The following is a 61,195-nucleotide window of genomic DNA, read 5'->3' as shown; positions in this document are numbered from 1 at the left end:
GTGCAAATTAATCCCAGAACAACAACAAAGGACCTTGTGAAGATGCTGGAGGATACAGGTACAAAACTATCTATTTCCACAGTAAAACGAGTCCTATATCGACATATCCGAAAGGCCGCTCAGCAAGGAAGAAGCCACTGCTTCAAAACCGCCCTAAACAAGCCAGACTACGGTTTGCAACTGCACATGGGGACAAAGATCGTACTTTTTGGAGAAATGTCCTCTGGTATGATGAAACAAAAATAGAAGTGTTTGGCCATAATGACCATCGTTATGTTTGGAGGAAAAAGGGGGATGCTTGCAAGCCGAAGAACACCATCCCAACCGTGAGGCACGGGGGGGGCAGCATCATGTTGTGGGGGTGCTTTGCTGTAGGAGGGACTGGTGCACGTCACAAAATAGATGGCATCATGCGGTTGCAAAATTATGGATATATTATGGATATATTATATATTATGGATATATGGATATATTGAAGCAACATCTCAAGATATCAGTTAAAGCTTGGTCGCAAATGGGTCTTCCAAATGGACAATGACCCCAAGCATACTTCCAAAGTTGTGGCAAAATGTCTTAAGGACAACAAAGTCAAGGTATTGGAGCAGCCTTCACAACGCCCTAACCTCAATCCTGTAGAAAATTTGTGGGCAGAATTGAAAAAGCGTGTGCGAGCATAGAGGCCTACAAACCTGACTCAGTTAAACCAGCTCTGTCAGGAGGAATGGCCAAAATTCACCCAACGTATTGTGGGAAGCTTGTGGAAGGCTACCAAAAATGTTTGACCCAAGTTAAACAATTGAAAGGCAATGCTACCAAATACTAATTGAGTGTATGTAAGCTTCTGACTCTGGGAATGTGATGAAATAAATAATTCACTCTACTATTGTTCTGACATTTCACATTCTTAAAATAAAGTGGTGATCCTAACTGACCTAAGACAGGGAATTGTTCCTAGGATTAAATGTCAGGAATTGTGAAAAACTGAAGTTTAAATGTATTTGGCTAAGGGGTATGTAAACTTCAGACTTCAACTGTACGTATGTCTACGTCTGGGTGCGCAAGTTGTATTTTCCCTTTAGAGGATTCATCACCCATGCTTTCTAATAGTTTTCTGAGCTCCTTATAATTACACCAAATCTCCAACAACTCCTTATTGTAACGATTCTGAGAGGAGGAAGAAGGAGAGGACCAAGGTGCAGCATGGTACGTGTTCATGATCTTTAAATTACACTGAACACTAGAACAAAAATAACAAAACGGAACAAACGAAACAGTCCTGTCTGGTACAGAGACAGAAAACAACTACCCACAACTCAAGGGCGAAAACAGGCTGGTTCTCAATCAGAGACAACGGTTGACAGCTGCCTCTGATTGGGAACCATACCAGGCCAAACTCATAGAAATACAAACATAGAAAAAAACATAGAATGCCCACCCCAACTCACGCCCTGACCAACCTAAAATAGAGAAATAAAAAAAGGAACTAAGGTCAGGATGTGACACTTATACACACATACCACACATACAACCTCACAATACTTTTCTGCCAGCCGGCTATGCTATCCTTAAAGTATGGTCAAACTCCGAATACTTTTGTACCTACTTTGAAGTACGGTCAAACTCCGAATACTTTTCTACCTACTTTGAAGTACGGTCAAATTCTGAATACTTTTCCTAAAGGGAATTATGTGGGCTTTAAAGTATAGTCAAACTCAGAATACTTTAAAGTGCGGTCAAACTCCGAATACCCACTATTGATCAGTATTAACCGGACAGATTCATTATGATAGGAAAAATAGTTCTACCAACTTGAATCACAAAATTTCGTAGATGAGGAGGAAAGGAGATCTCTCACCATTAAGGCTCGGCTGGAAGACAGACAGTCCCTCACACAGATTTTTGAACAAGGTCTCTTACCTTTTTAAGTTGTGGCAAGAGGGATGTCTGAGTCCATGCCGAGTTAAACGGATCAAAAAGTCAGGTCGCTCTCAACCGCATCATGGCGCCAAGTGTTGTTGAAAATAGGATCCAAAGATTAAAGCAGAGATTATTTAATGGTATAATAACAACATATTTAGTACAAGCAGCTACAAGGGAGATCCACCTCTGATTTCACAGGGAAGAACTCAATGAAGAAATTGTTCCATTTCCATTATATAGTGGAAGGTGATAATACAATAATATTGTTCACACAACAGTTATTTCAATACAATCAACAGTTCCGGAACACAATGGCCTTGTGTTAGGGTGCAGACATACAAGGAGTCTATGAAAGGCATAACATCATAGTCCAACATAGTCCAAGAACATATTTCTTGAGAAATTACAACAGCTCACCCCCAAAAAAATTGCATGGCCGGGTGCCACGGGCAGTATGTGCATTTTAGACCATTCCAATGACGTGTTAGCTGTTTAGCAATAAAACCGACGCATGCAAAACTATGGGGCAAAACACTTGGAGTTGGCTTAAATTGTTGACAACATGTAAACTATATTAACTCTCCAATGTTTATTGACATTTGCACATTGAGCACTTGTTGTCTCTCAACTACATTGTTACAGTTGTTTGTTAGCTAGCTAGCAAATGTTTTGCCATATTAGCATTGACATGCAAACTATTGCAAACTATTACAGCAAACTGTTACAGACTGCAAAGGGAAACCCAGCCGTGAGCTACCCAGTGACACGAACCTACCAGATAGGCTAAATGCCTTTTATGCTCACTTCGAGGCAAGCAACACTGAATCATGCATGAGAGCACCAGCTGTTCTGGACGACTGTGTGATCACGCTCTCCGTAGCATATGTGAGCACAACGTTTAAACAGGTTAACATTCACAAGGCCACGGGGCCAGACGGATTACCAGGACGTGTACTCAGAGCATGCGCGACCAACTGGCAAATGTCTTCACTGACATTTTCAACCTCTCCCTGACTGAGTCTGTAATACTTATGTGTTTCAAGTAGACAACCATAGTCCCTGTTTCCAAGAAAGCGAATGTAACACATTCATGTAGCCATGAAGTGCTTTGAAAGACTGGTCATGGCTCACATCAAAACCATCATCCTGGAAACCCTAGACCCACTCCAATTTGCATACCACCCCAACAGATCCACAGATGATGCAAACTCAATCGCACTCCACACTGCCCTTTCCACCTGGACAAAAGGAACACCTATGTGAGAATGCTGTTCATTGACTACAGCTCAGCGTTCAACACCATAGTGCCCACAAAGCTCATCACTAAGCTAAGGACCCTGAAACTAAACACCTCCCTCTGTAACTGGATTCTGGACTTCCTGACGGGCCACCCCCAGGTGGTAAGTGTAGGCAACAACACAACTGCCACGCTGATCCTCAACACGGGGGCCCCTCAGGGTTGCGTGCTCAGTCCCCTCCTGTACTCCCTGTTCACCCACAACTGCATGGCCAAGCACAACTCCAACACCATCATTAAGTTTGCTGAGGACACAACGGTGGTAGACCTGACCACCGACAATGATGAGACAGCCTATAGGGATGAGGTCAGAGACCTGGCAGTGTGGTGCCAGGACAACAACCTCCCCTCAACGTGAGCAAGACAAAGGAGATGATCGTGGACTACAGGAAAAGGAGGGCAGAACACACCCCCATTCACATCAACTGGGCTGTAGTGAGGCAGGTCGAAAGTTTCAAGTTTCTCGGTATCCACATCACCAACAAACTATTATGGTCCAACCACACCAAGAAAGTTGTGAAGAGTGCATGACAACAGCTTTTCCCCCTCAGGTTCCCAGATCCTCAAAAAGTTATGCAGCTGCACCGTCGAGAGTATCCTGACCGGTTGCATCATCGCCTGGCATGGCAACTGCGAGGCATCCGACCATAAGGTGCTACAGAGGGTAGTGCGTATGGCCCAGTACATCACTGGGGCCAAGCTTCCTGCCATCGAGGACCTATATACTAGGACTAGGCAGTGTCAGAGGAAGGCCCAAAAAATGGTCAAAATTGTCAAAGACTCCAGTCACTCAAGTCATATATTGTTCTCTCTGCTACCGCACGAGAAGCGGTACCAAAGCTCAAAGTCTAGGTCCAAAATACTTCTTAACAGCTTCTACCCCCAAGCCATAAGACTGCTGAACAATTAATGAAATGCCCCCACACACACACACACACACTTTGTTTTTACACTGCTGCTACTCGCTGTTTATTATCTATGCATAGTCACTTTACCCCTACCTACTTGTACAAATTACCTCGACTAACCTGTACCCCTGCACATTGACTCTGTACCGGTACCCCCTGTATATAGCCTCATTATTATTAATGTGTTACTATTTTAAATTTGTTATCTTTTACTCTAGTTTATTTAGTAAATATTTATTTATAAATATACTTATTTAGTAAATAAGTATTTAATTCATTAAATACTTATTTCCCACCATAATTTGCAAATAAATTCATTAAAAATCCTACAATGTGATTGTCTGGATTTTTTTTCTCATTTCGTCTGTCATAGTGTACCTATGATGAAAATTACAGGCCTCTCTCATCCTTTTAAGTGGGAGAACTTGCACAATTGGTGGCTGACTAAATACGTTTTTTGCCCCACTCATACCCCCTCGTACCTTATTGCTTAATCATAGTAGTCAAACGAGTTGAATTGACATCCATTGATGGAAAATAATTAAAATAACATCAAATTGATCAGAAATACAGTGTAGACATGGTTAATGTTGTAAATGAATATTGTAGCTGGAAACGGCTGATTTCTTTATGGAATATTTACAGCCCATTATCAACAATGATCACTTGTGTATTCCAATGGCACATTGTGTTAGCTAATCCAAGTTTATCATTTTAAAAGGCTAATTGATAGTTAGAAAACCCTTTTGCAATTACGTTAGCACAGCTAAAAACTGTTGTCCTGATTAAAGAAGCAATAAAACTTGTCTTTAGACTAGTTGATTATCTGGAGCATCAGCATTTGTGGCTTCCATTACAGGCTCAAAATGGCCAGAAACAAAGACCTTTGTTCTGAAACTCATCAGTCTATTCTAGTTCTTAGAAATGAAGGCTATTCCATGCCAGAAATTGCCAAAAAACTGAAGATCTAGTACAACGCTGTGTACTACTCCCGTCACAGAACAAAGCAAACTGTCTCTAACCAGAATAGAAAGAGGAGTGGGAGGCCATGGTGCACAACTGAGCAAGAGGACAAGTACATTAGTGTCAAATCAAATCAAATTTATTTATATAGCCCTTCGTACATCAGCTGATATCTCAAAGTGCTGTACAGAAACCCAGCCTAAAACCCCAAACAGCAAGCAATGCAGGTGTAGAAGCACGGTGGCTAGGAAAAACTCCCTAGAAAGGCCAAAACCTAGGAAGAAACCTAGAGAGGAACCAGGCTATGTGGGGTGGCCAGTCCTCTTCTGGCTGTGCCGGGTGGAGATTATAACAGAACATGGCCAAGATGTTCAAATGTTCATAAATGACCAGCATGGTCCAATAATAATAAGGCAGAACAGTTGAAACTGGAGCAGCAGCATGGCCAGGTGGACTGCAAGGAGTCATCATGTCAGGTAGTCCTGAGGCATGGTCCTATGGCTCAGGTCCTCCGAGAGAAAGAAAGAAAGAGAGAAAGAGAGAATTAGAGAGAGCACACTTAAATTCACACAGGACACTGAAAAGGACAGGAGAAGTACTCCAGATATAACAAACTGACCCTAGCCCCCCAACACATAAACTAATGCAGCATAAATACTGGAGGCTGAGACAGGAGGGGTCAGGAGACACTATGGCCCCATCCGAGGACACCCCCGGACAGGGCCAAACAGGAAGGATATAACCCCACCCACTTTGCCAAAGCACAGCCCCCACACCACTGGAGGGATATCTTCAACCACCAACTTACCATCCTGAGACAAGGCCGAGTATAGCCCACAAAGACCTCCGCCATGGCACAACCCAAGGGGGGGGGCGCCAACCCAGACAGGAAGATCACATCAGTGTGTGTCTAGTTTGAGAAACAGACGCCTCACAAGTCCTCAACTGTCAGCTTCATTAAATAGTACCCGCAAATCACCAGTCTCAATGTCAACAGTGAAGAGGCGACTCCGGGATGCTGGCCTTCTAGGCAGAGTTGCAAAGAAAAAGCCATATCTCAGACTGGCCAATAAAAAGAAAAGATTAAGATGGGCAAAATAACACAGACACTGGACTGAGGAACCAGATGTTTCCAGCCTCAATAGTCATTTACAACATTAACAATGTCTCCGCTGTGTTTCTGATCAATTTGATGTTATTTTAATAGACAAGGACATTTCTAAGTGACCCCAAATCTTTTTATACGGTAGTTTATATTCAACAAATCTCTGAGACTTGAACCATCTGCCTCACGTTCTTGCATCTGGGTCTCATCCTGAGTCATGATAGTTTGAACTGACCATGACTGACCCTGCAGTCTCGGACCAGCTCTGCAATACTCACAAGGAGCCACCACTGGAAAACACGAGGAGTTACTACATAACCTTATGGAAGGATTGCACACCTTGGCTGAATACCATGACCATGCCATCAGTGCATTGTTAGAACAATTCTGCAGGCTATCTATTAGGCATTAAACCACAACGGAAATCTCCCAGACTCTCAGTAACCCTGCTACCAGCTGTGCTTCTCTCCAGCCTACACCGGCTTCCTAAGAACCCCGCTTGCCTCCTCCGGAGCGCTGAGGATCCTGGAACTTGCTGGGCGTTTCTCTCGCAGTGCTCTCTCATTTTCGAGCTGCAGCCCTCTTTGTTTCTGTTGGATTGTTCTAAGATACAGTATCTTATCACACTGATGTCCTGGAGGGCACTCACCTGGGCTACGGTGGTGTGGGAGCAACAATCCAGCGTTTGCCTTAGTCTGGAGGATTTTGTGGCAGAAGTAAAGAAGGTGTTCGATTCTCCGTTGTCTGGGAGAATGACGACTCAGAAGCTACTTCAACTGCATCAAGACTCCCGTAGTGTGGCAGACAAGGCGGTAGAGTACTTGGAACCCGGAATCCCTGTTCGACACGTTCCTTCATGGATTATCGGAGGGATTTAAGGATGAGCTCACAGCCTAGGAGCTGCCCTTGGACCTCGACTGTCATATCCCTGACCATAAGAATCGATCGGCAACTACGGGAATGCAATAGGTAGAGGAGGTCTGTTCCCGGGCACATGGGCCCGTCCGCGGTTTCCCCCTCGTTTCCAAAGAACCCCGGAAATCCCTGACGCTTGCATTCCCGCGAGAATCCGAGTTCCATCAGAAATAATTGAGGACTGTCGACTCACCTCCTCCTGGGCAGGGCTAGATTGTTTCAGCAGACTGAGCTCTAAAAGCTGTGTGTATTGTGAAACTTGAGGACATATCCAACTGTCCAGTAAAAAGCCTAGGCTCATTAGTAGGTATGAGTACCCCGGGGGGGCTTACAGGGAGTCTCCCATCTCCCATTACTCGTACTCCTCTCCATGCTATCCTGTTGTGGGATGAACGGTATAAATCTCTCTGGGTGCTCATGGATACAGGGGACGATGAGAGCTTTATGGACACTACCCTGGTGTCGGAGTTGGGTATCTCCACACAACTCCTCTCCGTTCCCATGGACGACAGAGCATTGGATGGACAATCTATTGGCAGTGTCACTCACAGCACAGATTCCTATCAACCTGCGAGTGCCAGGGAATCACAGTGAGTCCGTGCAGTTCCTGCTCTTAAATATCCTAATGGACCTGTGGTTTTGGGATTGTCATATCTCCAGAGGCACAACCCCCTGATCAACTGGGCTACGTGTTTAATCCTGGGTTAGAGCCCGTTCTTCCACTCGTATTTCCTCAAGGCGCCGCAGCCCGCCCCTGGTTGTCCTCCTGCTGGCTTGGGTAAAGCCTTGGATCTCTCCACCATTCCCGCTGAGTATCAGGACCTCCATATCTCTTCTTACACTGCCTCGGGGACGGCTTTGTTCCCTGTCTGGTCCGGAGACCAAGACCATGGAAGGGTACATTGAGGACTCTCTTGGGGCAGGGATCATTCGTCCTTCTTCCTCCCCGGCACAGGGTTCTTCTTTGTGGAGAAGAAGGACAAAACCCTGCACCAGGTAGGAAGAAGGACGAATAATCCCTGCCCCCAGAGAGTCCTCAATGTACCCTTCCATGGTTTTGGTCTCCGGACCAGACAGGGAACAAAGCTGCCCCCGAGGTATTGACTACCGCCTTAATGACATCACGGTAAAGAACCGTTACCAGCTACCACTCCGCTCCTCGGCTTTCGAGCGCCTCCATGGGGCAACTGTACACTCGAAGTTGGACCTTCGGAATGCCTACCATCTGGTTCGGATAAGGGAAGGAGACGAATGGAAGACAGCCTTTAACATAGCTAGCAGGCATTATGAGTATCTGGTTTTGCCAGTCGGATTAACCAATGCTCCTGCAGTGTTCCAGGCTCTGGTCAATGATGTGCCATGTTGAACCGGTTCGTGTTTGTCTACCTTGACGACATCCTTGTCTTTTCCCGTTCGGTTCAGGAGCATGTTCTCCACGTCTGACAAGTCCTCCAACGACCTCCAGGAGAACCAGTTGTCCCTATTTGACCTAGATCGTTTGTGTGTATGGATTGATATGTAGGCTACGTGAGCCCTTTTAAAAATGTAGTTCTGTCCTTGAGCTGTTCTTGTCTAATTATGTTCTGTATTATGTCATTCTGTATTATGTTTCATGTTTTGTATGGACCCCAGGAAGAGTAGATGCTGCTTTTGCAATAGCTAATGCGGATCCTATTAAGATATATCAGATACCAAATGTCAAGGCTGATAAGTGTGAATTTCCTCACTCCACTATCTCCTTTCTGGGATGCGTCATCGCTGCCAGGAACATTCAGATTGATTCGGACAAGGTAAGGGTGGTAGTGGAGTGGCCCCAACCCACATCCAGAGTGCAGCTGCAACATTTCCTGAGATTTGCTCAATTCTACCACCAATTCATCCGGGGCTACAGCACCATTGCTTCCACACTTTTTTACACTCACCCAAGGTTCCGTTCAAATGGTCCCCAGCAGCTGGGGTTTGCCCACTATGATTTCTGGCGTTGCCGCATGCACGGTGTGTGCTCAGAATAAGACTCCGCGGCAAGCTCCGGCCGGCCTCCTTAAGTTCCTAATCCCCCCTGGTCCCATACAGTGGGCAAAAAAGTATTTCGTCAGCCACCAATTGTGCAAGTCCTCCCACTTCAAAAGATGAGAGAGGCCTGTAATTTTCATCATAGGTACACTTCAACTATGACAGACAAAATGAGAAAAAAAAATCCAGAAAATCACATTGTAGGATTTGTAATGAATTTATTTGCAAATTATGGTGGAAAATAAGTATTTGGTCACCTACAAACAAGCAAGATTTCTGGCTCTCACAGACCTGTAACTTCTTATTTAAGAGGCTCCTCTGTCCTCCACTCGTTACCTGTATTAATGGCACCTGTTTGAACTTGTTATCAGTATAAAAGACACCTGTCCAAAACCTCAAACAGTCACACTCCAAACTCAACTATGGCCAAGACTAAAGCGCTGTCAAAGGACACCAGAAACAAAATTGTAGACCTGCACCAGGCTGGGAAGACTGAATCTGCAATAGGTAAGCAGCTTGGTTTGAAGAAATCAACTGTGGGAGCAATTATTAGGAAATGGAAGACATACAAGACCACTGATAATCTCCGTCGATCTGGGGCTTCACGCAAGATCTCACCCCGTGGGGTCAAAATTATCACAAGAACGGTGAGCAAAAATCCCAGAACCACACGGGGGGACCTAGTGAATGACCTGCAGAGAGCTGGGACCAAAGTAACAAAGCCTACCATCAGTAACACACTACGCCGCCAGGGACTCAAATCCTGCAGTGCCAGACGTGTCCCCCTGCTTAAGTCAGTACATGTCCAGGCCCGTCTGAAGTTTGCTAGAGAGCATTTGGATGATCCAGAAGAAGATTGAGAGAATGTCATATGGTCAGATGAAACTAAAATAGAACTTGTCGTGTTTGGAGGACAAAGAATGCTGAGTTGCATCCAAAGAACACCATACCTACTGTGAAGATTGGGGGTGGAAACATCATGCTTTGGGGTTGTTTTTCTGCAAAGGGACCAGGACGGCTGATCCGTGTAAAGGAAAGAATGAATGGGGCCATGTATCGTGAGATTTTGAGTGAAAACCTCCTTCCATCAGCAAGGGCATTGAAGATTAAACGTGGCTGGGTCTTTCAGCATGACAATGATCCCAAACACACCGCCCGGGCAACGAAGGAGTGGCTTCGTAAGAAGCATTTCAAGGTCCTGGAGTGGCCTAGCCAGTCTCCAGATCTCAACCCCATAGAAAATCTTTGGAGGGAGTTGAAAGTCCGTGTTGCCCAGAAACATCACTGCTCTAGAGGAGATCTGCATGGAGGAATGGGCCAAAATACCAGCAACAGTGTGTGAAAACCTCGTGAAGACTTACAGAAAACGTTTGACCTCTGTCATTGCCAACAAAGGGTATATAACAAAGTATTGAGATAAACTTTTGTTATTGACCAAATACTTATTTTCCACCATAATTGGCAAATACATTCATAAAAAAATCCTACAATGTGATTTTATGGATTTTTTTTCTCATTTTATCTGTCATAGTTGAAGTGTACCTATGATGAGAATTACAGGCCTCTAAATACTGACTAAATACTTTTTTGCCCCATTGTATATCCCTGGACTTTGTCACTGGTCTCCCTCCGTCTGATGGCAACACCACCATCCTTACGGTGGTGGATAGGTTTTCCAAAGCCACCCATTTCATCCCCCTTCCCAAGTTACCCTCAGCCAAGGAGACAGCCCAACTCATGGTACGAATCCATGGACATCCGGTCAATATAGTTTCCAATCATGGTCCTCAGTTCTCATCCCGATTCTGGAAGGTATTCTGCATCCTCCTTGGGTCGTCGGCCAGCCTCTCCTCAGGGTTTCATCCTCAATCTAATGGCCAGTCGACGTGTGCCAATCAGGACATGGAGTTGACTCTTCGGTGCCTCGTCTCGGCCAACCCCACCACCTGGTGCCAGCAACTCGTGTGGGTGGAGTACGCCCGGAACACCCTTCCCTGCACGGCCACTGGTCTCTCGACCTTCGAGTGCTCCGTGGGTTATCAGCCCCTGCTTTTTCCTGAGCAAGAGGAAGAGGTCAACATACCCTTGGGCCAGATGTTCATCCGCCGCTGTCGGCGTACCTGGAAGAGAGCCCGGTCCGCACTTCTTAAGACCACCTCCAGGTATCGACGACAAGCGGATCGTCACCGAACCTTGGCTCCCCCCTATCGTCTCTGGCATAGGGTATGACTTTCTACTCAGGATCTGCCCCTCCGGGTGGAGTCCAGCAAAACCTTTCCCCTGTTTCTTTGGCCCTTTCCCTATATCTAAAATCCTTGGCTCCTCTACTGTTCATCTTCCGTATCCATCCTACATTCCATGTGTCCAAGACAAAACCTGTGTCTCACGGTCCATTGTCTTCAGATACCCCAGGGTAGCCAACTAACCCAGCTCTGTACAATATTGTATGGTGTCAAATTCCGTGATAAATCCAATATATTGGTTTTTGTTATCAATACTGTAAAGTCTCATGGTATCATTGTTTTGTCAGAAGTCAACAGCTGGACACTCTAGAATACATTTTTAGAGGGTAATTTTTTTCTTCTGTATGCTGGGACATATCTTTACCAATAAATTATATGATCCATTAAAACTTCTTTTGGATCAGTGGGACGCTAGCGTTCCGGTGAAATTGGGCCAAATTCAAATTACTATAAATATTTAACTTTCATAAAATCACAAGTGCAATACATCAAAATAAAGCTTATCTTGTCGTTAATCCAGCCGCAGTGTCAGATTTAACAAATACTTTATGGCGAAAGCATACCATACGATTTTCTGAGGACCTTCAAGCTGCAAACTGGACCCTATTCCAACTAAACTACTGAAAGAGCTGCTTCCTGTGCTTGGCCCTCCTATGTTGAACATAATAAACGGCTCTCTATCCACCGGATGTGTACCAAACTCACTAAAACTGGCAGTAATAAAGCCTCTCTTGAAAAAGCCAAACCTTGATCCAGAAAATATAAAAAACTATCGGCCTATATCAAATCTTCCATTCCTCTCAAACATTTTTGAAAAGGCTGTTGCATTGCATCTGTCCTCGTGCTCTTAGACCTTAGTGCTGCTTTTGATACCATCGATCACCACATTCTTTTGGAGAGATTGGAAACCCAAATTGGTCCACACGGACAAGGTCTGGCCTGGTTTAGAACGTATCTGTCGGAAAGATATCAGTTTGTCTCTGTGAATGGTTTGTCCTCTGACAAATCAACTGTAAATTTCGGTGTTCCTCAAGGTTCCGTTTTAGGACCACTATTGTTTTCACTATATATTTTACCTCTTGGGGATGTAATTCGAAAACATAATGTTAACTTGCACTGCTATGCAGATGACACACAGCTGTACATTTCAATGAATCATGGTGAAGCCCCAAAATTGCCCTCGCTAGAAGCCTGTGTTTCAGACATAAGGAAGTGGATGGCTGCAAACTTTCTACTTTTAAACTCGGACAAAACAGAGATGGTTGTTCTAGGTCCCAAGAAACAAAGAGATCTTCTGTTGAATCTGACAATTACTCTTAATGGTTGCACAGTCGCCTCAAATAAAACTGTGAAGGACCTCAGCGTTACTCTGGACCCTGATCTCTCTTTTGACAAACATATCAAGACTGTTTCAAGGACAGCTTTTTTCCATCTACGTAACATTACAAAAATCAGAAACTTTCTGTCCAAAAATGATGCAGAAAAATTAATCCATGCTTTTGTTACTTCTAGGTTAGACTACTGCAATGCTCTACCTTCCGGCTACTCGGATAAAGCACTAAATAAAATTCAGTTAGTGCTAAATACGGCTGCTAGAATCCTGACTAGAACCAAAAAATGTGATCATAGTACTCCAGTAATAGCCTCCCTACACTGGCTTCCTGTCAAGGCAAGGGATGATTTCAAGGTTTTACTGCTAACCTACAAAGCATTACATGGGCTTGCTCCTACCTATCTCTCTGATTTGGTCCTGCCGTACATACCTTACCTCCGGCGCCGACAGAGATGGCCGCCTCGCTTCGCGTTCCTAGGAAACTATGCAGTTTTTTGTTTTTTTACGTGTTATTTCTTACATTAGTACCCCAGGTCATCTTAGGTTTCATCACATACAGTCGAGAAGAACTACTGAATATAAGATCAGCGTCAACTCACCATCAGTACGACCAAGAATACGCTTTTCGCGACGCGGATCCTGTGCTCTGCCTTACAAACAGGACAACGGAGTGGATCCCATGCAGCGACCCAAAAAAACAACTCAGAAAAAGAGGGAAACGAGGCGGTCTTCTGGTCAGACTCCGGAGACGGGCACACCGTGCACCATTCCCTAGCATTCTTCTTGCCAATGTCCAGTCTCTTGACAACAAGGTTGATGAAATCCGAGCAAGGGTAGCATTCCAGAGGGACATCAGAGACTGTAACGTTCTTTGCTTCACGGAAACGTGGCTTACTGGAGAGACGCTATCCGAAGCGGTGCAGCCAACAGGTTTCTCCACGCATCGCGCAGACAGGAAAAAACATCTTTCTGGTAAAAAGAGGGGCGGGGGCGTATGCCTTATGACTAACGTGACATGGTGTGATGAAAGAAACATACAAGAACTCAAATCCTTCTGTTCACCTGATTTAGAATTCCTCACAATAAAATGTAGACCGCATTATCTACCAAGAGAATTCTCTTCGATTATAATCACAGCCGTATATATCCCCCCCCAAGCAGACACATCGTTGGCTCTGAATGAACTTTATTTGACTCTTTGCAAACTGGAAACCATTTATCCGGAGGCTGCATTCATTGTAGCTGGGGATTTTAACAAGGCTAATCTGAAAACAAGACTCCCCACATTTTATCAGCATATCGATTGCGCAACCAGGGGTGGAAAGACCTTGGATCATTGTTACTCTAACTTCCGCGACGCATATAAGGCCCTGCCCCGCCCCCCTTTCGGAAAAGCTGACCACGACTCCATTCTGTTGATCCCTGCCTACAGACAGAAACTAAAACAAGAGGCTCCCACGCTGAGGTCTGTCCAACGCTGGTCCGACCAAGCTGACTCCACACTCCAAGACTGCTTCCATCACGTGGACTGGGACATGTTTCGTATTGCGTCAGACAACAACATTGACGAATACGCTGATTCGGTGTGCGAGTTCATTAGAACGTGCGTTGAAGATGTCGTTCCCATAGCAACGATTAAAACATTCCCTAACCAGAAACCGTGGATTGATGGCAGCATTCGTGTGAAACTGAAAGCGCGAACCACTGCTTTTAATCAGGGCAATGTGTCTGGTAACATGACCGAATACAAACAGTGCAGCTATTCCCTCCGCAAGGCTATCAAACAAGCTAAGCGTCAGTACAGAGACAAAGTAGAATCTCAATTCAACGGCTCAGACACAAGAGGCATGTGGCAGGGTCTACAGTCAATCACGGACTACAGGAAGAAATCCAGCCCAGTCACGGACCAGGATGTCCTGCTCCCAGGCAGACTAAATAACTTTTTTGCCCGCTTTGAGGACAATACAGTGCCACTGACACGGCCTGCAACGAAAACTTGCGGTCTCTCCTTCACTGCAGCCGAGGTGAGTAAGACATTTAAACGTGTTAACCCTCGCAAGGCTGCAGGCCCAGACGGCATCCCCAGCCGCGCCCTCAGAGCATGCGCAGACCAGCTGGCCGGTGTGTTTACGGACATATTCAATCAATCCCTATACCAGTCTGCTGTTCCCACATGCTTCAAGAGGGCCACCATTGTTCCTGTTCCCAAGAAAGCTAAGGTAACTGAGCTAAACGACTACCGCCCCGTAGCACTCACTTCCGTCATCATGAAGTGCTTTGAGAGACTAGTCAAGGACCATATCACCTCCACCCTACCTGACACCCTAGACCCACTCCAATTTGCTTACCGCCCAAATAGGTCCACAGACGATGCAATCTCAACCACACTGCACACTGCCCTAACCCATCTGGACAAGAGGAATACCTATGTGAGAATGCTGTTCATTGACTACAGCTCGGCATTCAACACCATAGTACCCTCCAAGCTCGTCATCAAGCTCGAGACCCTGGGTCTCGACCCCGCCCTGTGCAACTGGGTACTGGACTTCCTGACGGGCCGCCCCCAGGTGGTGAGGGTAGGCAACAACATCTCCTCCCCGCTGATCCTCAACACTGGGGCCCCACAAGGGTGCGTTCTGAGCCCTCTCCTGTACTCCCTGTTCACCCACGACTGCGTGGCCACGCACGCCTCCAACTCAATCATCAAGTTTGCGGACGACACAACAGTGGTAGGCTTGATTACCAACAACGACGAGACGGCCTACAGGGAGGAGGTGAGGGCCCTCGGAGTGTGGTGTCAGGAAAATAACCTCACACTCAACGTCAACAAAACTAAGGAGATGATTGTGGACTTCAGGAAACAGCAGAGGGAACACCCCCCTATCCACATCGATGGAACAGTAGTGGAGAGGGTAGCAAGTTTTAAGTTCCTCGGCATACACATCACAGACAAACTGAATTGGTCCACTCACACAGACAGCATTGTGAAGAAGGCGCAGCAGCGCCTCTTCAACCTCAGGAGGCTGAAGAAATTTGGCTTGTCACCAAAAGCACTCACAAACTTCTACAGATGCACAATCGAGAGCATCCTGGCGGGCTGTATCACCGCCTGGTACGGCAACTGCTCCGCCCTCAACCGTAAGGCTCTCCAGAGGGTAGTGAGGTCTGCACAACGCATCACCGGGGGCAAACTACCTGCCCTCCAGGACACCTACACCACCCGATGCCACAGGAAGGCCATAAAGATCATCAAGGACATCAACCACCCGAGCCACTGCCTGTTCACCCCGCTATCATCCAGAAGGCGAGGTCAGTACAGGTGCATCAAAGCTGGGACCGAGAGACTGAAAAACAGCTTCTATCTCAAGGCTATCAGACTGTTAAACAGCCACCACTAACATTGAGTGGCTGCTGCCAACACACTGACACTGACTCAACTCCAGCCACTTTAATAATGGGAATTGATGGGAAATGATGTAAATATATCACTAGCCACTTTAAACAATGCTACCTTATATAATGTTACTTACCCTACATTATTCATCTCATATGCATACGTATATACTGTACTCTATATCATCGACTGTATCCTTATGTAATACATGTATCACTAGCCACTTTAACTATGCCACTTTGTTTACATACTCATCTCATATGTATATACTGTACTCGATACCATCTACTGTATCTGCCTATGCTGCTCTGTACCATCACTCATTCATATATCCTTATGTACATATTCTTTATCCCCTCACACTGTGTACAAGACAGTAGTTTTGGAATTGTTAGTCAGATTACTTGTTGGTTATTACTGCATTGTCGGAACTAGAAGCACAAGCATTTCGCTACACTCGCATTAACATCTGCTAACCATGTGTATGTGACAAATAAAATTTGATTTGATTTGATTTGATTTGATTTACACGTACGCTACGGTCACAAGACGCAGGCCTCCTAATTGTCACTAGAATTTCTAAGCAAACAGCTGGAGGCAGGGCTTTCTCCTATAGAGCTCCATTTTTATGGAATGGTCTGCCTACCCATGTGAGAGATGCGAACTCCGTCTCAACCTTTAAGTCTTTACTGAAGACTCATCTCTTCAGTGGGTCATATGATTGAGTGTAGTCTGGCCCAGGAGTGTGAAGGTGAACGGAAAGGCTCTGGAGCAACGAACCGCCCTTGCTGTCTCTGCCTGGCCGGTTCCCCTCTTTCCACTGTGATTCTCTGCCTCTAACCCTATTACAGGGGCTGAGTCACTGGCTTACTGGTGCTCTTTCATGCCGTCCCTAGGAGGGGTGCGTCACTCGAGTGGGTTGAGTCACTGATGTGATCTTCCTGTCTGGGTTGGCGCCCCCCCTTGGGTTGTGCCATGGCGGAGATCTTTGTGGGCTATACTCGGCCTTGTCTCAGGATGGTAAGTTGGTGGTTGAAGATATTCCTCTAGTGGTGTGGGGGCTGTGCTTTGGCAAAGTGGGTGGGGTTATATCCTTCCTGTTTGGGCCTGTCCGGGGGTATCATCGGATGGGGCCACAGTAGTTTATGTGTTGGGAGGCTAGGGTCAGTTTGTTATATCTGGAGTACTTCTCCTGTCTTATCCGGTGTCCTGTGTGAATTTAAGTATGCTCTCTCTAATTTTCTCTTTCTCTCTTTCTTTCTCTCTCTCGGAGGACCTGAGCCATAGGACCATGCCTCAGGACGACCTGGCACGATGACTCCTTGCTGTCCCCAGTCCACCTGGCCGTGCTGCTGCTCCAGTTTCAACTGTTCTGCCTGCGGCTATGGAATCCTGACCTGTTCACCGGACGTGCTACCTGTCCCAGACCTATTATTTGACCATGCTGGTCATTTATGAACATTTGAACATCTTGGCCATGTTCTGTTATAATCTCCACCCGGCACAGCCAGAAGAGGACTGGCCACCCCTCATAGCCTGGTTCTTCTCTACGTTTCTTCCTAGGTTTTGGCCTTTCTAGGGAGTTTTTCCTATCCAACGTGCTTCAACACCTGCATTGCTTGCTGTTTGGAGATTTAGGCTGGGTTTCTGTACAGAACTTTGAGATATTAGCTGATGTACGAAGGGCTATATAAATAAATTTGATTTGATTTTTGTTTGACAGTGCTCAGCACACAAAACATTAAAAACAGTAACCAGCCAAGTAGAGGATTAACAAAAGTCAAAATAGCAATAAAACGAATCACTTACCTTTGATGATCTTCATATGGTTGCACTCACAAAACTCCCATTTCCCCAATAAATGTTTGTTTTGTTTGATAAAGTCCCTCTTTATATTCAAAAACCTCCGTTTTGTTCAGTAATCCACTGTCTCAAACAACATCCGGTGAAATTGCAGAGCGTGAAACTCAACAAAACAGAATTTCTCATAATAAACATACATAAAAGATACAAGTGTTATACATCAGCTTAAAGATAAACTCCTTGTTATTCCAACCGGATTTCAAAAAGGCTTTACGTCGAAAGCAAACCGTGTGATTATCTGAGAACAGCGCCCAGCAGACAAATCATTACAAACAGTAACCAGCCAAGTAGAGGAGTAAGAAAAGTCAGAAATAGCGATAAAATGTATCACTTACCTTTGATGATCTTCATGTGGTTGCACTCCCAAGCCTCCATGTATATATATATATATATATATATATATATATATATATATATATATATATATATAACTGCGAACTTCAAGGAGTTGGCCATTCGAGGAGTTTGAGTTGGTCTGATAGTCATTATCAATAGAAATTCTCAGGCCATGTGGGTCCAAATGACTTGCAGTTATTTTGTAGGTTCCTTAACGTAAACCTGTGTTTTATTTCCAGGAAGCAGCTACTTCTGTTAATGTTTTATTGACTACTCTAATTGTCTGACAAACTGGGATAAGCATTAGAAAAGTGCTAAAGGGAGAAAGTAGTGCTGGAAGGTTTTATAATGGTAGGCACACTATGCCCTGACTCCTTAGACAGACTGTGAAGCAGAAATGTTTACAAAACTATGGCTATTTGCAGGTGATGTTACATAATGCTGAGGTACTTTGACAAAAAGTCACATGCTTTTTCTTTACACTGGTACAGCACTATAATAGCCTAAAGGTTTGAGGCTGTGTAGTGACACCATGTTGTAAGGTGAATAACTGCTGTTAATCGTTGAGTGTTCACTCAGCTGAACAGGATGGTAGCAGTTTCATTGACAGAGTGTGTGTGTGGAGTCCATTGCCGAAACAGATTTTTCTGTGTAAATTAGCAATATGACAGATGAGCCAATTAATTACATAGGCTGATTTGGTATAGAGCCCCTGGGAATCGGGACTAATGTCCATAATTTCATGTCAATATGCCACATGTGCAGTTCAGAGGTTTATGCCATCTATATATGCACTTTGAATGTGCCAATACCAGAGCCATATATTTACATACACAATATACTGTACATACTCTGCTCGACCTTATACCAGTCCGGGACAGTAGTGGAGAGGGTAGTAAGTTTTAAGTTCCTCGGAGTACACATCACGAACAACTGAATTGGTCCACCCACACAGACAGCGTCGTGAAGAAGGCGCAGCAGTGCCTTTTCAACCTCAGGAGGCTGAAGAAATTTGGCTTGTCACCAAAAGCACTCACAAACTTCTACAGGTGCACAATCGAGAGCATCCTGTCGGGCTGTATCACTGCCTGGTACGGCAACTGCTCCGCCCACAACCGTAAGGATCTCCAGAGGGTAGTGAGGTCTGCACAACGCATTACCGGGGGCAAACTACCTGCCCTCCAGGACACTAACACCATCCAATGTCACAGGAAGGCCATAAAGATCATCAAGGACAATAACCACCCGAGCCACTGCCTGTTCACCCCGCTATCATCCAGAAGGCGAGGTCAGTACAGGTGCATCAAAGCAGGGACCGAGAGACTGAACAACAGCTTCCATCAGACTGTTAAACAACCACCACTAACATTGAGTGGCTGCTGCCAAAACACTGACTCAACTCCAGCCACTTTAATAATGGAAATTGATGTAAAAATATATCACTAGCCACTTTAAACAATGCCACTTAAGATAATGTTTACATACCCTACATTACTCATCTCATATGTATATACTGTACTCGATCCTATCTACTGCATCTTGCCTATGCCGTTCTGTACCTTCACTCATTCATATATCTTTATGTACATATTCTTTATCCCTTTACACTTGTGTGTATAAGGTAGTAGTTTTGGAATTGTTAGGTTAGATTACTCGTTGGTTATTACTGCATTGTCGGAACTAGAAGCACAAGCATTTCGCTACACTCGCATTAACATCTGCTAACCATGATTTGATTTGATTTGATTTGATTTGAAATAGACTGCGTATATTTACCAGCACTAGGGTTGCAAAGCTACCAATAATTTACCAAAGTAACCGCAATCTGCTGTAGTTTTGATCATAAAACAGGTCATCTATGGTAACCTTGGTAATTTATACTTGAATAACTTCGACATAATGTATTTATATATATTATCTTTCTTTTTCATATTTCTGTGTCCATGTTGTCCATGAGTTCTAGAGGATAGACCATATGGTTCAAGAGAAAATTGCCAAACTATAGTAAAAAACATCTAATCAACAATGGCATTATTTTCAAGGAACTAGGCAACTCGTCCAACTATTGACTTTTTTCACAGCTGCCACCAGTTTGGCGCCAAAAACGTTTACAACAAAGACATATTGACATAGAGAAATAAAAGTGTGTAAAGAAAGTATAAAGTATATTCCCCATTTCATTCTGAAACACTAATGGTATTCACTAAGTTGATGGTTTATATTTAGGATAATATTTTTGTTATTAAAAAATGTATTGTATATATTTTACATGTGATAAGACCATGCAGAGGGCCAGAGAAAATACCCCAATAAAGTACCGAAAAAGCCACTAAAAAACTTGAATGTTACCAAATCTCTGGTAGTTCACTGGTAAATGTAGAATGTTTCCAGTAATATACCTTCCCTTTGCAACTTAACCAGCACTTTCCACAACAGCCAGCTTCTAATCAGGGTCAGTAGCTACACCTGGTTTATCTAATTTAAAAAGCTCATATAGGAGACGTCAAATCAAATGTATGGATTCAAGTTAGGTTTGCCTGAGCACTTCTGACCCAGTTCCACAGGTGCTGCACTGAAACCTTGGTGAGCAGAGGGAGTAAAGGTTATCAACAGAAACATAAAACCCTAATGTGTATTTAGAACTGGTATAGAAACCATGGGCCTTTCTGCTCAATCTCAACCGCCTCAGCCATCTCAACAAAGCCACTCTCAAATCTTACAATATTTTCCAATCCATTCAGTTACTGAAGTTGTTGCCTTTTTTATAGATGAGTTTGATTTACACAGTTTCTAAATGTGAATACCAAAACGCTATATCCACCAATTTTTCACTTTTGGTCTGGGGCTATTTTTCATGGTTTGTGCTAGGCCCCTTAGTTCCAGTGAAGGGAAATATTAACACTACAGCATACAATGACATTCTAGTTGATTCTGTGCTTCCAACTTTGTGGGAAGGCCCTTTCCTGTTTTAGCATGACAATGCCCCCATGCACACAGTGAGGTCCATACAGAAAGGGTCCACATACTCTTGGTCATGTAGTGTATGTGGTTGTCTCACCTAGCTATCTTGAGATGAATGCACTCTGGATAAGAGTATCTGCTCAATTACTAAAATGTCAAATGTAAATGTTCTACATAAAGATCTCATATTACTGTTTGAATAATTTTTTTTTAATAAATGTTTTTAAATATTGATGTCACAAATGTATAATTTGTACATTTCATTATTAAACATGCAGTTATTTGTTATATTTGACTGTAAAGCACAACAGTACTACTTATTTCTCTGAGTGAGGCAGATATATATCTCTCAATACACAAAAGATAAACAGGGCAAAGGCCTACCCCCAAAAATGTCTTTCACTGCATGCTTTTTCTTTTTCTCTTTTTTTCTGTGTAGGATGTGGTTAGCACAGTCACTTCCTGCGTCTCTTCTGAGAGGTTTCAGAGACAAGGAGGTGTGCAGGCGAGTCAAAGACCTTTCACATTGGGTCTCCACCCACAGTGGAACTTGATGTTTGGTTCTGCCTGTCCTTACTATCTTGGGCGGGCGTTGTATATAAGAAACGGGTGGTGTTGGCTTTGTTTCTGTGGGCTGCTGTCCACTGTAGCGCTGTAAACGGAGGAGATCCTTGTAGAGTAAGGAGGACAGGGCAAGGTGGGGTGAGGGACATGGCATCCCTTCTGATGCGTATCTTTCGTTTGGGCCCGGAGAAGAAGAGGGTGAAGCATTATGAGAACCTCCGGAGAGACGTGGACCCTCGAGAGACCTGGGACACCCAGGGGGAGCTGGGAGACGGGGCCTTTGGGAAGGTCTACAAGGTACCAGCAGGCTGGGGCCCAATACTCAACTTCTTTTAACTTCTGGTCTGGTCTTGTCTCCTTTCCTCTCCAAACCAAACCAAATCCATAAAAATATTACATTTAAGATGAAAATTCTATCACCTCTGATGGGATGGAGAGTAACTAACTCTGGTTTTAATTCAATATGGAAATGATGGAGTGAAATGATGTCTCAGTGCAAAACAAGAGCAGCCAACCGTATAACCAAACTTTGAAGTGCTTTTGATTTAAAGCTGTGTTGTGGATCTTCTCGATGGTAGGCAGAGCATAGCATGCGTCATGAGGCCATACTGTGGTTTGTCGTTTTCCTGTCAACCCATACAGGCTGAAATATAACTTCCTGTCTTGACGTATAACCCACACGCATCTGCTCTTCTGTTTTTGCAGAAACACCTTGACTGTTGTTGCACTTAGCTGACTGATTTCCAACTTTAATGTGATGGTTTTATTATTCATGTGTAAATTGTAAATGTAGAATACTGTATTATTATTGAATCCAAGATGCAAAGAACTAGGGCCACCTAGATTAGAGTGATGTCATGTGTATCTCTCTCACTGGTATATGAGTTCAAGGTATTGTTTGTGATTGTTTGTGATTTTTAACTGTCTTTTTTCATACAAAGCATTTTGATGCGAAGCCTGCGAGAAGATGATAAATAACATATAATATATAGACTAAAGCCAGTATAATGTAGATGGAACCGTAGAGACCATAGTGTATTCCTCTGTCTGTATTCAGGCCCAGAACCACACCACTGGGGCCCTAACTGCTGCTAAAGTGATGGAGGTACGCAACGAGGAGCAGCTTGACGACTATATCACCGAGATCGACATCCTGGCAGCCTGCCGCCATAACAACATCCTTGGGTTGTTGGACGCCATTTTCTTTGAGGGTTGGCTGTGGGTGAGGTCTTTTTCAGCTGTTTGACTCCATTGCTAGGTGTCAATATTAATACACTGGGTCAGGACTTTTTGGAGGAGTTTCAGTGAACTATGTGAAATCTGTGAAATCTGTCATTCTGCCCCTGAAGAAGGCAACCCACTGTTTCTAGGCCGTCATTGTGAATAATAATTTGTTCTTAACTGACTTGCCTAGTTAAATAAAGGTTAAGTAAAAAATACATACAAAAACTATCCATTATATATATACAGTTAAGGCTTTTGATGATTGATCGTTGAAGATTCTATCTCTTTCTGTCCCATAGATCCTGGTTGAGTTCTGCCCAGGGGGGGCCTTGGATGACATCATGTTAGGTGGGAGCCAAAGCGTCATGCACTCCTTGGTTTCCATTTCTTTCGTTTTTCCTCCTCTGGGAAGCCCCTGCTTGTCCTTATATGTTATTGTGTTTGTGTATATGTGTGTGTGTGTGTGTGTGTGTGTGCGTGCGTGTGTGCGTGTCCATGTGTGTGTGTGTGTGAACCCCCCAGAGCTGGAGCGGGGCCTGTCTGAGCAGCAGATCAGTGAGGTATGCTGTCAGACCCTGCAGGCTCTGTGCTACCTCCACCAGCACCACATCATCCATAGAGACCTGAAGGCAGGCAACATCCTCCTTACCATGGAGGGACACGTCAAACTGGGTACAAAACTACACAGCACACTCCTACAACTACTGGATTATAATCTCTCTCTCTCTCTCTTTGTCTCTCTTTGTCCGTCTTTTCTCTCTGTCTCTGTTCGATTCTCTCTCCCGGATTTTCCATCCATCCGTCCGTTTACCTGTCTACCTGACTGTGTGTCTGTCTAAATGTTGTTTATAAGTCTATCCTAGTGTCTCTCTTATAGTGTATCAGTGCCTCTCATTGAGTCCTCTCAAAGCCCTGTTTCAATCCACAGCCGACTTCGGAGTGTCTGCCAAAAACATACACACCCTCCAGAAAAGAGCCACTTTCATTGGAACCCCTTACTGGTTTGTCTTACTCCTATCATTTTTGTATATGTTTAAATGTTGTTAGCATGCAGCCACATTCCCATGTGCATTCTTTTTCAACAACCCCAATGTCTAAATTTGTCCGTCTGTCCCTCTGTCTGCCCGTCCGTCCATCCCAGGATGGCTCCAGAGGTGATCCAGTGTGAGACCTCCAAGGAGAACCCGTATGGCCCCAAGGCGGACGTCTGGTCCCTGGGCGTGACGCTGATCGAGGCTGCAGAGATGGAGCCCCCTCACCACTCACTCAACCCTATGAGGGTCTTGCTCAAGATCACCAAGTCCCCCCCACCCACCCTCAGCAACCCACGCCTCTGGTGAGTCAGGGACAGTTAGTCATACATGGAGATGTCTCTATTTTTATGAATCAATGGTGGCTGGTGGCACCTTAAATGGGGAGGGCCAGCTCATAGTATCAAACACATGGAAAACATATTTTCCCATAGGGAATAGGGTGCTATTTGGGATGCGTCACCTGAAACCTATACCCATCCCTGTGGCCCTGCACTGTGTTCCCACTTTCAGGTCCTCCCATTTCCAGGACTTCCTGCGGAGAGCGCTGCAGAAGAACCCTGAGGCCCGGTGGGGAGCCCAGCAGCTCCTGGCGCACCCCTTCCCCTGCGCTGGACGGGATGGTCGAGCCCTGAAGGAACTCATCGCCGAGGCCAAGGCTGAGGTGATGGAGGAGACAGCGGTAAGAGATGGGGGATTCTTCCCAAATGGCACCCTATTCCCCATATAGTTCACTACTTTTGATCAGGGCCCATAGGCTTTGGTCAAAAGTAATGCAGTATATAGGGAACAGAGCTCGCCAACTTGTAGTCCTAAAAAATAGAAATGAGTTACCTTTGGTTCGTTCGGCCATTCCCATGGGGGAAATTCATGGGGAAAGAATGGGGTTTTGGGATAAACGCCGAAAATATGGTCTGTGGTAAAAACAGGCTTAGGAGATCTTATACGTTTTGTTCTATGTAATAATAGAAGTTAGTTAACATGACCTTTATGAATTATGAAGCCTTTATGTGCTTGTTTTGATTACATAAATGCTTCAAAATTTACAAAAAGTGATGAAGATTATATCATAGAACAAAACGTATAAGATCTCCTATGCCTGTTTTTACCAGACCTTATTTTCGGCATTTGTCCATAACCCCTCCAAACCCCCCATTCATTTCCCCATAGGCTTAGGTCAACGAGCCATGGTGGAGTACAGAAAGACGGCATTACTATTGCTCTCCATAGAGTGCCATTTGGGATGCAGACTTGATTTGAGGGAGTGATGCCTTTCTAATAGAGATCTGCTTCGATCTAAAACGTGTTGCGAAAGTTTCTCTATTTCTGCTTCTATACAGTATACTGTAGGTGGAAGTTCATACATCAACTTTCCAACATTTTGTCCTTTGAGTGTTTTTATTTGTCTTCAAGTAGATAGGACAGAAAATAGATGCAATTGAAATTGCCTCCTAAAGTCTGTCTTAAATGAACAACAATGGTAACACATCCTATTATTTTCTCTGCCAGTCCCTGATCGACCATGGGGGCTCTCTAGACGAGGACACGATTGTGGGGTTGGATGGAGGGACTGCCCAGTCTGAGAAGGGGCAGGAAGAAGAGACAATGCAGGTACCAGAGAAACCTCAGGAGGGCCCATCTATCATACAGGCTGGTATGAGTCCACCACCACCTCCACCCAACCCTGACCCAGTCTCTTCCTCCACCCCAGTGAAAGATGGGGGCACCGCTGGGACCAGGGTGGAGACTCCCAACACGGACAGGGCCAGAAAGTTGGCCAGGCGTCTGTCGGTCTGGGAGCCAGGGACCTTTCTCTCCTTTCTGACCACCGGGTCTCGGCGCTGCAAGTCCGGTCTCTGGGGAGACACACCCTCAATTCCAGCCAATCAGACCCAACAGAACAAGGAGGACAGTCCCACTGGCCAATCAGAAGAGCAGGAAGTGACACATCCAGCAGGAGAGAGAGATACAGGGGATGCGGAGAAGGATCTGTGTGAGAATGTTGGGACGGGCAGCTTGGAGGGAGGGATCACTCAACCCATCCCTGAAACAAATGACACAGGAGATGATGCAGAAGAAAAGGTTGAGGGGCAGAAAAAAGAGAAGGATGAAATTTCAAATGACTGTGAGGCCCAAGACCTTGACCTGGAAGTGGTTTCTTCTTCTGAACAGGAAATAGTAGGCATCCACACTGATATGAACCAAAACAGTACCAATGACTCTGTTGGTGATGCACTTGACTCAGACAATAAACAACCAATTTCTGAGGCTCAATGTTCAGTTAAGGAAATTGGTATCCTTAAATCAGCACCAAATAATGATACTAAGCATAGGGTAGAAGAAGCTCCTCGCCAGTTAGTGCACAAACAAAGTCCACTGGTTATAGCCTTGTCTTTGGAAATGCCCCGCCCATCCACAAAAGAGAGAGGAGAAACCCAGCACTCAGTGCTAGACTTTCTGGATCTCTCCACTCATAACCACTTCAAGATGGCCACCAGTGGGAAGGCTGAGGAAGAGACAAAACAGAGCAAAGATGAGAGGACGGAAGGGACCGAGGAGGAAATACAAAAGGAGAGGGGAGAGGAGGAGCAGGAGCAGGACAAGGATGAGAAGATTTTAGAAGAGAATGAACTACATGCTAAGAGAGATGAAGAGGCAAAGCACGAGGGGAGTATGGTAGAAGAAAGGGATAAGATGCAGATAAATAAAGAAGGAATACAAGACAAGCCATATGTAGAAGAAGAACAGGAGGTCAAGGTGGAGTTAAAGACAAGCGAGGGAGAGACAAGCAACTGTCCAGACATTGAGAAAACTCCAGACAAAGGAATGGACTTAGAAGAACATGAAGCAAGTCCTGAAATGGAGGACGGAGAATCTAAGAGTGATATTGAAGAGACTGTACAATCAGAACAAACAGGAGAAATACAGACTGAAACAGAGAAGCAAAGAAGTGAATCAACAATGGAAGTTGAGACCCGTGAAAAGGAGAAGTGTTTGAGGGCAGACACAGAAGATAAAATCCTTGATATCAAAGTGACTGAATGTGAAAATGTAGAGAGAGCAGAGGACAGAACAGTGGAAAAAGATGAACAGAGTAAAGAGGAGGACCTTGGATTAGAAAGTGATAACATTGTGATTATCCAAGCACAAGAATCCAATATGATCATAAAGCAGGAACCAAAAGAAGAGAGAAACAAACAAGAAGACTGTAAGGGAGAAGAGAAGATGACTGACCCCCCAACTGGAGAACCTATGATGAGGGTAAACTTGACATTGGAGTCAAATAGTGGGAGGGAGGAAAGAGGGAAAGAGGAAGGAGGGAAGAAGCTGGAGGAAGGAGGTAAGGAGGAGGAGGCAGGTCAGACCCAATTGAACATATTGACCGAACAGAGCTCAACTAGATCTCAGGGAACAGCTACAGACACAGTACACCTGAACTCAGCATCAAATGGAAACTGGCACCAAGTGACAGACAATAAACCCAAGATGGCTGCCACTGATGACCAAGCTGACATGACAGAGAAAGACAACTCAACATTGACAGTCTCAACAATGTCAAGACCTGTAGAGGTGAGTGATAGTGATCAGGGCAGGCTGTCACCCATTGGTTCCCCAAGTGAATATAATACAGAACATAAAACATAAGGGTACAATTTATTAAGGTTAAAGAGACATTCCACTCCAAAATCAAAGTTTCTCAGGTGCTTTCAAAACTCAAAAGTAGTCCACTTCTGAAAACATCTGACAAAAGTAGATTTTAGAGTGTAATTTCCCTTTAAGAGAGGTAATAAGAAGTGTTGTGTGCTTCCCTAGATAGATTACAACAACTAAACAGAAGCACTTTGTGACTGTAATCTTTTCTTTGTTGTATTCCAGGAGTTGATCCAAAACAGGAAGACGGTCAAAAGGACCCGGAAGTTCATGGTGGACGGCCGAGAGGTCAGCGTCACCACGTCAAAGGTCCTGAAAGAGACCGATGGGAAAGAGCGGCGCATGCGGTCTGCCAGGTAAAATTATCCCTCTGGAAACAAGGCTTGGGCTCCAATGAAAAAATAACTAGATTAAGGATAGACTCATAATTTCAAATACATTTTGGATGGGAGACTTAAACACATTCATATTCAATGCATTCACTTCATTATTATGTTCAATCTCCCGTGTGTGTGTGTGTGTCCGTGTGTGTCCGTGTGGGTGTGTGTACCTGACTATGCAGGCGCCAGGAGCTGCAGGCTTTAAAGCTCCTTCAGAGGGAGGAGCAGAGAGAGTACTCCCAGATGGAGCAGCGGCTGCAGCAACAGAGAGAGATGATGTTCCGACAGATCGCCCAGGAGATGACAGTGAGTAGTGGGACCCAGAGTCCCGTTTGCGGAATATTTAGATAAAGCCTGGAATAAAATAAAAAGCTGTTATGCCACCTGTAATTTATTTATAATATAATATTTAGCTTCTCTATAGCAAATGGCACGTACTGTATGTATATACTGTAAATTGTGTGTAAGCCTGTCTCCCACTTGAATCTTCTCTTTGTGCCAGACTGGGTTCAAATGCCTTCTGTTTAAATGTTGTATTTATTTATCTGTATATGTATGTATGTATGTATGTATGTATGTATGTATGTATGTATGTATGTATGTATGTATGTACAGCATGTATATGTTTACTGCTCTAGGGATATAGTTATTTTTTGGATAACATTATTTACTATTATGTATTCTTAAAAAATATATATATATTTCACTCTTTATACGATTCGCACTGCAAAGAACACTGGAAGAATTGTCACTGATTTATCACAGCAAATTATTGTAATGTTTGTGTAAGTGTCAATTAATCCCATAAGGAATGGGTTGCCAACTGGTGATATGACATGAAAACATATTTTAATTCATATAAGCTACATTCTGTTATTACACCATTGTGACTTCCAAAAACACAATTTTTTTCAGGTTTTAAGGTATGGGATTTGAATTTAACAGTCGGAACAACTAATTTTCAATATTGAGTGATCGCATGAGATTTGTGGCAATCTTTCCCCCCGTCTTACAAACTCCAGCAAATTTGGTGTGTTTTGTGTGCATTGTGCAGGGCAAGAAGCAGTATTACGACAGTGAGCTGGAGCGGGTAGAAAAGCAGTATGTTCAGCAGAGCAGCCGCATGGAGACAGAGCACACAGCCAGGCTCAGAGAGGATGCACGCAGACTCAAGAGCCAGCAGGAGCGAGAGCTGAACCGCAAGGCTGCTGTACTGAAGGCTCAACCCAGAGAAGTACACCGATTCGCACGCAAACACACGCACGCACAACATGCACGCACGCACGCACAACACGCACACACACACACACATACACACCAACACACACACAGAGAGCCTTTGGTATATCTTGTTTCTTCTTGTGTTCATCCCAGGAGGCGCGTTACTTGCAGAAGCAGCAGCAGGAGCTCAATGAGACGCTCCAGAAAGGAGTCCAGGAACACAAGAGGAAGGTGGCCTCTATGGAGTGGGATATCACTGTCAAGACCCAGCAGCTTAAGAGAGGTACACACATGCACGCACACGATCAGCACACACTCACGTACGCATGCACCTACGCACTCACAAATTGGTTACGATTATGGGCTGCTTTATGAAAATGGTTAGGCCCAAATGACAGACCGACAGGAAATTAGACATTGACCACAACGGTGACATTGACTGTGTTTGCGCCTATAGAAACTTTGATTCATTCACATATATGGGCCCCTTGCCTGCAGCCCGGGAATCAGTAATTTGGGAGATGGAGCAACGTCATCTGCAGGAGAAGTACCACCTCTTCAAGCAGCAGGTGAAGGAGCAGTATTCACTGCAAAGACAACAGCTTACCAAGAGGCACAGCAAAGTGAGTTGGAATGCTCTCACTAAGAACCCTAACACCCCAAACTTGCATACTCAAATGCACACACACACACACACACACACACACACACACACACACACACACACACACACACACACACACACACACACACACACACACACACACACACACACACACACACACACACACACACACACACACACACACACACACACACACCATGACCATGATCCCCTCTCGCCTGTCCTTTCCCAGGATACAGACAGGGCGTCCCAGTTCCATCGGGCATTGCAGGATGAGCAGAGGGCCCAACAGGCCCAGGAGAGGACCCAGCTCCAGCGAGCCCAGCGCACCGAGGCCAAGGCCAGGCTGGCCCACTTCAAGCAAGAGTTGAAGACACTGGGCCTGAGTGGGCAAGAGCACAGGCAGCGCCTCACACTGGTTAGTACAGAGACTTGTATGGCTTCTCAGTTCCCAAATAGTTAACATTCTTTTCTGTGCTCAATTGGCCACTAGTAATTGTTTGTTTGGCAATCATCTTTGTCTCTGTCTCTGTCTCTTTTTCTCTCCCTCTCTCACAATTTATATTTCTTTCTCTCTCTCTCTATCTCTCTCTCTGTATGTCAGTTTATGTCAGAGGAGGAGGGCATTCAGCGAGCTGAGAGGCAGAGTTTGCAGCAAGTCCATGAGTGCCAGCTGAGGGAGGTGCAGGAGCAGTGTGACGGCAATATGACTGAACTCCAGGAGCTGCAGGTACACTACACTACACACCATGTGCTAGCAAGCTCACTGGGTTGTAGATATTCATATTATATCTACTATAAACTGGTATACTCTATAATAGAATGTTTTCATATAATCAAATAAGCATAATTGGTTATGTAAAAAATATAAAAAAACATTTATGCATGTGTGCTCGTGTGTGTGTTTAGAATGAGAAACTGCAGCTGTTAGTTGATATGGAGAAGAAGAAGATTCGGAGACTGGAGGATGAACACACACTAGAGCTGAACGAGTGGAAAGACAAGCTGGCCTGCAGGAAAGAGGTATGGGAGACAGAGAAAGAAGAGAGTTTGTGTGGGAATAGTGTGTTGAATGACAAAGCAAGTAAGGAGATAGGAGACCGTGAGTGGATATTGTTCAATGTTCAGCTGCCATATCCATTAGCCATGCACACCATGGTAACAGATTAATGATGAGAGGCAGTATTTATTTATTTTATTTTATATTTTATTGTTATACTTTTTACCCATTTTTCTCCTAATTTTCTTGATATCCAATTGTCCTATCGCTGCAACTCCCATACGGACTCGGGAGAGGCTAAGGTCGAGAGCCATGCGTCCTCCGAAACATGACCCGCCAAGCCGCGCTGCTTCTTGACACAGTGCTCGCTTAAGCCAGCTGCACCAATGTGCCGGAGGAAACACCGTAAAGCTGGTATCCAAAGCCAGCGTGCATGCGCCCGGCCACCACAAGGAGTCTCTAGAGCGTGATAGGACATTACAGCCGGCCAAACCCTCCCCTAACCCGGACAACACTGGGCCAATTGTGCGCTGCCTCATGGGTCTGCCGGTCGCAGCCGTGCCTTAGACCGCTGTGTCACTCAGGAGGCAACAGGGCAGTATTTTAAATCTGAAAACATGCTCCCGTTGCACTTGTTGTCCTTGGAGATCTGAAAAGGTTCATTAAGGTCAGGTATGGCTCCAAGGAAAAATGTTGTCATATCCATTAGACATGCATACACTTCTAACAGCTTGCTGTTTGAAGGGACATCAGGGGCCTGTTGCACAAAACTAGGATAAGGGATTAAGCCAGGATATCTTGGTGATCCTGGCTCAATTGATCCGTAATCCGGTTGCACTAAAGATGGATAGGGGGCAGGAGGATATGTTATGGTATAAATTACCATGGAGATTTATTCTGTGGAGCTAGCCTGCTCCAGACCAGGCTAAATTCCAGGATCTATTTAATCTCATCCCTAATGTCAGTCAGCAGTCACCACAAATGGAAACCAATAGTTATTTCACTGCTCACTATACATTGTTATCACATATAACTAGACCCACTGTTATTTAAACGTTTGTGATCATTAATTTCAATGATTTTGGATAAAAAATGATTTTTAGATGATGTTGCTATCATTAGATAATTTACAGTTTCCCATAGACTATAAGGCTATATATAAAATGCTAGAATATTAGGGCCACAGAGGGGAAAAAAACACAAGTCATAATATTGTAACCAGTTGTTTTAAAGGAGGACAGTTGTTAAAATGACAGATGTGGGGCATTTCGTGAAATTGTACTTCAGTATGGTTTCATAAACAAAGACATGCTGATGTGCCAGAATATTAAGTATCACATTGTCATAAGTATCAAAACTGTAAAAACAATATGTAGCTTTTCTGCAGAAAGAACCAGCCTCATAAATTTATGACTTTATCCTTTTTCTTCAGTGTGGCCCTAGTACTCTGTCATATAAACAAATACACATTCCATATGAATATAAAAACACAATGTGTAACATTATGTTCCTTTATTGAATAAGGACAAAACAAAGCAGGTAAACCATCAGCTCCTTTCAAAACTGAAGTCACAGTGACTCTACAAGATGGAAAGCACAGAATCTAAGCATATTATACAAAATGATACATATACAGACCTTTGAATGTGTATAACACACCCTGCATGTCTGCACACTAAAATAAATGCAGGACAAATCCATACACATCAACTGAACAGACAAATGAATGGATGCAGTAGCCTCCCTGCAGCCTTGTATTACACACAGTATACCGCACAAACATCATAAGAGGCCAAATTCGTCAAAAAACGAACCCAAAAAAACCCAAATTCCTCTGCCACCGCAGGACATATTTAACCAAAATTGAAAGCACACATACTAACTAAAATAATTCAACACATATTGGTCCCTCAGCAGCCGACCACTGTCGTCATCAGGGAAGATTGCCGGATTGTCCCAGTCCATGGCTGGTGGCACTCTGGGGGCCCTCTCCTTCCTCAGGCAGGCCACATTGTGAAGGACAGCACAAGCCACAGTAATATCACATGCCCTAACAGGGCTGACCCTTAATTTGTGAAGGCAGTGAAAGCGTGCCTTCAGGAGGCCAAAGGTCATTTCAACTCTGGCCCTGGTCCTGGCATGGGCATGGTTGTAGGCCTGCTGTGCTTCCTGGGGGTCTGTGAAAGGTGTCAGGAGAAAAGGCTGGCAGCCATACCCCCTGTCTCCCAGCAACACACCAGAGAATTCACCTGTCAACACAAAATCTCATCATTACTACCTCATAAACACAGTGATATTCTTGACACAGCCATGATGGTTATAAATAGGGGTTGTGTGGCTTACCTTGTGATAGGCACTGATAGATTTCAGAGGCCCGAAAGATTCTGGAGTCATGGACTGAGCCAGGCCATTTTGCCACAACATTGCTGATCACACAGTCAGCATTGCAGACTATCTGAAATCATAAGATGAGGAATATTACACCAATCAATGCACATCACTGGCAATGCAGAGTGTTCGTCAATGGACAATATCAAAAAGTTATGTTCACCTGAACATTAATGCTGTGAAAGGATTTCCTATTCACAAAATCGGCCTCATGGGCACCTGAGGGGGCTTTTATCCTTATGTGTGTGCAGTCCACTGCACCAATGACATTGGGGAAACCTGTCACACAAAGTAATGAGTATCCTACTATGTGTTAACAGTTGTCCTGTAATTTGTAGATCCTCTTACCTGCAATCCTATAGAACTCCTCTTTGATGTCACAGAGTCTTCTGTGGCCAGGGAAGGAGATGAAGACATCTGCTAATGCTTTGATAGCCAGACACACACTCCTTATTGTGCGGCAAATTGTGGCCTTGTTCAGCTGTTCTGCATCCCCCACTGAGTACAGGAAGGCTCCACTAGCAAAAAAGCGCAAGGCCACACAAACCATTTGCTCCACACTCAGTGCATGGCTCCGTGCAGTGCGGTGCTTAATCCTGGGACCCAGTAGTCTGCATAGATACCTGATGCCATCTGCAGAAAACCTGTATCTTTCATATAGATGGTCATCAGGGAAGGCCAGTGGGTCCAACCGGTCCCTGAAGACCCTTTCTCACCTGAAGGCTCTCCTCAGCACAAGTGCTTCTTCATCCACCACATCTCGCACGAATGGGCATGCCATTGTCAGAGCAGAAAGGAACACACAATTTTGGGCCTTCATATAGGCTAGTGGCCACACCTGGTGCTGGGGGGGGGTGGGCAAAAGAGGGCGATGCCTTATAACGATGACTTGGTTGTACTGATTGCTGGGAAAATAAAAAAAACCTTAGAAAGATGCCACCGTCCTGTGTGCTCACAATAAGAGCTCATATGTCATGGCTCACTTGACTTTACGAGAATATACCTAATTTTTATTTTGAGCTGTGTCATCTTCTTGGAGCTGGGGGAGGAAAGAAAAATAATGATTAATACATTTGTGTTACAGTTAGCATACAGTGTACATTGAAGGCATATCTCACCTCCCTCTCAAGGTTTTTTATTTCAAGGTCCAGTTTCCTAATTGTCCTCTTTTTTATTTCGAACTCCAGTGCAAGATTTTCCATCTTTTTCTTCTTGTACTGAATGTCTATGTCTGCCAGTTCTATTTGGCACCGGAGGTGGTTGCCATACAACTTTCTGATAGCTTGTGAGCTCTGTGAACACAATACAATTAGCGCAGCTGGAATTTGGCAGGATGTGGTGTCCTTTTATTAATACGCACTATGTTGCCAGGCTGGTTTTCCCACTGTATAGCATCTGGGTCCTGTAAAAGAAATTAGATTTTTTGATTTTGATGAGGACTCCTCACCATTGTAGAGTAAATAGTACTTTCACAGTCTTAACATGATACCTCATGCCTTCTGGAATCCAGAGAGATGGTCTCCTCCTCATCATCGTCTCCATCATGTGCTGTTGCTGCTGCACTGGGGCCTTCACCCTATCACATTTAATCGGATTCATATTGAAGCTAGTAGACAAGACATGCCAGGCCTACAGTATGCCTTTGATGGAGTACTCACTGGATCAGCATCGTCTGGTGCTTGTGCTGGTGGCTCTAACAGGAACACAGTGCTGCCAGACACTGCAAGGCAATAGGTAAACCAAAGTCAGACAGTCCAAATTGATTCAATATGAATGTGGTTGTATCCCATGTAGAGATGGAAGGACATACCTTGAATGAAGCGGGTGGCATCTTGGGAGGAACCTATGCTCGTCTCTTTCCCCCCAGGGATCCCCTCTAAGACGGGCCTGCCTTTATTTAGCTCCAAGGCCATGTCCTCTGCTGGGGTAAGGTCAGCCTTTGGTGACCCACCACCCGTGCCTTGTCTGTGGGTATTCTTTTTCACTGCTAAAACAGTACAGACAATGTGTGAGCAGGCACCTTCTGGGTACAATATATGCTTGTGCTTTGTTAAATATTAGTCAGGGACCATACCATTCTGCAGAATGTTCTTGTATTTGATTTTGACCTGCTGCCATGTCCGTTTTGGCCCGTTCATGTTTAATCTACACACACACACACACACTTAATGGAGTCACACTGCAAAAAATTACTTGGTATTTTTGTCTTGTTTTCAGTAAAAATATCAAAAATTTTATCATAGCTTTATACAGTGTGATGGAGTTACTTTACACAATTTCACTCATATCTGCAGTGCATTTCAATAAAAAAAATTAACCGTGAATTAATGTGAATTCCGATGTGAATTAAATATTTGAATTGTAATTGTGATGTTTCAGCAGAGCGGTGAGTGTGTAATTGTGCACTACTTACGCATTCAGGCGGTCTGCAATACTTTGCCACGCTTTTTCTCTTTGCTTTATCACTGTGGCGGTGTTGCCTTTCTTCTTAATTATATCTTTTACCTCCTCGTATGCCTCCATGAGGATTTGTGCTTCCGACGGGGAAAAGTACGCGGCTCTAGTTGCCATGGTAAATCAGTTAATCTGTGATCTGTGGCGGGGTCTATTTGAGTGAGCCGTGAGCGCGCACCTATCCAGGATTGGTTTCACCTGGCTTAATGAATCCGTGTCTGCTCATCCTGGCTTGGTCTTTGTGCAACCAATTAAGCCTGGACGCACATGTTTTGGCTTCATTGAGCTCAGCTGAGTCATTTATCCCGGATGTCTTAATTCTACTTTTGTGCAACAGGCCCCAGGGCTACACTTTGAATCCCAAAACATGTTCCTTTGCACTTGTTGACTTGACCTCGATGACCTGAATGTTTCAATGAGGGTATATAGTCTGTTTGTCCATCCGTGTTTATGCCTGAGTGTGCAGGCATAGTCTGGTATAGTGTGTGTGTCTGTGTATCTATCTGTGTGTCTATGTGTCTGTCTGTCCATCTGTCGTCCTTCCATCTGTCTGTGTTTGAATATGTTTCTGTCTGTGTGTGCAGGTGTTGGAGGAAGACCTGGCTCGCCGGAGGAGAGAGAAGGAGGGAGCGAAGAGACGGGGGAGTGAGCCTGAGTCCCGGTTTGCACCTCGACGCTCACGATTCTTCTCAAGCCTCAACTTCTCTTAACTGACCACGACCAAAAGAGAAAACAATCGTGAAAAATCTAACTGCGTTTTATATCAGACACACACTCTTACAGGGAACTCACATACGTGTATATAAACAACATACTATTATTTTACTCTGACAGTGCCTGACATTTTTTAAAGGACCTAAACTCATTATACAGAGGAGTGAGTATAAGAGGAATTACTGACAATATTTTTTTTTTTGTCAAATATTGTATATGCCTCTCTTGCAAGAGAATAGAGGACATGTTTGTACATATTTCAATAGTTGACCACTGAAGGATGTGTAAGCAAGCTACTTTAGTATGTGTTCTTTCAAACACTGTTGTGGGGCAGATATTTCCCTTATATTATTTTGAACCTAATGTTTGCAATAAATTACAAATGTTGGTCATCATCTATTGCTGAGTATCCTGTGATTGTGAGCACATGTCCTCCTGGTGGCTGAAGACAGCACCAACAAACAATTCGGGTTGGAATACCCAGAATGCAACAGGGATCCCCTAAGCAACATAATGCTTCCAGAGATCAATATTAAAGATGGACGCTTTTGTTTGGGTGCTGATAACTTTATATACATGGCCGTTTTTTGTGTTCAGTGTAGCACAAAACACGGACGACTTCAATTCTACTTTTGCACGCGCTAACGAATCTGTCATTGATTTGTTAGGTAGGCAGAATTTCACGGATTATGAGAATTCCACCGCTCTAGACGTTGAGATTGTTTCAACTGCATCGAATGTGGTTAGCACAAGAGATGGGACTGGTTTTAGTACACCGTCAACCACAGAGTCCACGCCACTGTCCATGTCTCCTCAAGTACCTCTGCCGCTATCCGGCTCCCTGCCTCCCTCTGTCACGGATGGTAAGGACGGTTGATTGTCTCTCAAAATGTAACGTCTCCGCACCCTACTTTCTGTACTATGCTGCCCTACCAAGCAAAAGAGCAGTAACTGCTCATAGAGTGAAACTGAGAAAAATGACGTCAAAGGTTTTTTTTAATTGTCCAGACAAATTAATTGTAGGCAGATAATTTGAGATGTGGTTATCTTTTGTCTTACTATGAGGTTATTTTTTATTCATATTGACCCTAACCTCTGACATGAAATTTGTCCCTAGACGGCAGTTACTGACTTATTGCTTACGTCTGAATACATTTCCATGACGATTGTCTTTAACTTTTACTTGTATCAACGAAGAACAATAAATAATACCAAGGTCAACCGTAGACACAGCAGCACAAAGCTCAGTGAAGCCAAGGTAAAAGGCAGTAAGTAACTGACGTGTGTGATGGCAGTTACTGCCTTTTCCCTTGGTTTCACCTGAACTTTTTGCAGTTACTGCGACCATGACCCCCCATTTTCTCCAATACACAACACAATGGAGGCAGGATATTTGTCCACACGATAAAGCATGTATTTAATGTATTTAAAATAAAAAAAAAGTGAATAACACATTTTGGACAATGCACAGTTACTGCTCTTTCGCTTGGTAGGGCAGTATGGCCTACATTACTTTAGACAGAATAACCCTTATCAGAGATATTTCAAGGAAATGTATTTGTTCTAAAGTATTTGAACAGGGCCATACATAAGGGTACATAGACATTGAATATAACATTTTCAGGCAATCTACATGTGATGTGGTTTGTGCATAGTCCAATAAAGCCCAGAACATGGGTAAAAGGGTGGGTAGGCCTATACCCCGTTCTGTTATAGCAAGCCTAACATAAGGTGGAATCTTATCTATCTGTACTATGGGTTACTATTATATTGATGTGGTCCCTTAGATGTAGGCTGTATCCCAAATGGCACCCTATTCCTTTTACAGTCCACTACCCTATGGGCCCTGGTCAAAAGTAGTGCTCTATATTGGGAATGGGGTGCCATTTGGGATGCACATAGTCTTGGAAATCCCAGAACTGGGGCAACAGCACATTGGTTACATTGTGGTAGGCAACTCGTCTGTCTAGTGAGACTAACACACGCATAAGGATCAGATAATTAGCCTAGGTGTAATCCATTAGGTGAGCTCTGTCTAGGTTGCTGTGCCACTTCAGCTAAATTAGCATTCTTTATCCTCAGTTTCCAGAATTTGCCCGTGCGATCAATTAAAGGACCAGTGTGACCCCAACTGTTGCTGTGACCCAGATTGCAGACAGGAATTAGCTCTCTTCACCAGCTGTACAGTGAAAACAGTCTGGCAAGTCACTAGCACTCCTTTTTTCTTTTCTGATGACTTGGGGTTTGACATGATCAGTGTAATAATTGATCTATGTGTTCTTTTCAGTGGTGAGCCGAAGCTTTGCGGTCAGGACGTGGTCACCTACACTATTAGTGAAACTATAGACGGCTATGCTCAGGTGCAGAGGTCGGTCCAGCAGGAGGTTAACCTAGACGTCTTCTGCATACAGTCAACTAACTGTAAGTTTAATAGGCCTTGATATAATATATTCTAGGCTGTGGCAGATACAGAGCCTCGCCTCACCCCCGCCCGCCCTTCCGGAAACATTCCGAAAAGATCCGGATCACATTAGTTTTTCTAACGTAGCTGCTGCTCACTCCCCCTCCCTTCATGTTTCTCTATTTACTCACCCTCTTTTGAACCCTGATGATGTCTGCCTCATATTTCTGAAGAGGTGAAATAAAAACCCTATGGCGATTTGAATGAACTTTCCAAAACATTTTATGAAGGCTACAACATTCTCTGTCTGTCTGTTGTAATGGATATTGCAGTCGCGCAAGCAGGACGCAGTCCTTACATTTTCAGCATTTTGTGGGATGATGAAGGCTAATCTTTATAGTTGCTGCCATATTGTAGTTCCTGAAAAAAGAACACTACTTGACTGCCTGTCTGCCTCCTGCGCAGCTTAGCCAATGTTTGCAATGATGATTAAAAAAACAACATTCAATTGCTAATTAGACTGGCTGTCTGTGTCTTTCTGCATTCCACCTCTAGGTAGCCAAACCTTCTAGGCAGTAAGTATGTTGACAGTTGAGTGGGCACTCGGCCACGTAAAAAAAAATAATAATAATGCATATGCGCAGAATTTGTAGTTTGGGCAAATTGGAATAGTGAAGCTCCATATCTGTAGCCACTCTGTACAATCCATGACCTGATTCTTATGCTCCCTCCACTCTAGTTATTTAACGTCTTTGGTCTACTAGCAGTTTATTAATGTTAGTTGATCATTATCTGACCTAAGTAGGGACGTACACACCTGTAATAACAAAGAACACACCTGTAATCACTCGAAGATTGTGAATGTGGGATTCATGAATTTCAAACATCTAATAGCATAATTGATCTATGAGTCTATGATAAGGTGACAATTATCTATGTTCTGTACATCTGCGTTGAAGATGAGGCAGGACTGTCCCTCGCCGCTCCCGAGGTTCCTACCGCAGGGAACTTTGATGGCCTCTACAAGCACTTTGTGCAGTTCTTGTTTGGTTCTGCCAATAATAGGGCCACAACGTCTACAGTGGAACCTCTAACTTCACCTGGATACCTGGTGAGACTCACTCAAACCCCATACTGTTGACAATGTCCATCAAGAAGAATCAACAGTGCTTTTGTTGTGAGATTGTTTTCTGGTGATAGTACAATATACTTAATAGTGCAATACCCTTGGGATCTACAATGAACAAAGTTTGACACTAGCTTCAGTTAGCTCCTTCACTCTCTTTCCAACTCTTTTTTTTCCCCCTTCAGTACGGAGATGTCATAGAAACGGAGGAAGAAAGCAGAGGAAGGGGGTTCTTCCGGTTGCCGGCCCCCTCTGTTACAGCCCACTGCTCTGACCTGAACCCTGCAGGTACCAGAGACTGTTCAGCTCCGTGTACATCCACACTGTCAGCATTGGCCCCCTCCCAATTAGGTTCCTAGTTTTTCAAAGATCTGAAGGTGCTGAAGCAGTACTGTGATGGCTCTACTTACATTTGAATTCGGAAGTTTACATACACTTAGGTTGTAGTCATTAAAACTTGTTTTTCAACCACTCCACAAATTTCTTGTTAACAATCTATAGTTTAAGACATCTACTTTGTGCACGACACAAGTAATTTTTTCAACAATTGTTTCCAGACAGATTATTTAACTTATAATTCACTGTATCACAATTCCAGTGGGTGAGACGTTTACATACACTGAGTTGACTGTGCCTTTAAACAGCTTGGAAAATTCCAGAAAATGATGTCATGGCTTTAGAAGCTTCTTTAGAAGGCTAATTGACATCATTTGAGTCAATTGGAGGTGAACCTGTGGATGTATTTCAAGGCCTACCTTCAAACTCAGTGCCTCTTTGCTTGACAACATGGGAAAATCAAAAGAAATCAGCAAAGACCACAGAAAAAAAATTGTAGACCTCCACAAGTCTGGTTCATCCTTGGGAGCAATTTCCAAATGCCTGAAGGTACCACGTTTATCTGTACAAAAAATAGTACGCAAATATAAAGACCATGGGACCACGCAGCTGTCATACCACTCAGGAAGGAGACGCGTTCTGTCTCCTAGAGATGAACGTACTTTGGTGCAAAAAGTGCACATCAATCCCAGAACAACAGCAAACGACCTTGTGAAGATGCTGGAGGAAACAGGTACAAAAGTATCTATATCCACAGTAAAACAAGTCCTATATCGACATAACCTGAAAGGCCACTCAGCAAGGAAGAAGCCACTGCTCCAAAACCGCCATAAACAAGCCAGACTACGGTTTGCAACTGCACATGGGGACAAAGATTGTACTTTTTGGAGAAATGTCCTCTGGTCTGATGAAAAAAAAAATAGAAGTGTTTGGCCATAATGACCATCGTTATGTTTGGAGGAAAAAGGGGCATGCTTGCAAGCCGAAGAACACCATCCCAACTGTGAAGCATGGGGGTGGCAGCATCATGTTGTGGTGGTGCTTTGCTGCAGGAGGGACTGGTGCACTTCACAAAATAGATGGCATCATGAGGTGGGAAAATGATGTGGAATATTGAAGCAACATCTCAAGACATCAGTCAGGAAGTTAAAGCTTGGTCACAAATGGACAATTACACCAAGCATACTTCCAAAGTTGTGGCAAAATAGCTTAAGGGCAACAAAGTCAAGGTGTTGGAGTGGCCATCACAAAGCCCTGACCTCAATCCTATAGACAATTTGTAGGCAGAACTGAAAAGGCGTGTGTGAGCATAGAGGCCTACAAGCCTGACTCAGTTACACCAGCTCTGTCAGGAGGAATGGACCAAAATTCACCCAACTTATTGTGGGAAGGTTGTGGAGGGCTACCCGAAACGTTTGACCCAAATTAAACAATTAAAAGGAAATGCTACCAAATACTAATTAAGTGTATGTAAACTTCTGACCCACAGGAAATGTGATGAAAGAAATAAAAGCTGAAATAAATAATTATTTCTACTATTATTCTGACATTTCACAGTCTTAAAATAAAGTGGTGATCCTGACTGACCTAAGACAGGGATTTTTTACTAGGATTAAATGTCAGGAATTGTGAAAAACTGAGTTTAAATGTGTATGTATGTAAGCTTCCGACTTCAAATGTATATACTAATACATTGAGCCATGGAGCTTTTCACATTGCTTTCACCTATTTAGTCCTTTTCGATCTGGGAAATATAAAAGGGCTAGGGACTAACATGGAACCAGACCAGGGCTGAGTGTTCTCAGTGTTTGTGTGGAAGAGGAGGATGTTTGAGGGGGAGGGGCCAGAGGCCAAAGTCGAAGAGGGTCGAAATTGAACCACATCACTTAAGTTTTGTCCTCATCCTTCACTTTAGCCTAAACCTCTCATCAAATTGTATTTGTGACATGCATTTTCAGCGTTCCTGAGGGAGCAAAGCAATAGATGCATGCGGAGCCTGGTCCTGGAGAGGGACTGTACCACCCTGCAGGCCCTGAACATGCACAGCTACACTGACCCCAGTCTCCTCTCTGTGAGTTGGTCTGGCCTTGATGTTCAGCTTTATGTTTTGGAAAGTGCAAAATGTATTTCTCTTAGAGTCACTGTCCAATGAAAATCAAAATGTTAAAAGTCAATGTTCTGTCAACTCATACCCAAATAATGTTGTTGACGAGTCCTTTACTTGTAGTTGTGGCCAGCATAAATGAGAGAGAACCACTCTGTAAAACCCCACCTCAAACTTGTATCTGAACAGACCAATTCCCTTTTTATTTTACAGAAGAAGAGTGAAGATGCGCGATTTGTTGCTGTGGAGTTGACCTCCATCGTCCTGCAATCTTTGGAGGGGACTCAGACCCAGCTGAATATCACTGGTGACTTGAGCCTGGACCCGCTACTGTTGAACTCTGTGGCCCCTGACTCCGCAGTGTGCATCAATGTGGTGCTCCAGGTGAAGTCTAAAGCCTCACAAAGCAAGCTACACAGGATGGCCGCTCTGCCTACTTGCATAAAAAAAGAACAAACGTGTGCAGCGAGGCAATTTGTAACCCCTCGCAAGTACGCAGGAATGCTATTTTTTATTGATAAATGTGACAGATACCCTGTCTCATGGCCAAGGGAGGTGGTAGGTGGGAATGAGGAGAACCCAAATTTGTGGAAAAATAGTACTTTTTTAGTACTATATTTTATTGCCAATGCTTGATTGTAGGAAACATGGCATGACTTGAAGACTTGTCCTAATCATAAGCATTCAGACTCATCACTAATGTCAAATTTTGACATTCTGTTTTCCTCTGCTGACAGGTTGGTTACACGGTCACATACAGTGAGGCTGGAGACATTGTGAATGTGAATGCGTCCTTGGTCCTTGGATCCATTGACCGTAACATGGTCCCAATGGAGCAGGAGTTCCAAATTGAATTTGTCCAGGTGCCATATTTATATATATATTTTTTTGCATTTTGCATAGTTCTATGCCATAGAATATTTTAGCATTTTTCATCAACCCAGAAAAGTGGTTTACTCTTAATGTAAACGAAAGCCAAAATCACTATCACTTCAGTCAGTAATACCACTCTCCCCTTGATGTCTTCTGCTAGCAGAATGTTGACCAAGTGGCGCTCCACTCCAGTGGGAATCCTGGTTATGTTGTGGGGCTCCCTCTACTGGCTGGATCCAAAACAGCAGAATATCCTTTTTTGGAGTGGCCAGTGAGTTAGGTATAATTTCTCTTACATGAATATGCCATATATTCTTCATTCAGTTTTCACGTCATCAACAATCCATTTGTTGTGATCAAAGTGGCATGGGATCCCTTTGAAGAGCAGAAGCTTCAGCTTTCTATGAGCTGTTGATTCACTAGTTCCTTGGTTTTCTTGAAATAACTCCCTATTTTGCTGTTTTTTAAGAGATATGAACATGAATATGCACCCTATTACTGACTCAATATTGAAGAACCCATATTAAAACATATATGAAACCTATAAGTTATATCTGAGTATTTCTCAAACTTGACGAGAGGTCAGACATAATGTATTTGTGTCCTTAACTGTCCTGCTCACTGGAATAGTTCACAGTGCTGATTCGAGGGGAGCTTTTACCCTCCTCCATGGCTCCAAACTGTCAAACTGTCTCAGAGGGCCCCATCACCGCTCCCCTGTCCTGTTCGGGGTGGACATGGTGTCAGGCTGCACGTTGAGGTGAGAGAGGAAGACTGCTCTGTTCTACAGGACCTAAAGCCCAATCCCAAACAAATCCCTTGCCACTTTTTCTTGACCCTTGTCCCTCACCCCCTAATGTGAATGTCTTTGGTTGTCTGTAAGTAACTAAGGCATCGGGGTGAAGGGTTGGTTAGGGAAATACTGTATTTCTCTTATCTCTCTCTAGGTTGGATGAGACTGCTAACTGCTCAGTGGTATCAGAAGTGGTTCTAGGAGTATTGAGGGGACAAAGCTTCCCCCAGTATGTGGCCTCTTTTGGGAATTCCCCATCTCAGAACCCAATGGACTGGGTGCCGATAAGGAACCAAACCAAACCTACGGTGAGAAGCTTTGGGCAAAGTATTTTCATTGCATGTTAGTGGAATAAAATATTATTTGAATGTTGTGATGTAGATGTTCCTGTCATACCATATATTAAGGATGCAGAGACAGCCATTACATTACAACCATTAAAACATACTGCAACGATGACACAAAACAGTAGACGAAATTGATAGGACATTTGGATTGAATCTTGAAAGTTTGGAGAGAATGGATGGTTGATTGAAGGACTTCCACCACCAACAGACATAGTTCGTTATGAGAAGTGCTTTTTCCTGTTTCTCAACAACCACAATTGTGTAAACAACAATGACTCCATATTGATGGTTGGTAACAGCCCTTATATGTTTCTATTCTCTTGGACTAAGCAGGAAGCTCAGAGTTGCAGTATCCCCCTGTCTCTTCACCTGGAAGTGCAATGGACCCAATATGGATCCCTGGTGAACCCGCAGGCTCAGATTGTCAGTGTCGTTGAAGTGATTTACACCAACACCAGCAACTTGGTAAACCTTGAGTCATCTTAAACATTATGGGACTTGGGACAGTTTCCCAGATTAGGCCAACTGCTATACTAAAAAGTATGCTCAATGGAGAATCTCCCTGAAAGTGCTTTTTAGTCCAGGACTAGGCTTAGTTTTCTTTAACTGCTTGGGTACTATTTTCACAAGTATGTGGTATATTTTCACAACTCTTAGTACAAAACTCCAAACTGGTCCCACTTGTAAAGCAGCCAGTCTTTCATTCAAAACCTATCATTGTGCATTCATTTGGATTGTAAAAAATCTCTCACCACACAACCATTGATTCAAATATACACTACCATTCAAAAGTTTGTGGTCACTTAGAAATGTCCTTGTTTTTGAAAGAAAAGCAAATTTTTTGTTCATTAAAATAACATCAAATTGATAAGAAATACAGTGTAGACGTTGTTGTAAATTACTATTGTAGCTGGAAACGGCTGATTGTTAATGGGATATCTACATATTCATAGATATACAGTGCCTTGCGAAAGTATTCGGCCCCCTTGAACTTTGCGACCTTTTGCCACATTTCAGGCTTCAAACATAAAGATATAAAACTGTATTTTTTTGTGAAGAATCAACAACAAGTGGGACACAATCATGAAGTGGAACAACATTTATTGGATATTTCAAACTTTTTTAACAAATCAAAAACTGAAAAATTGGGCGTGCAAAATTATTCAGCCCCCTTAAGTTAATACTTTGTAGCGCCACCTTTTACTGCGATTACAGCTGTAAGTCGCTTGGGGTATGTCTCTATCAGTTTTGCACATCGAGAGACTGAAATTTTTTCCCATTCCTCCTTGCAAAACAGCTCGAGCTCAGTGAGGTTGGATGGAGAGCATTTGTGAACAGCAGTTTTCAGTTCTTTCCACAGATTCTCGATTGGATTCAGGTCTGGACTTTGACTTGGCCATTCTAACACCTGGATATGTTTATTTTTGAACCATTCCATTGTAGATTTTGCTTTATGTTTTGGATCATTGTCTTGTTGGAAGACAAATCTCTGTCCCAGTCTCAGGTCTTTGCAGACTCCATCAGGTTTTCTTCCAGAATGGTCCTGTATTTGGCTCCATCCATCTTCCCATCAATTTTAACCATCTTCCCTGTCCCTGCTGAAGAAAAGGCCCAAACCATGATGCTGCCACCACCATGTTTGACAGTGGGGATGGTGTGTTCAGGGTGATGAGCTGTGTTGCTTTTACGCCAAACATAACGTTTTGCATTGTTGCCAAAAAGTTCAATTTTGGTTTCATCTGACCAGAGCACCTTCTTCCACATGTTTGGTGTGTCTCCCAGGTGGCTTGTGGCAAACTTTAAACAACACTTTTTATGGATATCTTTAAGAAATGGCTTTCTTCTTGCCACTCTTCCATAAAGGCCAGATTTGTGCAATATACGACTGATTGTTGTCCTATGGACAGAGTCTCCCACCTTTGCTGTAGATCTCTGCAGTTCATCCAGAGTGATCATGGGCCTCTTGGCTGCATCTCTGATCAGTCTTCTCCTTGTATGAGCTGAAAGTTTAGAGGGACGGCCAGGTCTTGGTAGATTTGCAGTGGTCTGATACTCCTTCCATTTCAATATTATCGCTTGCACAGTGCTCCTTGGGATGTTTAAAGCTTGGGAAATCTTTTTGTATCCAAATCCGGCTTTAAACTTCTTCACAACAGTATCTCGGACCTGCCTGGTGTGTTCCTTGTTCTTCATGATGCTCTCTGCGCTTTTGACGGACCTCTGAGACTATCACAGTTCAGGTGCATTTATACGGAGACTTGATTACACACAGGTGGATTGTATTTATCATCATTAGTCATTTAGGTCAACATTGGATCATTCAGAGATCCTCACTGAACTTCTGGAGAGAGTTTGCTGCACTGAAAGTAAAGGGGCTGAATAATTTTGCACGCCCAATTTTTCAGTTTTTGATTTGTTAAAAAAGTTTGAAATATCCAATAAATGTCGTTCCACTTCATGATTGTGTCCCACTTGTTGTTGATTCTTCACAAAAAAATACAGTTTTATATCTTTATGTTTGAAGCCTGAAATGTGGCAAAAGGTCGCAAAGTTCAAGGGGGCCGAATACTTTCGCAAGGCACTGTATATGCGTACAGAGGCCCATTGTCAGCAACCATCACTCCTGTGTTCCAATGGCACGTTGTGTTAGCTAATCCAAGTTTATTATTTTAAAAGGCTAATTGATCATTAGAAAATTATTTTGCAATTATGTTAGCACAGCTGAAAACTGTTGTTCTGATTTAAAGAAGCAATAAAATTGGCCTTCTTTAGACTAGTTGAGTATCTGGAGCATCAGCATTTGTGGGTTCGATTACAAGCTCAAAATGTCCAGAAACAAATAACTGTTTTCTGAAACTCGTCAGTCTATTCTTGTTCTGAGAAATGAAGGCTATTCCAATGCGAGAAATTGCCAAGAAACTGAAGATCTCGTACAACGTTTGTGAAATATAATGATAACATTGGTTCAATCACAGAAACACTACATAATGATATCTTTTCAATTTAGTCATTTTAACTACCAGTTAATCCAATAGCAAACAATACAAGATGCGTGTTTCAAGTCACCCTTAGAAGTGTTGAAAGTGATATGCTACAGTATTGAAAATGACAGAAAATCTATCATTACTATAATACCTATCCAATTTGCAATCAAAGGTGTGACCAATGAAGACATCCTCCACAATCATTCATGCCAAAAAAACATAGGTGTACTGTCTGTAATCAAATTTAAGAAATTAATGAAACAAATTAAATGAATGAAAATAAAACAATGTTTGATAACTCATTCTCATCAAGCCTGTCTTGGCCATTTGGCCATAAATTCTCATCCACATGACAGTGAATGTCATCATTGTTTATGCACCGCGGGAAAAACCTTTTGCCATGGCGAATCCAAACTTGAAATTGGTCTGCATTGATTTTGTCGCATGCCTCATTCATGGCGTGAAGGAGGGTGGCACGCGTATGGGGATGCTGATCGTACACTTTCCACCATGCTGAAAAAAGTTCCTCAATAGGGTTGAAAGCTACTCGCTGTTTATTATCTATGCATAGTCACTTTACGAATTACCTCGACTATCCTGTAGCCCCGCACATTTTATGTTTATTTTTTTACCTTTATTTAACTAGGCAAGTCAGTTAAGAACAAATTCTTATTTTCAATGATGGCCTAGGAGCAGTGGGTTAACTGCCTTGTTCAGGGGCAGAACAACAGCTCGGGGATTCGATCTTGCAACCTTTCGGTTACTAGTCCAACGCTTTAACCACTAGGCTACCTGCCGCCCATTGACTTGGTACCAGTACCCCCTGTATATAGCCTCGTTGTTGTTATGTACATTTCTTGTCTTTTTTATTTTATTAAGTAAATATTTTATCAACTTTCTTGAACTGCATTGTTGGTTAAGGGCTTGTAAGTAAGCCTTTCATAGTAAAGTCTACACTGATTTGATTTGAAAGAAGAGTATGGGGTCACGAGTGGGCCTGAAACATGCCTGAACCACCTTTGCATGGTGGATCCTGACAAATCAAATCAAATTTTATTTGTCACATACACATGGTTAGCAGATGTTAATGCGAGTGTAGCGAAATGCTTGTGCTTCTAGTTCCGACAATGCAATAATAACCAACAAGTAATCTAACAAACAATTCCAAAACTACTGTCTTATACACAGTGTAAGGGGATAAAAAATATGTACATAAGGATATATGAATGAGTGATGGTACAGAGCAGCATAGGCAAGATACAGTAGATGGTATCGAGTACAGTATGTAAACAAAGTGGCATAGTTAAAGTGGCTAGTGATACATGTATTACATAAGGATGCAGTCGATGATATAGAGTACAGTATATACGTATGCATATGAGATTAATAATGTAGGGTAAGTAACATTATATAAGGTAGCATTGTTTAAAGTGGCTAGTGATATATTTACATCATTTCCCATCAATTCCCATTATTAAAGTGGCTGGAGTTGAGTCAGTGTCAGTGTGTTGGCGGCAGCCACTCAATGTTAGTGGTGGCTGTTTAACAGTCTGATGGCCTTGAGATAGAAGCTGTTTTTCAGTCTCTCGGTCCCAGCTTTGATGCACCTGTACTGACCTCGCCTTCTGGATGATAGCGGGGTGAACAGGCAGTGGCTCGGGTGGTTGATGTCCTTGATGATCTTTATGGCCTTCCTATAACATCGGGTGGTGTAGGTGTCCTGGAGGGCAGGTAGTTTGCCCCCGGTGATGCGTTGTGCAGACCTCACTACCCTCTGGAGAGCCTTACGGTTGAGGGCGGAGCAGTTGCCGTACCAGGCGGTGATACAGCCCGCCAGGATGCTCTCGATTGTGCATCTGTAGAAGTTTGTGAGTGCTTTTGGTGACAAGCCAAATTTCTTCAGCCTCCTGAGGTTGAAGAGGCGCTGCTGCGCCTTCTTCACGATGCTGTCTGTGTGAGTGGACCAATTCAGTTTGTCTGTGATGTGTATGCCGAGGAACTTAAAACTTGCTACCCTTCCACTACTGTTCCATCGATGTGGATAGGGGGGTGTTCCCTCTGCTGTTTCCTGAAGTCCACAATCATCTCCTTAGTTTTGTTGACGTTGAGTGTGAGGTTATTTTCCTGACACCACACTCCGAGGGCCCTCACCTCCTCCCTGTAGGCCGTCTCGTCGTTGTTGGTAATCAAGCCTATCACTGTTGTGTCGTCCGCAAACTTGATGATTGAGTTGGAGGCGTGCGTGGCCACGCAGTCGTGGGTGAACAGGGAGTACAGGAGAGGGCTCAGAACGCACCCTTATGGGGCCCCAGTGTTGAGGATCAGCGGGGAGGAGATGTTGTTGCCTACCCTCACCACCTGGGGGCGGCCCGTCAGGAAGTCCAGTACCCAGTTGCACAGGGCGGGGTCGAGACCCAGGGTCTCGAGCTTGATGACGAGCTTGGAGGGTACTATGGTTTTGAATGCCGAGCTGTAGTCGATGAACAGCATTCTCACATAGGTATTCCTCTTGTCCAGATGGGTTAGGGCAGTGTGCAGTAAACACACCGGCCAGCTGGTCTGCGCATGCTCTGAGGGCGCGGCTGGGGATGCCGTCTGGGCCTGCAGCCTTGCGAGGGTTAACACGTTTAAATGTCTTACTCACCTCGGCTGCAGTGAAGGAGAGACCGCATGTTTTCGTTGCAGGCCGTGTCAGTGGCACTGTATTGTCCTCAAAGCGGGCAAAAAAGTTATTTAGTCTGCCTGGGAGCAAGACATCCTGGTCCGTGACTGGGCTGGATTTCTTCCTGTAGTCCGTGATTGACTGTAGACCCTGCCACATGCCTCTTGTGTCTGAGCCGTTGAATTGAGATTCTACTTTGTCTCTGTACTGACGCTTAGCTTGTTTGATAGCCTTGCGGAGGGAATAGCTGCACTGTTTGTATTCGGTCATGTTACCAGACACCTTGCCCTGATTAAAAGCAGTGGTTCGCGCTTTCAGTTTCACGCGAATGCTGCCATCAATCCACGGTTTCTGGTTAGGGAATGTTTTAATCGTTGCTATGGGAATGACATCTTCAACGCACGTTCTAATGAACTCGCACACCGAATCAGCATATTCGTCAATATTGTTATCTGACGCAATACGAAACATATCCCAGTCCACGTGATGGAAGCAGTCTTGGAGTGTGGAGTCAGCTTGGTCGGACCAGCGTTGGACAGACCTCAGCGTGGGAGCCTCTTGTTTTAGTTTCTGTCTGTAGGCAGGGATCAACAAAATGGAGTCGTGGTCAGCTTTTCCGAAAGGGGGGCGGGGCAGGGCCTTATATGCGTCGCGGAAGTTAGAGTAACAATGGTCCAAGGTCTTTCCACCCCTGGTTGCGCAATCGATATGCTGATAAAATTTAGGGAGTCTTGTTTTCAGATTAGCCTTGTTAAAATCCCCAGCTACAATGAATGCAGCCTCCGGATAAATGGTTTCCAGTTTGCAAAGAGTTAAATAAAGTTCGTTCAGAGCCATCGATGTGTCTGCTTGGGGGGTGGGGGATATATACGGCTGTGATTATAATCGAAGAGAATTCTCTTGGTAGATAATGCGGTCTACATTTGATTGTGAGGAATTCTAAATCAGGTGAACAGAAGGATTTGAGTTCCTGTATGTTTCTTTCATCACACCATGTCTCATTAGCCATAAGGCATACGCCCCCGCCCCTCTTCTTACCAGAAAGATGTTTGTTTCTGTCGGCGCGATGCGTGGAGAAACCCGTTGGCTGCACCGCCTCGGATAGCGTCTCTCCAGTGAGCCATGTTTCCGTGAAGCAAAGAACGTTACAGTCTCTGATGTCCCTCTGGAATGCTACCCTTGCTCGGATTTCATCAACCTTGTTGTCAAGAGACTGGACATTGGCAAGAAGAATGCTAGGGAGTGGTGCACGGTGTGCCCGTCTCCGGAGTCTGACCAGAAGACCGCCTCGTTTCCCTCTTTTTCGGAGTCGTTTTTTTGGGTCGCTGCATGGGATCCACTCCGTTGTCCTGTTTGTAAGGCAGAACACAGGATCCGCGTTGCGAAAAACATATTCTTGGTCGTACTGATGGTGAGTTGACGCTGATCTTATATTCAGTAGTTCTTCTCAACTGTATGTAATGAAACCTAAGATGACCTGGGGTACTAATGTAAGAAATAACACGTAAAAAAACAAAAAACTGCATAGTTTCCTAGGAACGCGAAGCGAGGCGGCCATCTCTGTCGGCGCCGGAAGTAGTCACATACAATGACATAGGTGACCCCTTCACCTTGACAGGCCTGCTCAAGTTCATTGAGGAACACAATGAGGTGTGCAGGATTGTAGGATCCAAGTAATGTCCTACATCCTACCACACCATCTTCAGAGAAATCTGCACAAATGGTGATGTTTCCCCTACGTTGTCCAGGCACTGAGACGGTCACCCATTGGCCAATGAGGTTCCACCCACCGCGCCGAATAGTTTGGCCAGGTTGAAACACGCTTCATCAACAAAGATATACTTGTGATAGTTCACAGCAGCATCAAGCACCATCACTCTCTAAAAATATATTTTGGTTAGATCTTTTTACAGTATAGGTCCAATATGATATTGTGAAGTAGCATGTGCATCAAATCGTAAAAGTAATTACAGTGCATTCGGAAAGTATTCAGACCCCTTGACCGTTTCCACATTTTGTTAGATTGTTCAGATACTGTTCAAGATACTCAGGAGACTGTTCCTATATACACTTCCATTCAAAGTTTGGGGTCACTTAGAAATGTCCTTGTTTTTAAAAGAAAAATATTTTTTTGTCCATTAAAATAACTTAAAATTGATCAGAAATACAGTGTAGACATTGTTAATGTTGTAAATGATTATTGTAGCTGGAAACGGCAGATTGTTTATGGAATATCTACATAAGCGTACAGAGGCCCATTATCATCAACCATCACTCCTGTGTTCCAATGGCACGTTGTGTTAGCTAATCCAAGTTTATCATTTTAAAAGGCTAATTGATGATTAGAAAACCCTTTTGCAATTTTGTTAGCAGAGCTGAAAACTGTTGTCCTGATTAAAGAAGCAATAAAACTGGCCTTCTTTAGACGAGTTGAGTATCTGGAGTTCGGGTTCGATTGGGTTCGATTACAGGCTCAAAATGGCCAGAAACAAAGGACTTTCTTCTGAAACTCGTCAGTCTATTCTTGTTCTGAGAAATGAAGGCTATTTCATGCGAGAAATTGCCAAGAAACTGAAGATCAATGCTGTGTACTACTCCCTTCACAGAACAGCGCAAACTGTCTCTAACCAGAATAGAAAGAGGAGTGGGAGGCCTCGGTGCACAACTGAGCAAGAGGACAAGTACATTAGTGTCTAGCTTGAGAAACAGACGGCTCACAAGTCCTCAACTGGCAGCTTCATTAAATAGTACCCGCAAAACACCAGTCTCAAAATCAACAGTGAAGAGAAGACTCTGGCTGGCCTTCTAGGCAGAGTTGCAAAAAAAAAAGCCATATCAGACTGGCCAATAAAAATAAAAGATTAAGATGGGCAAAAGAACACAGACACTGGACAGAGGAAGATTGGAAAAAAGTGTTATGGAGAGACAAATCTACGTTTGAGGTGTTCGGATCACAAAGAACATTCGTGAGACGCAGAAAAAATGAAAATAAGCTGGAGGAGTGCTTGACACCATCTGTCAAGCATGGTGGAGGCAATGTGATGGTCTAGGGTTGCTTTGGTGGTGGTAAAATGGGTGATTTGTACAGGGTAAAAGGGATCTTGAAGAAGGAAGGCTATCACTCCATTTTGCAACCCCATGCCCTGTGGACGGCGCTTAATTTTATGCCAATTACCTCCTACAACAGGACAAAGACCCAAAGCACAGCTCCAAACTATGGAAGAACTATTTAGGGAAGAAGCAGTCAGCTGGTATTCTGTTTATAATGGAGTGGCATGCACAGTCACCGGATCTCAACCCTATTGAGCTGTTGTGGGAGCAGCTTGACCGTATAGTACGTAAGAAGTGCCCATCAAGACAATCCAACTTGTGGGAGGTGCTTCAGGAAGCATGGTTAAATCTCTTCAGATTACCTCAACAAATTGACAACTAGAATGCCAAAGGTCTGCAAGGCTGTAATGGCTGCAAATGGAGGATTATTTGATGAAAGCAAAGTTGAAGGACACAATTATCTCAATTAAAAATAATTATTTATAACCTTGTCAATGTCTTGACTATATTTCCTAATCATTTTGCGACTAATTTCATGTATGCTTTCAGGGAAAACAAGGACATTTCTAAGTGACCCCAAACTTTTGAACGGTAGTGTATATTACTCAAATAACTTGTAAAATGATCAGCAGCAGTGTAAAGTATAACAAGCATACGCATTCAGAAAATATTGAGACACGGATTTGACGCAACCAATGTAATATTGATTGAATTAGTGCTCTTTTTATAGAAGCATTTGTCACAAAGTGCTTAACAAAAATGTAACTTTATCAGCTTGTATTTGTATAACAGCAACCAGAGCACTCATAAGTGTCTCACTTACTAAGTCGCTCTGGAGAATAGTGTCTGTTAAAGGACCAAAATGTAAATCTAATACATGTAGTCCACTTACCAAGGTCATTATATGCCCTGTAATGGAACAACAGACTTTCCTTAGAAATTGTAGGCTACTGTTAGATTCTCTTGATTCAACAGTAACTTAATTTATGCATCTTAAATATATTTCGAAGTGATGGAACAATAGAGTTCCTCTTCCAGACCTCTGGTCAATGCTATGACACCTTTATTTAACACCCTACTTATGTTTTATTGCCATTTTTCTTTTCCTCAGGCGTTACTCTCTGGAGGCAGTCGTGTCATGTCTGTCACCAGCTCTGTGACCTTCGTACCTGTGTCTGCAGCCGCCCGGCCTGGCTTCAAGGCCTCGCCCACTATCGACGCGAAGCTGCCTTACGACTTCTTCTTCCCTTTTGTTTGAACGACTGACAGACAGAAGAGTGGGCAGGTGTTGCACACACAAACACACACACACACACAAGAAACCACAACTATGTTTTAATATCCTCACCAGCTTACCACTTAGAATGCATGGCCAAATACATTGCTTCATTCTTAATGATATGCTAGTGTGGATATTGATGTTGCCTCTTTAGAGTCACCTGGTATACTGACCAAAATGTAGAGAATAAAAACCCTGATGTTCTCTGATGGCACTCAGCTGCTGTTAGCAACCACCTTTTATTTATTTGTACATAGTGTAATTTAGATCAAATGAGTATAAAAAAAATCAATAAAGCAACATTTAATAATACTTTCACAGTGATTTATACTTGTATTGTCTTTGCATAGCAAGCAATGGATATTCAGAAAACAGCAAGATGCAACAAATTCATTACAGGATCTAAAGTACAAAATATTAGCTGAATAAAGGCATAGCACATATAAAAATATCAAGTAAGACGTATGCTCATTGCAATGTGAAATACTGGCATATGATATCAATGAAGTCTGATCAGCTTGTATAATCTGCTTAAATATGCAGATAATGGTTGGAAGGTTGACCTAATCATGTGGAATCTATCTAGCCTGAGTGCCAGTCTTTGTGCTATATTACCAACTCATTGTCATGCCAAATGTTTGGTTTGACAATGACAGCAATTGAGTTGGCAAGAGTACAAACAGATTTGGGATTTACAAACAGATTTAGTATCTATCTGGGCAGTGTAAGCTCCTGTCATGGTGGAATTACTGACACAAATGGTGTATGGATGGTCAACACCTTTCAGAATATTCCCTTGTTTATTGATCAATTCCAATAAAACTTTAGAAGTGGATAATGAAAATGGCATCTTGTTCCTCTTCCTGCATCAGTACTCAATGTCATGCTGTCGCAGGAGAGCCCGTAGTTTACTGTTCTCTTGTTCCTAAAGAGGTGAAGAGATTGAAGGGTGTGTTGAAAAAGGGTCTATTGACAGACTGTAAGACACTCTGTATAAGAGTGTACTAAATTACCAAAATGTAAATGTCTTCAAACTTGTCTTGGGCGGGTAGGGGTTTGGGTTCCCGGGGGCTGGCCAACTCACCGTCTTGCCGCTGCGCTCTTGTAGCTCGCTAACTCGCTGGACCAGTTGATCGTTGCTCTCCTTCAGCTTGTGAAGTTTGCGATCGGCCCTTGCCTTCACAGACACCAGGATACCTGAGTGGTGGGAGAAAACATGACATGTTGGACACAAACCCATTTTACAACATTGGTGACCTAGCTACCTGTGTGACATAAAGGTTGTGTTCATTAGGGCATGCATTGGATAAAGCTTTAAAATGTGTGTTTATTGGACATGTCCAGGGAGTCCCTCCCTGTTTCAGTCCATTTTCTTCCCTTTGATGCCTAATGAACATGAACAAAGTGAGAAATCTCTCACCGTTGATTATCCTCGCCACCCTCCAGAGCCTGAGGAGGATCAGGAGGCCCATAGAGGCATCAAAAGCCTCTTCGCTGGCTGTATACACAACATCCAGGATGAAGGACACAATCACTACCAGCCCGTCAAACACCTCAAACTTGTGGTGGAAGAACTCCAGCTGGTAAGCAAAGAGCTTCCCAGCCAGCTCCACCATGAAGAAGGTGAGAAGAGCCAGACTCAGGTAGTGGAACACCTGGTGAAGAGGGAAAGGACAGAAGAGTTGTAGGAAGTTTGGGGTCACAGATGTTTTGTTGTTGTCCCCAGGACCGACTTTGGGAAACACTGCAATCTAGACTCACCAGAGGGGCAATGTGTCCATGCTCCAAATCGATGATTGATAGGTCAATCAGTAGCTCGACCAGCACAAAGATGGCATCCAGGATGACCAGGCACACCACAACTATCTAAACCAGGGGCAAACACTCATCAGACAAGACCAATCTTCTGACAAGCATATGTGAGAATTGACTGTCTCATATTTGCGGCCTAGACTGAAAAACACACACACCTACGTATGTTCCCCATCCACAGATGACATTTGATTTGAGCAAAGGTAACAATTACTAGCTGTGTCTGATTGATAGTATGAGTATGAGCATTGCCTACTCCACTCATATTCCATACCTGGAATTTGTTGGAGCTGTAGAGCATCTTCAGGGAGTCTCTGAAGGAGAGTTCCCCCTGGGGCATCTGTCCTGTGGCTGGTCCCAGCTCATCACTAGCTTCATGTAGCTCCTCATCCTGCCACTGGGCTGTGTGGTCGTCACCCACTGTGGTGAAATGCCTCAGGTACTTGGACATGGTGATGCAGGGGGGTGTGGTGGCCCACCAAAAAGCTACCGTTTTCCTTCAAGGGCATGTGGAAATTAGAGGTTAAAAGTTTAACTGAATGTAATTTAAAAACCTCTGAAAGTCTTTGGGGGAGGGCTTCTGTGCTGGAGGTGTCTCCCTGTTGCAACTTGTAATTAAACTGGATTGATTTCGGTTGACTTTATCAATGACTGCTCTCCTTTTTGTTCACCTGGAATTACTATTACAATATGGATGTACTGTATTCAAACATAATTCTCTCTCTACTAAGCTAACATATGGAATTGTTTTAAGATCATCATGATCATTTCGAATTTAAGACCCCTTTAGATATAAAATAAATGGCAAAACAGACAGTCCAAAAATAATAAATTATAAGGTTTTGAAGTGTCAACTATATCTAGGAGAAATAAGAAAGCTCAGGAAATATTTAAGTTTTTTGGGCACATATTTAACCCCTTTTTTCTGTTGGCACAAAACTACCTCCCATAAAAAATGTTTACCGGTGACGGATAACCTTCAGACGAGCCCTGTGACACTTGTGGGGTTCATAGAACAAAACAGAGATCACCATCATGTTCATGGGATCCTCATCTTTCCATAGTGTGGTCATATTAGATGGCCAAACCTCATGGTTTGACAAACAAGGCGACATAGGCGGATACGGGGGATTGCCAATGAAAAAACAGATATCTAGCTTAAACTGATGGATTTGGTGGGAATTGTCTTTATTATGGTACTTAGATTGAGGCGCAGGTGTGTCAATAGACTCTTAAGGATGTTTATGCTAAAACTTTCAAATGTCACAAGTTTGTCTGAGGTGCAATAACACAATAGAACTATATTGTTTACTGTTTATCCAAAGCTTTCCACTCATGTCCTAACATGAGCATTGTTAGTATAACCAATTTACTAGCATTAACATAAGGTTCATATTTTTACCAGCTGTATTTCTACAAACACACATTGAGTAGTCTCTGGAATAAATATTTTATAAACCATCATATTGTCATATACACAAAGAATAGTCAACCTATTGTAACTTACCTGCCTTCTTAAGTCTATGAACGACTGCTCAACACTCAGGATGAATTGGCACTTATGTGTTTCCCAGCTGTGTTTTGCACAATATTGGTATACTTCTCCTTTTAAACATTGCAGAACCATGCAAGATGTTAACAAACCAAACCCTCTTTCTCAAGATGCAAGTTGACTGTGTGGGCATCCCATGTTAAATTTCCCCCCAAAATCTAGACCAATATGGTTTATCATTACAATAGATATTTTATTGTTTTATAAAAAAGAATGAACATCTTCTGCCTTGCAATTGCCAAGTGCCTGATATAATTGATTTCGTAGCCAATAAGCTTTAATAACTTTAGTGATCATGGACAACAAATTGTTTTAACAATAAAAAAAATAAAAAAATACACTGAACAAAAATATAAAGGCAACTTGTTAACTGTTGGTCCCATGCTTCATGAGCTGAAATAAAATATTACATCCCTGTTAGAGAGCATTTCTCCTTTGCCAAGATAATCCATCCACCTGACAGGTGTGGCATATCAAGAAGCGGATTCAACAGCATGGTTATTACACAGCTGCACCTTGTGCCGGAGACTATAAAAGGCCAATCTAAAATGTGCAGTTTTTTATTTCACCTTTATTTAACCAGGTAGGCTAGTTGAGAGCAAGTTCTCATTTACAACTGCGACCTGGCCAAGATAAAACAAAGCAGTGTGACACAGACAACAACACAGAGTTACACATGGAATAAACAAGCCAATAACACAAACAAGTCAATGACACAGTAGGGGAAAAAATGAAGTCTATATACAGTGTGTGCAAAAGGCATGAGGTAGGTTATAAATAGGCCATAGGAGCGAATAATTACAATTTAGCAGATTAACACTGGAGTGATAAATGAGCAGATGATGATGTGCAAGAAGAGCAGAAAAATAAATAAAAACAGTATGGGGATGAGGTAGGTAGATTGGGTGGGTGGGCTATTTACAGATGGACTATGTACAGCTGCAGCGATCGGTTAGCTGCTCAGATAGCTGATGTTTAAAGTTGGTGAGTGAAATAAAAGTCTATATAAAAATAAAAGTTGTCACACAACACTGCTACAGATGTCTCAAGTTTTGAGGGAGCATGCAATTGGCATGCTGACTGCAGGAATGTCCACCAGAGCTATTGCCATAAGCTGCCTCCAACGTCGTTTTAGAGAATTTGGCAGTACGTCCAACCGGCCTCTCAATCTCAGACCACATATATTGCATCATGTGGGCGAGCGGTTTGCTGATGTCAACGTTGTGAACAGACTGCCCCATGGTGGCAATGGAGTTGTGGTATGGGCAAGCGTAAGCTACGGACAACGATCACATTTGCATTTTATCGATAGCAATTTGAATGCACAGAGATACCGTGACGAGATCCTGAGGCCCATTATCGTGCCATTCATCCGCCTCCGTCACCTCATGTTTTAGCACGATAATGCACGGACCCATGTAGCAAGGATCTGTACACAATTCCTGGAAGCGGAAAATGTGGTCTGCATACTCATTAGGTATGTCACCAATTGAGCATGTTTGGGATGCTTTGGAGCAACGACGTGTTCTTGTTCCCGCCAATATCAAGCAACTTCGCACAGACATTGAAGAGGGGTGGGACAACATTCCACAGGCCAGAATCAACAGCCTGATCAACTCTATGTGAAGGAGATGTGTCGAGTTGCATTAGGCAAATGGTTGTCACACCAGCTACTGACTGGTTTTCTGATCCATGCCCCTTCCTTTTTAAGGTATCTGTGACCAGCAGATGCATATCTGTATTGCCAGTTATGTGATTCCATAGATTATGGCCTAATTTATTTATTTCAATTGACATTTCCTTCTATGAACTGTCCCTCAGTAAAGTCTTTGAAATTGCTACATGTTGCATTTATATTTTTGTTCAGTATAGTAGTTTCTTGAGTGTACTTTAAAAAAGGCTGAGATTTACTTCAAAGTGCATTCATCCTATTGCTTACAGCCTTACACCTATCAAGTTATTTCACATTTTCACAAGTGTCTAGTGAGCAATGTTGGGGAAGCTACTCTGAAACTATAGTTTACCAAGCTACCAATGACTTTACACTGGAATAAGTTATACTACGCTAAAGCTACCCACAAGAAAAAGTATAGTTTACTTAACTAAAGTTACTTTGAAAAGGTAGTTCACAACATCCAAACTACTTAGGATACTTTTTCACTATCTAAATTTGAAATATCATAGACTACAAATTGCAGGTCAGGTCAGTCTGGAGTTAGAAGTTAACAGAATGTGTCATTTAGTCTATTTAACACAAAACATATGCTTCAATTGAGAATTAGGAGTGGGTATGTTTTTTTCTGGACAGGACAGGGCCTTACTATACTGGCCCAATAAGCACATGTCCTAGAGATATCCCTTGTTGGGACAGTGATTAGGGCATTCGTCATTGGTGCCTCGGTTCCGGACCCGCTAGGGGAATCACTGTACTCTCACATACTGTACTTAGCAAAATATGTTGTAATTATTTGGCAACAGTTACAACACACCTATCTGATCAAATTAAAATGACTTTCCCATTGAAATATGGAAACCTGTAGGATTTCCCCTTGAGCACAAATTATGACCACATTTCCACTACCTAATATATTATCAGTATTTATTTATTCTATATAGCTGAGCATCTTAAAGGGAACTATCGTCTTTTTAAAATCTACACCACATATACAGTGTAGAACAAACGTGTAATTGACAAACTAATTATATGGGTGTGTCATAACTGTTACAAAATAATGATATTAACAAATATTGCTAAGAATGTGAGAATAGGGCGACTAACCTTGCGGGTCTCGAACCCAGAACACCAGCACCATTGTTGAACGCCCTAACGACAGTCCTATTAAGGGATATTTCTAGGGCATATGCTTATTGGGCCAGTATAGTTAGACCCTGTCCAGAAGAATCCCTAACCAAGGGATGGGAAACTCCAGTACTCAGCCCCAGATGTTTTTGGTCCAGCCCTGAACCTTTTGATGTTTTTTATTTAACATTTTTAAATACATTAATACATTTCAGTCTGATGTGAGTTTCCATAACCACACCTCACTTTCGCTATGTAGTATTTAAAACAAGTGTTTTAGGGACACATTTTTATGACCAAAATGAACAATATAATATAATGCGCTAGGCTGTACCGGGCACTGCAAGAAGCCCCTGGAGACGGGGAGCCTGCTGTGATTGGTCGAGATTTCACTACGCAGTCGACCGCTCACATCCCTTTGACCCCACCCCTACAGCACCGGTTAGACGTCAATATCATCACTCAACAAAATGCCTGTCACTCAGTCAGAGTCTGCAGCATTGCATAAAGCAAATATGGATATTCAGAACTTCTTCCGAAAGAGGCAAAAAAAGCAAGCAGTTTGAGCAAGA

General features: G+C 43.4%; 3 protein-coding genes across 5 annotated transcripts; 2 read left to right on the top strand and 1 right to left on the bottom strand.

Annotated features, from left to right (window-relative positions):
• Positions 1-21,797: 21,797 nt before the first annotated feature.
• Positions 21,798-36,898, top strand: LOC139413657 (STE20-like serine/threonine-protein kinase). The gene is made up of 17 exons (XM_071161289.1): positions 21,798-22,112; positions 22,873-23,037; positions 23,339-23,387; positions 23,562-23,711; positions 23,968-24,040; positions 24,181-24,375; positions 24,584-24,752; positions 25,580-27,640; positions 27,947-28,077; positions 28,284-28,407; positions 29,156-29,335; positions 29,476-29,605; positions 29,821-29,945; positions 30,180-30,365; positions 30,552-30,677; positions 30,857-30,970; positions 36,374-36,898. Exons 1-17 carry the CDS (start codon positions 21,963-21,965, stop codon positions 36,497-36,499), a joined length of 4,254 nt encoding a protein of 1,417 aa, XP_071017390.1. The 5' UTR covers positions 21,798-21,962; the 3' UTR covers positions 36,500-36,898.
• A 123-nt stretch (positions 36,899-37,021) lies between these two features.
• Positions 37,022-55,303, top strand: LOC139413651 (tectonic-1-like). Of its 2 annotated transcripts, none has more exons than XM_071161282.1 (13): positions 37,022-37,366; positions 38,586-38,703; positions 38,791-38,924; positions 39,864-40,015; positions 40,216-40,318; positions 42,325-42,437; positions 42,684-42,854; positions 43,208-43,333; positions 43,507-43,592; positions 43,966-44,103; positions 44,291-44,444; positions 44,817-44,948; positions 54,292-55,303. In XM_071161282.1, the coding sequence occupies exons 1-13, from the start codon at positions 37,042-37,044 to the stop codon at positions 54,436-54,438; spliced, it is 1,899 nt and encodes a 632-aa protein (XP_071017383.1). In that variant the 5' UTR covers positions 37,022-37,041; the 3' UTR covers positions 54,439-55,303. The 2 variants fall into 2 exon arrangements, with proteins under 2 accessions (XP_071017383.1, XP_071017382.1); XM_071161281.1 differs by having other exon boundaries at positions 43,504-43,592; positions 54,292-54,747.
• On the bottom strand, positions 54,669-57,804 carry LOC139413652 (voltage-gated hydrogen channel 1-like). Of its 2 annotated transcripts, XM_071161284.1 has the most exons (6): positions 57,779-57,804; positions 56,546-56,768; positions 56,221-56,325; positions 55,880-56,114; positions 55,544-55,656; positions 54,669-55,384 (listed from the first exon to the last, which is right to left on the bottom strand). In XM_071161284.1, exons 2-6 carry the CDS (start codon positions 56,720-56,722, stop codon positions 55,328-55,330), a joined length of 687 nt encoding a protein of 228 aa, XP_071017385.1. In that variant the 5' UTR covers positions 56,723-56,768; positions 57,779-57,804; the 3' UTR covers positions 54,669-55,327. The 2 variants fall into 2 exon arrangements, with proteins under 2 accessions (XP_071017385.1, XP_071017384.1); XM_071161283.1 differs by lacking the exons at positions 54,669-55,384; positions 55,544-55,656; positions 57,779-57,804 and having other exon boundaries at positions 55,695-56,114; positions 56,546-56,762.
• Positions 57,805-61,195: the final 3,391 nt, after the last annotated feature.

This window comes from Oncorhynchus clarkii, chromosome 7, assembly GCF_045791955.1.
Source record: "Oncorhynchus clarkii lewisi isolate Uvic-CL-2024 chromosome 7, UVic_Ocla_1.0, whole genome shotgun sequence".
In the NCBI taxonomy this organism is placed as follows: domain Eukaryota; kingdom Metazoa; phylum Chordata; class Actinopteri; order Salmoniformes; family Salmonidae; genus Oncorhynchus; species Oncorhynchus clarkii.
Note: the sequence above shows the minus strand (reverse complement) of the source record. Positions and strands in the feature narration are given on the sequence as shown.

Bases quoted from the DNA above. Each gene is read 5' to 3' on its own strand.
- LOC139413657 (XM_071161289.1), top strand. From the start codon at position 21,963: ATGGCATCCCTTCTGATGCGTATCTTTCGTTTGGGCCCGGAGAAGAAG. The intron at 24,376-24,583 runs GTGAGTCAGGGA...TCCCACTTTCAG, and splicing joins CTCAGCAACCCACGCCTCTG to GTCCTCCCATTTCCAGGACT. The intron at 28,078-28,283 runs GTAAAATTATCC...CTGACTATGCAG, and splicing joins CGGCGCATGCGGTCTGCCAG to GCGCCAGGAGCTGCAGGCTT.
- LOC139413651 (XM_071161281.1), top strand. From the start codon at position 37,042: ATGGACGCTTTTGTTTGGGTGCTGATAACTTTATATACATGGCCGTTT. The intron at 40,016-40,215 runs GTGAGACTCACT...TTCCCCCTTCAG, and splicing joins TAACTTCACCTGGATACCTG to TACGGAGATGTCATAGAAAC. The intron at 40,319-42,324 runs GTACCAGAGACT...ATGCATTTTCAG, and splicing joins CTCTGACCTGAACCCTGCAG to CGTTCCTGAGGGAGCAAAGC.
- LOC139413652 (XM_071161283.1), bottom strand. From the start codon at position 56,722: ATGTCCAAGTACCTGAGGCATTTCACCACAGTGGGTGACGACCACACA. The intron at 56,326-56,545 runs GTATGGAATATG...CCCCTGGTTTAG, and splicing joins ACAGCTCCAACAAATTCCAG to ATAGTTGTGGTGTGCCTGGT. The intron at 56,115-56,220 runs GTGAGTCTAGAT...CCTCTTCACCAG, and splicing joins ATGGACACATTGCCCCTCTG to GTGTTCCACTACCTGAGTCT.